Here is a 72,089-nt window from a genome sequence, read left to right as displayed (position 1 = left end):
TAAAGGGAGAGGGCGCAAAGGCGCTTTTGGAGTGACCGCGGGATTTACTAATTGGCCTTCGCGGCACGCCGCACACCACTGATGAACATCCCCACGAATCCCTGGCCAATAGAACCGGGCCATTATTTGGGCTAGTGTCTTATCCTGCCCCAAGTGTCCGGCCATGGGATTAAAGTGAGCCACCTGGAATTTGAATTCCCGGCGGCTCTTTGGAATTAACAGCTGTGGTTTTTTTTGCCAGTTTGAGTGTCCTGCGTCACTCAGTATAGCCTATCCTTAATAATAGCAAAGCAGGGGAAGGCCGGCGTCGCATTTGGCTGGAGAATTTAACTATCAATTACTCTCACTTGGTCAAATGCATGCCGCAGAGTCTCGTCTCGTGACTGCTCTAATGGGAAATCCCCAAGGGAATCCCCAAGAGAGGGAGGAGGGGTGGGGCACTCCTCACTCTGCATCGCCCTGACGCGGTGCTGACGTAGACAGCTCTGTGGAAGCTTCTCCCACCACTACTCCAGGGCTTTCCCTAGCTGAATTATGGCAGGACCCACTCTTCACTATGTGCATCATTAATTCCTTAAACCCTGACCAATCAGTCCCCAAAATTAGCGAGTGGGTGAGATGAGGGTTAACCACCACCTTTACACTATGTTTTTCCCCTCGAAATAGAATGTGGACATACACTAAAGGGTAGTTGTGAACATCCCCGTGCACACACAACACCTTCACCATTCATGCTCTCCCCAATGCCTCACCTTGCACCAGGCTTTGGTGGATTGAGGTCTGGTTACAGGTGGAATCCACCAAAGCCTGATATGTATCCCCTTGGACACTTACCAGTATTCAATATGCTCCGGCCCTATCGAGGGTGGTTTCTGGCGCATCGGGGACCCGGACCACCGTGCCCACCTCCATCGTGGAGCACTGATGTTGGAGATGTCCCGGCTCCCCACAGCGCCAGCATACCAGCCCAGGCTCTCCCTCTGCACCAGTGTTACGGACATCACTCACCTGAGGGGGAGGAGACACAGACAAGGAAGGAGGAAATGGGAGGACACCACGGGTGCACCGGGCCAGCTGGGGGGGAGCCGGCCCCCACCTCCGCGGTGGGGGAATGGGGCGAGGACGGGAAGCAGAGGGAGAGGGGAAGAGAGAGGAGAAGAGGAGGCATGCCTTCCTGCCATTGGAACTGCTGCCATGTGGTCCTCTGCCAGCTCAATCGCCTGGTCCAGCGAAGCCGGGCAATGACACTGGACCCACTCCGCCGTTCCTTCCAGAAGTCGCACGATGAATTGTTCCAGTGTCACCAGGTCGATCACTCCCTCGGCGTCATGTCCGTCTGCCCTCAGCCACCGCCGGCAGGTGTCCCAGAGTTGCTGCCCGAACGCGAATGGCCAGCTGACCTCCAAGTGCAGCGAGCGGAAGTGCTGCTGGTGTTGCTCTGGGGAGTGGCCAACACGCTGGAGGATGGCTTTCCATAGGTCTGCATACATGAGCCAGCTGTCAGCGGGGAGCTGCAGCGCAGCCAGCTGTGCCTCACCCGTCAGCAGGGAGAGGAGGCGCACCATGCGCTGGTCCACCAGCCAACCCCACACCTCAGCTGCCTGCTCGAAGAGTGCGAGGAAGGCTTCCGGGTCATCGTGCGGACCCATCTTCATTAGGGTGAGGTGGGGAGGGTCCGTTCTGGTGGCGGCCGTGCCAGAATGCCTGGCGGTCTTCCTGTTGGGCCAGCACCAAGGCTTCGGACCATTGTTCTTGCTCCTTCCGGAGGGTGACCAGCACTTGGTGCTGGTTCTGCTGGGCTGTGGTGAGGGCATGGATGAGGTCCTTGAATGGCGAGGACTCTATGGGGCCATTCCTTTCTGCACTTGTCCTGGGTTTCAGCACCACTGTAGTGAGATTCAGGTGTGGGTGGAGCACAGAAGCACAGCAGGCGGCTGTTTGCGTTGAAGAGGGGTTTTATTTTTACTGCTTTTCAGCATAGGACTCCAAAAAAGTCTCACTCTCTCACACGTGCACACACACATACAGGCTGTCAACGAGCCCTCGGCCCCGACCTCCCCTTCTTGCTCTCCTTTTATCAGGCGTGGTCACTGAAGGAGACACACAAACACATGTTAATTGACAACAGGTGTAGTGACACAACCCCTCACCTTCCCTGACTCTGCCCTCCATTCACAGACCGACGCTCGGCCATGCCCCCGCTGCCACAATGTGTTACCTTCATTGCAAGTTGGCAACACTGGTTAGGGTGCACTTCTTTCTGTGGCAGAACGTATGTGCTGGGGGCTTGGAAAGTTCTATAAAATTATTAGTAGGGCGTATATAAATTTGGGCATGGTGCTGGTATTTGAGGGAAGGGTGCACATTCTGCAGGGCAGGGAACAGCACCCTGGTAAAATAAACTTGCTGGAACACTGCTAAAATAACTGCAATCCCACTATAACAAACTCTTTTACTACGAACTTTCACACATAATGAACTAGTTTGTATCCCCTGCCTTTAATGTCAATGAGTCAGTTTTCAAGAAAACATCACTGAGCCATGCTCTCCTCTTCCTCCAGAAACAAGCAATAAGTAATCAAGTCTGCAGCCAAGTTAACAATACATGTTAATGCCATAAAACAAACACTTAACTAGGCTAGTTTAGGTGTCAGTCACTAACAATTATTGAGAATGGCAATCATTGACTTAAAAAAATCCCTTAAAAGGATTTTATTTTATGAGCTAATAACAGTTTTACTTGAGTCTTTACTACGTAAGCATTGTTGTCATGGCTACTCATAAACTTAAGATATTCTCCGTCTGTCAGGAAATGGAGGTGATAGACGGATGTAATTGCTGGAAGTTTTATTTAAAAGCACACTGGCGTACAGATCCAAATCAGTGATCAAAAATCAGAGTCAAGAAACAAGCAATGGTCAAACAAGGCACAGGCAGGATATCAAAGGCAGAGACAAAGGACAAAATCCAAAATATAAAACAGAGTTGGAAACAAGAATAAAAACAGTACTACAAAAAGTTTGGTAATGTGAGACACAAGGTACAGCAGGTATACTTCGCAAAGTCCGTGTGAAATGAGAGTCCATAAGCATGTGCTGTGATTGCGCTCTAATCTGGAACAGGTGCATGGTAACTAGTCCTAATGGTGCTGCACACATGTACATGAGTAGCAGTTTGAGGCGTGTTGCTGTGCGCATGCAGACGTGACATGGTCAAAGACAAACTTCATATCCTGGACTATCTAAAACATGGTGAGAAAGCAGCAAAATTGTTGAAAGAATATAGTATCCACAAAATTCAATTTCAAATTTTAAAGCAAAAGAAAAAGAGCTCTGACAATTTGGCCATAACTACAATCAACATGATGATCTGAAAAGAAAGAAGATGCAATAACCAAATTATGGCAAGTGTGACTTATTTCCTTTACTGCATAAATATGTAAGCAAATTAAGTGTAAATATAAATTAAACACAGTTGGTCTTGTTTTATGTAAAAGTGAGTGTTTGTTGTAACAACTGGGTTCATTTCAGTATTATGAACTTTTCGGTATATCAAACTATTCGGATGTCCCTCAAGGAGTTCGTTATAGCAGGGTTGTAGCGTATTACTATTGACCGATAAAGCATGGAATGGTCTCATGCCACAGTACCTGAGCAAACTTCTGGTCTTTTATAACCCACCATGCCTACATAGATCAAAAGGTGCAGGCTATAAAATAGCAAAGGCTACAGCATGGGGCAGAGCCTTCTCTTAGAAAGCCCCACAGTTATGGAACAGCCTTCCAAGTAGTGGTCAGGATTCAAACACAGTCTTAGTGTTTAAGTCTAGGCTGAAACATAATTGTTTAGCCAGGCCTTTTGTTAATAGCTTTTATTAGGTAAAAGAACAGATCTGGAGGGTTCTTTGGCATAGTGTTTTTATAAACTGGGATGTATGGATGCTGTTGCCCTCCCACTCCCACACATTCATTTGGGTTGGTTGATGGTGGAGTGGCTGGCTGCTTTATGTCCCAGGGCACCCTCATGTCTGTGTTACCTTCTGGCTCTCCCTTTTTGTTATGCTGTCATAGTTAGTCTTGCCGGAGTCCCTGCTTGCGCTCAGTGCATAATGAACACTGTTCTTAACCATTAGATGACAACAAATTTACCTAACATTCTCCCTCTCTCTCTTGAATTACACATCATTCCTGAGATACCAGGGGTGCTGACCGCTCCTGCCATCCAGACCTACCTGATCCATCCTGTGCCCTACTTCTGGCTAGCTTTCTCATTATTTCACTCCTGCGAGGATGGCCCCATATGTACAGCATCCAATCTATTTTGATGCTCTACGTCTGGCTGAAGTTCTCATTGCTTCGCTTCTGTGGAGGATGGCCCCATATATGTAGACAGTCTAAAGATAAACTTAGATGGCTCTGGACACTTACAGTTTTGCGATGATGGTTTAGGACTAAAATTGCCATGATAACTTTAGGCCTGCAGTTGTCATGAACATTCTTGAACTGAAGTCACCATAAATGAACAATTGATCACTTCAACAAAATAAACTTCATCTTAAAACTACAATGAATTTCCTGGTTACACAATTGCACTTTTTGACCATATAGAAAACACTTATAGAAGCAAGTTATTTATAATCACACTATCTATTATCACTCAAATGAGGATGGGTTCCCTTTGAGTCTGGTTCCTCTCAAGGTTTCTTCCTCATGCCATCTCAGGGAGTTTTCCTTGCCACCATCGCCTCAGGCTTGCTCATTTGGGATAAGTTTATTAGGGATAAATTTTATTAGTTTATATGTTTAAAATCTTTATTTTTCCATAAAACTGTTTTGCAACAATTTATATTGTTAAAAGCGCTATACAAATAAATTGACTTGACTTGAATTATTGCTTAACTTCTCATGGCAAGCATGGGATAACCAATTTCAGAGAGATCACTTCCCCTTGATTAAAACCTTGACAGAAACAGACATGCAACAAACAGTACAAAGAAGACAGCTTAAAAAAAAACGCTAACTGGCCTTCCTTTCAGACCCTTTGCTAGAAGTTTAAGATAGAGCCTCAACATACACAGGACCTAATAAAGTGCTTCACATATCAGTTGCAAACGAAGTTATCCCAAAGACATCAGGAAAAACAAATCAAAGATGTAATCTATGGTTTGATGAAAACTGTAAAAAGATTATTGAGGCCAGTAAAAAAGCAGAAAAGCTTTTTAACCAACACTTAACAACAGACTCTAACCAAGTACAGTGTCCTCCATAATTATTGGCACCCCTTGTAAATATTATTTAAAAAGGGTTAGAAACAATCCACCCTTTCGTGAAGTGGCTTCTGAAAAAGTGAAGCCACACTGAAAAAAGAGAAAAATCCAACATTTAATTGAAATAAATTTATTCAGAGAAAAACAAACCCTTAATCAAGAAATAATTATTTTAAACAAAAACACGTCACTATTTGGCACCCCTGCATTTCACACTTTGTCCAAGCTCCCTTTGCCAGTAAAACAGCACTGAGTCTTCTATAACATTTTATCAGGTTGAAGAATACAGAGCAGGGCATCTGAGACCATTCCTCTTTATCTCTCTAGATCATTCAGGGCCCTTGGCCCTCTCTTGGGCACTCTCCTCTTCAGCTCACCCCACAGGTTTTCAATGAGGTTCAGGACAGGGGACTGAGATAGTCATGGCAAAAGCTTGATCCTGTGGTCATTTAACCATTTTTATGTTGATTTGGACATATGCTTTGGATCATTATCCTGCTGGAAGATCTAATGATGACCCAGTTTTAGTTTCCTGGCAGAGGCAGCCAGATTTTGATTTAAAATGTCCTGGTATTTCATGGAGTCCATGATGCCATGTACCCTAATAATGTTTCGAGGGCCTTTGGAGGAAAAACAGCCCCCAAAACATCACAGAACTTCCATCATATTTTACAGAGGGTATAGGGTTCTTTTCATTATAGCCATCCTTCTTTTTTATGCCAAACCCAGCTTGGATGTTTATTACCAAAAGCTCCATTTTGTTACATCAGAACATAGAACAAGGTTCTAGTCAAAGTTGTAGTCGCAAATGTCAGGCACTTACATTTGTGGTAAACTGACAGAAAAGGCTTTTTTTCTGGCATACCTTCCAAATAATCTGCTGGTATGGAGGTGGTGCCTGATGGTGGTTTTGGAGACTTGGAAACCCCAAGATTTTACTTTTTCTTGTAATTCACCAACAGTGTTCCTTGGGGACATCCTCCTCACTGTACATGGTGCGAAGATAAACTTGGGTCCTCTTCCAGGTAAGTTTATTACAGTTCCAGTTGGTGGCCACTTTTCTATTATTGCTCTCACAATAGAAATGGACATTTTCAGGTGACTTACAAAGGTCAACACACTTCTCCCTCATTTGGTTTGTGTGTTCTCTTATCTTTCCCCATGTTAATGGATGGCTGAAGGAATTTGGCCTCTGTGCCACCTCATATTTGTACCCCCATTAATCAGGAAAGTTGCTACACACTCCAATCAACTAAAAAAATTACAAATAAATGGAAAACATGCTTCAGTTACATTGTGTTCACTGTAATTTCCAGTGGTGCCAATTAATAGTTGCATATGTGTTTTTGTTGAAAATAATTATTCATTGATGAGTGATTTATTTTTCTCTGAATACATTTATTTCAATTAAAGATCAGATTTTTTAAATATTTTATATTTATGTTAGAGCACCATTCCTCACCCTCTAGTAGAATAACTGCTCCCAACGTCACCCCCAATTTTCTGAACACTTTTGCATGCAATTGCTTTGACTTTCTCTCTCTCTCCCCTTTGTTGCCCCCAGATCAGGGTGTGTTTAATGGGGCCGTGGAGAGCAGGCTTACTCTGCCACTAATGAGACATGGACAGCTGGCTCTGGGTGCACCATAGTGAGAATATTGATTGGCTGAACAAAGACACGTGTGGCACACATCAGCATGGGCCATGCCATGCTGAGATGGACTGGAGGGTGCAACTGTGATAAATCATGCTGTCTTTTATTTGGCACATGACTGTATTCACAAGTGATGGAGCAATGTTACAATGACATATAAACAAACTGCAAGGTCAGTGTAAACTTCCCATTGTGGTCTGATTTACAGGGTGGAGTTGATGAGATTGTCCCACTGTTTGGGAGAATTGAAACAGGAACAAAAATTATTAGTCTTGATAGGAATTTCTGGGCTATAGTTCTCTGATACAGCTCTTATACCTGCTTGTCTGAGGCCAACATCATATCACAGCAGAGAATGTGCAAGAAACACTGATATGCCAAGGATTTGATCCATATGTCCTTTAATTTGTGAGTATAAGGAGATTTGTTATGTCAACAGCACTGGCTCTTTCTGTCACTCCCTACCTAGCTCCACTTGTTTAACTAGCACACAACTGGCATTAGAAGAAAAACAAACAAACATGATTTCACTGGGCATGACACAAATTTGAGTCATACTACTGTACAGTACATTGATCTGTACAAATAAAATTGTCCAGCTACCACAGTCTTTCCCCTTGGTTACAATTAACTATAAAGGAGCCTTCGTTTTAATAGTGGAAATAAGAAAGTCTGAATTAGAAGATGGCATCTGTGTCATTCATTTCACATGCAGGGCTCTGAAAAACCTATTTCAGTTGAGGTCAGTGAACCAATAAATTAAAGCTGCACTTACATTATATCCACAGTGCAGGTGTGTGATGTGAAACGAAAGTAATCCAACACAGGACAAAAGAGGGACATGTGCATATGTGCTGAGAATTAAATTTTTCATATTCATTGCAGTCATGTTGTTTCTTACAGCCTTATAGCATGTAGGCTGTATATAGATTAAATTTCACAATGCAAGTTTATTAAGGGACTATCAGCCCCTGAAATATTATCATCTTTATGTTGTTTGTCTTAAAAATTATTATGGTATGAAATATGATTCTAAAGATGACATATAGCCAACACATAGTGGGATCCTGAAGATTTGTTAATTGCAAGATTGCCTTATATGGGAACAAGAATTTCAGGTGACACTGATGAAAGCACTGAACAGCACAAGCAGAGTATGATTGCTGAAAAGTACACCTTAGAACCAGTTATTTAAACTGTAGTCACCATTATGAAATATCGACTAATACTGCAGACTAGAGAGGGTGTATGTTTTGATTTCTTTTGTTTTCTGGTACTAGCACCACAAATGAAAATGCTTTTTCAGACCTGTGGTTTAATTCAGCTAAATGGAAGTCGTAAGTTGTAAGGACATGGCCCAGGCTGAACAAAAAGCTATGATTTTCTCTTTGTTTTCAATCTGCTCCCCATTTTCTGTTGAACTGTGAAACAGCTAAAAGAATACAAACTGATGAAAGGCATTCATTGAATAGATTTCAAATCAGATCATGATATATTTGTCTTACAGTCCTATGGGCAATCTTTTCTGTTTGTATTTTTATTTAAATATTGTTGGGTAGGAGATAAGGATAGGTACTGTACATATAAAGTCTGTCACTGTGATAGACCTCGGTCATATTTGTTTTATAAATGACATATTTATCTTCATATGTCTCTATCAGTGTTGAAGAAGCTACTTTGCAATGGGCACTTGTCAAGCTACAAGCTACTCCTGATTAAAAAAAAAAAAAGCCACAGCTGAACTATACTGTTGATAAAATAGTTAGGTACACTACAAGCTACAAATAGCTAACTACACTTATGGTAAAATAACCCATATAACATTGAATTAAATAGCTGTGTTTGGGCATTTATGAATATTATGTAATATGAATAATGCAGTGTGGGAAATAAGGCTGGATTGGAGGATATTGACCAGTAATTTTTGCCTTTGTCTGTCTGTATTTCAAAAGCATCCGACAGGATGGCCGATAAAAAATAATTTGAATGTGTCCGTCTGTATTTCAAAAGCATAAAACCGGATGGCCCATGAAAAATTGCAAAGATATGGATCTAATCTACTTCTAATTTTCTTCCAAATGTTACACTGGGCAAATACATTATGTCATAACATGGCTTGTGATTGGCCAATTGCAAACGCTCTTGATGAATGACAAGTCGCCTCTCATCAGCGAGTAGGTGTGTATTCTGGCATGACACCATGCGATGCTGTTATCAGCTGGGTAGGTACACCACTAACATTAAAAGAAAATAGACTACTACAGGTTTTGAACCCTGACAAAGTGTTTTTTCTATTGTATTTTAACCCTCTGGGGTTGATAGCTTCGCCGGCGAAGCTCGGCAAGTTTAGAATGAGTAGGTCATGTATTTAGATAAATTTCTTTGTGAGTTTTTATCATACAAGCATGATAAAAATATTTACATAAACATTATACTTTACACTTTCCTATGTGCCCACTGCAAAATAATATTATCTCGTCTCGTCTCGTCTCGTCTTCTTCTGCTTTATCCGGGACCAGGTCGTGGAGGCAGCAGTCTAAGCATGGAAGCCCAAACTTCCCTTTCCCCAGACACCTCGGCCAGCTCCTCGGAAAGAACACCGAGGCGTTCCCAGGCCAGCCGAGAGACATAGTCCCTCCAGCATGTCCTGGGTCTTCCCCGGGGCCTCCTCCCAGGGGGACATGCCTGGAACACCTCCCCAGGGAGGCGTCCAGGAGGCATCCGAAAAAGATGCCCGAGCCACCTCAGCTGATTCCTCTTGATGTGGAGGAGCAGCGGCTCTACTCTGAGGTCCTCCCGAGTGACTGTGCTTCTCACCCTATCTCTAAGGGAGTGCCCAGCCATCCTGCAAAGGAAACTCATTTCGGCCGCTTGTATCCACGATCTTGTTCTTTCAGTCATTACCCAAAGCTCATGACCATAGGTGAGAGTCGGAACGTAGATCGACCGGTAAATTGAGAGCTTTGCCTTTTGGCTCAGCTCCTTCTTCACCACGACGGACCAGTAAAGCGACCGCATCACTGCGGAGGCTGCACCAATCCGCCTGTCGATCTCACACTCCATCCTTCCCTCACTCGTGAACAAGATCCCGAGATACTTAAACTCCTCCACTTGAGGCAGGACTTCTCCACCAACCTGAAGAAGGCAAGCCACCCTTTTCCGGTCGAGAACCATGCCCTCAGACTTGGAGGTGCTGATTCTCATCGCAGCCGCTTCACACTCGACTGCAAACTGCCCCAGTGCATGCTGGAGGTCCTGGTTTGAAGAAGCCAACAGGACAACATCACCCACAAAAAGCAGAGATGAAATCCTGTGGTTCCCAAACAGGATTCCTTCCGGCCCCTGGCTGCACCTAGAAATTCTGTCCATAAAATTTATGAACAGAACCGGTGACAAAGGGCAGCCCTGCTGGAGTCCAACATGCACTGGGAACAGGTCTGACTTACTGCCGGCAATGCGAACCAGACTCTTGCTCCATTCGGACAGGGACCGGGCAGCCCTTAGCAAAGGGCCCCGAACCCCATACTCCCGAAGCACCCCCCACAGAATACCACGGGGGACACGGTTGAATGCCTTCTCCAGATCCACAAAGCACATGTGGACTAGTTGGGCAAACTCCCATGAACCCTCGAGCACCCTATGAAGGGTATAGAGCTGGTCCAGTGTTCCGCGACCAGGACGAAAACTGCATTGTTCCTCCTGGATCCGAGGTTCGACTATTGGTCAAATTCTCCTCTCCAGTACCCTGGAGTAAGCCTTCCCTGGGAGGCTGAGAAGTGTGATTCCCCTATAATTGGAGCACACTCTCCGGTCCCCTTTCTTAAAAAGAGGTACCACCACCCCAGTCTGCCACTCCAGAGGCACTGTCCCTGACTGCCACATGATGTTGCAGAGGCATGTCAACCAAGACAGCCCCACAACATCCAGAGACTTGAGATACTCAGGGCGGATATCATCAACCCCCAGTGCCTTGCCACCGAGGAGCTTGTAAACCACCTCAATGCCTTTGGCTTGGGTAATGGACAAGTCCACCTCCGAGTCATCAGTTTCAGTCTCCTCAATGGAAGACATGATGGTGGGATTGAGGAGATCCTCAAAGTATTCCTTCCACCGCCCGACAATGTCCCCAGCCGAGGTCAACAGCTCCCCACCCGCACTGTAAACAGTGTTGGCAGAGTACTGCTTCCCCCTCCTGAGGCGCCGGACGGTTTGCTAGAATTTCTTCGAGGCCGACCGATAGTCCTTCTCCATGGCCTCCCTGAACTCCTCCCAGTTCCGAGTTTTTGCCTCCGCAACTGCCCGAGCTGCAGCACGCCTGGCCTGCTGATACCCATCAGCTGCCTCAGGAGTCCTGGAGGTCAACATGGCCCGATAGGACTCCTTCTTCAGCTTGACGGCATCCCTTACTTCCGGTGTCCACCACCGGGTTTGGGGATTGCCGCCACGACAGGCACCGGAGACCTTGCGGCCACAGCTCCGAACAGCCGCGTCCACAATGGAGGTAGAGAACATGGTCCACTCAGACTCAATGTCCCCCATCTCCCCTGGAAGCTGGGAAAAGCTCTCCCGGAGGTGGGAGTTAAAGACCTCCCCAACAGAGTGCTCGGCCAGACGTTCCCAGCAGACCCTCACCATACGTTTGGGCCTGCCAGGTCTGTCCAGCTTCCTTCTCCACCAGCGGATCCAACTCACCACCAGGTGGTGATCAGTTGACAGCTCAGCCCCTCTCTTCACCCGAGTGTCCGAGACATAGGGCCGGAGATCAGATGAAACGACAACAAAGTCGATCATCGACCTCCGACCTAAGGTGTCCTGATGCCACGTGCACTTATGGTCACCCCTATGCTCGAACATGGTGTTTGTTATGGACAAACCGTGACTAGCACAGAAGTCCAATAACAAAACACCACTTGGGTTCAGATCGGGGAGGCCGTTCCTCCCAACCACACCCCTCCAGGTGTCACTGTCATCGCCCATGTGAGCATTGAAGTCCCCCAGTAGCACAATGGAGTCCCCAGTCTGAGCACCCCTCAGTACCTATCCCAGGGACTCCAAGAAGGCCAGATACTCTACACTGCTATTCGGCCCGTAGGCACAAACAACAGCAAGAGCCCTCTCCCCAATCCGAAGGCGCAGAGAGGCGACCCTCTCGTTCACTGGGGTAAACTCCAACACATGGCGGCTGAGCTGGGGAGCTATAAGCAAGCCCACACCAGCCCGCTGCCGCTCACCATGGGCGACTCCAGAGAAGTGGAGAGTCCAGCCCCTCTCAAGGAGCTGGGTTCCAGAGCCCAAGCTGTGCGTGGAGGTGAGCCCGACTATCTCTAGCCAGTACCTCTCAACCTCCCGCACAAGCTCAGGCTCTTTCCCCCCCCAGTGAAGTGACATTTCATGTCCCAACAGCTAGCCGTTGTGTCCAGGGATCAGGTCATCGAGGCCCCTGCCTTTGACTGCCACCCAATCCACACTGCACCAGCCCCCTACTGCTACCTCTGTGGGTGGTGAACCCACAGGAGGTCGGGCCCACGTCACCTCTTCGGGCTGAGCCCGGCCGGGCCCCATGGGCAAAGGCCCAGCCACCAAGCGCTCGCATGCGAGCCCCAACCCCGGGCTTGCTCCAGGGTAGGGCCCCGGCTGCGCCATACCGGGTGATGTCTCAGTCCTTGGTTGTTGCTCCATTAGGGGTTTTGGTGAACTGCTCTTGGTCTGGCCTGTCACCTAGGACCCGTCTGCCTTGGGAAACCCTGACAGGGGCATAATTCCCCTGACAACATAGCTCCTAGGATTATTCATGCACACAAACCCCTCCACCACAATAAGGTGGCAGTACTAGGAGGGGAAATAATATTATATTTTTTTAAATTACCTAAATTAGATGAAACATAAAACTTGTCACCTTACTCAGTCACACCTGAGTCGGAGTGCTGAGCGCCCACTTATGCATTCATAAAAGACTATTCACATGCTAACAGCATGATAATCACTTTCACTCTTTCTATTTCGATTGTTTTCTCTTTCGCTGTTTTCTTCTATTTTCTAAGTTCTCGTCCAGCAGATTTTAATGTCTAGTTTTGAGTCATTGTAAAAGTAATTTTGCTCCAAAGTTACTTGGAATCTCCTCCTCAAAATTTTAACTCTATTCTGTAAGAAGAGTTGTATTGTTAATTACTAAATTTCTTAGAGACTTATTATAAACATAGTATAAAATAGTCATTGTTGATGTAATGTTTCATGAGTGTTATTATAGTACCTATTCATGAGTACCAGTAAGTTGTAACCAACTGTAACATCCTTGCTCCCATACTTATTTCTAGACATAGAACTGACTTGTGTGTACTACTGTTATCTTGGGTATAACTTTAAGCACATTTTTCTTGAATCTTCTGACATCTCTTCTCATTCATCTCATTATCTCTAGCCACTTTATCCTGTTTGGTTATCCGGTTGCAGGCAAGCTGGAGCCTATCCCAGCTGACTACGGGCGAAAGGCGGGGTACACCCTGGACAAGTCGCCAGGTCATCACAGGGCTAACACATAGACACAGACAACCATTCACACTCACATTCACACCTACGGTCAATTTAGAGTCACCAGTTAACCTAACCTGCATGTCTTTGGACTGTGGGGGAAACCGGAGCACCCAGAGGAAACCCACGCAGACACGAGGAGAACATGCAAACTCCGCACAGAAAGGCCCTCGCCAGCCATGGGGCTCGAACCCGGACCTTCTTGCTGTGAGGCAACAGCGCTAACCACTACACCACTGTGCTGCCGCATCTTCTGACATTTTCTTGTAAATTATATTCAATTTGTAGTGTAATTAGCAACTAATGTATAGTGTAATTTGGCCTTTGAAAATCACAAAAATGTACCTGGAAATAGCTGAGAAGCCATCTCCAGGCATCTAAAGGACCCCCGGCTGCATTGTTCTGGGCCTTTGCCCCGTCATTTGGACAGGCTGAAATTTGGCTGGACAGACAACATTTCAGACTTGTCTGTCTGATGACAGTCTACTTAAAATTAATTATTTCTCAGACTGATAATGCTTGTGATCATTGCTTGTTTTTTCATATTGGCTGACACCAATATGAAAATATTGGAAAATGTTGGCTGATGTTATAGTAGGCATCCGTCAATCCTGGGGGATTATGGAGTTGTGCCCTGGTCATCTATCTGGGAACAGCATCTATTGTGACTGTGGAGTCCGATGCAGGAGTGACAGTCCCTGCCACAGTGGGCACAGGTGAAGGCTGAGGCAGGTCTCTCCGCTGGTGGCAGGGCCTTCCTCTGGAGTCATTTCTCCTCAGCTTGCCACATCAGCTCAGTTTCGAATTGCATGAGTCCCTTTTGTACTTCACTCTTCCAGTTGTCTTTGTCTGCAGCAACTGCCTCCCAGGTGTTGGTGTTGATGCCAAGTGCCTTGAGGTTGCATTTACAAGTGTCTTTGAAGTGCAGCTGGGGTCTTCCTGTTGGCCTTTTCCCTTCTGCCAACTCTCCATAGAGGAGGTCCTTGGGGATATGGCCATCCTTCATGCGAGTGACATGTCCCAACCAACGCATGCATCTCTGTTTCAGGAGGTTAAACATAGAAGAGACCCTTGCTCTCTGAAGCACTGTGCTGTTGCGTACATGGTCTCTCCATGAGATGCCCAGGATGATCCTCAGGCAGCACATATGAAATGCGTTGAGTCTTCTTTCCTGGCAGGAGTGCAGGGACTACAATTTGCTGCCATAAAGGTGCATGCTCACCACACATGCCATGTAAACCTTAGCTTTGGTGTGCTCTGTCAGCTTGCTGTTTGCCCAGACTCATTTTGTCAGCCAGGACAGTGCTGTTGCAGCCTTTCCAATGCATCTGTTGAGTTTGGCCTCCAGGGACAGGGTGTCAGAGATTATAGAACCCTGGTACATGAACTCGTGGACTGCCTCTCACTCGTAGTCAGTAATGCTGACAGAGGGCAGTTCATCAGCTCTTATTTAACTGATCGCTATCAGTATGTTGATGTAAATGGTGATTTTTCTAGACATACTGAGGTAAAGTTTGGTGTTCCACAAGGTTCTTTCTTGGGTCCACTGCTTTTTTCTTTATATATGTTAACTCTGGGTGATATTATTCGTAAACATGGTATTAGTTTCCACTGTTATGCTGATGACACACATTTGTATGTTTCTGCAAAAGCAGATGAGAGACACTAGCTTAATAGAATTGAGGAATGTGTAAAGGACATTAGACACTGGATGCTTATTAACTTCCTTCTGCTTAACTCCGACAAGACTGAAGTACTTATACTAGGACCACACGCAGCTAGAAGTAGGTCTTCTGATTACATAACTCTGGATGGGCTTTCTGTTTCTTTACATGCAAAAGACCTCGGGGTGATTATTGACCCCAGTATTTCATTCGAAACTCACATCGATAACATTACCTGGATAGCTTTCTTTCATCTCAGAAATATTGCTAAGATAAGAAATTTAATGTCACTACACGATGCAGAAAAACTAGTTCATGCTTTTGTTACCTCCAGGTTGGATTATTGTAATGCCTTACTGTCTGGATGTTCCAATAAGTGCATAAACAAGCTCTTAGTTCAAAATGCAGCAGCAAGAGTCCTTACTAGAACTAGAAAATATGATCACATCACTCCTGTCTTATCCACACTGCATTGGCTCCCAATCAAATTTCGTATTGATTATAAAATACAACTATTGACCTTTAAAGCACTGAATGGTCTCGTGCCACAGTACCTGAGCGAACTTCTGGTCCTTTATGACCCGCCTACTTCGATCAAATGCCTACTTAGATCAAAAGGTGCAGGCTATTTACTGGTACCTCGTATAGTGAAGGCTGCATCAGGGGGCAGAGACTTTTCTTACAAAGCCCCACAGTTATGGAACAGCCTTCCAAGTAGTGTTCGGAAATCAGACACAGTCTCAGCATTTAAGTCTAGGCTGAAAACATATCTGTTTAGTTAAGCCTTTTGTTAATAGTGTTTATGAGATAAAGGAGTAGATCTGGAGGGTCCTCAGACATAGAGTGTTTTGGTAAACTGGGATGTATGGATGCTGTCAGTCCCCCACTCGCTTGCTCACTCGAGTTTGTTGACAGTGTAGTGGCTGGCTGCTTTATGTCCCGGGGCTCCCTCATGCCTGTGTTACCTTCTAGCTCTCCCCTTTTAGTTATGCTGTCATAGTTAGTTTTGCCGGAGTCCCTGCTTGCACTCAGTGCAAAATGTATACTGTTCCTACTTATTCAGGTGACATTGGGCATACCTAACAACCTGTGTTTTCTCTCTCCCCTCCCCCCATCTGTCCCTCCGAGTTACATGTCAATCCTGAGATTGAGATGCTAACCTCTTCTGCTCCTCAGACCTTCCTGATTCATCCTGATGCCCTATGTCTGGTCGGAGTCTCATCACATCGCTCCTGTAGAGGATGCCACCATATGGACAGTTGAAATTCACACTTGGAAGATGCTTTGGACACTTACAGTAATGCTCTTATGGCTGAGGACTACAGTTGACTTGCTAACTTTAGGACTGCAGTTGTCATGAACAGTTTTGCATTCAAGTTTCCATCAATGAACAGTTATAACATCATCGAAACTGACTTCATGTTAAAACTGTTAATGTTATAATCATGTTGTCTGTTGTCGCCCAAATGAGGATGGGTTCCCTTTTGAGTCTGGTTCCACTCAAGGTTTCTTCTTCATGTCATCTGAGGGAGTTTTTCCTTGCCACCGTTGGCCCAGGCTTGCTCAATGGGGATAGATTAGGGATAAAATTAGCTTATGTTTAAAGTCATTCAAATTCTGTAAAGCTGCTTTGCAACAATGTCTATTGTTAAAAGCACTACAGAAATAAACTTGACTTGACTTGACTTGATCTACGTCCTGTCCCATCACCTGCATTTTGTTTTGGCTGATGATGAGGCCAAATGCATTGCAGGCTGTGGGAAAGTGATTTGGGAGCTGCTGCAGGTCTTCTGCTGTGTGGATGGTGAGTTCCACATCATCAGCAAAGAAGAGGTCCCTGAGGAATCTCAACTGTACTTTTGTCTTGGCAAGGAGTCTGGACAGCTCAAAAGTTTACTATCAGATGTTGTGTGAAGGTAGATGGCCTCTGTGGCTGTTCCAAAGGCATGCTACAGTAGTACAGAGAATAAAATGTCAAACAGGGTTGGAGCAAGGACACAGCCCTGCTTGACTCTGCTGCGAATGTTGAATGGCTCAGATGTTATGCCATCATACATGATGGTTCCCTTCATGTCCTCATGGAAAGATCTTAACAAGCTGAGCAAGGTGGGAAGACATCCAATCTTTGCCAGGATCTTGAAGAGACCATCACTGCTCATGAGGTTGAAAGCCTTGGTAAGATTGATGATAAAGGCAATTGTGGCAGTGGGGCCGTGGCCAAGCATCAGCTTGTGAATAGAAGATGGGGCCAGGGAAGGTGAGTGGCTAAGCCAGTACACCTGTTGTCAATTAATGTTGTGTCTGTGTGTGTTTTGCAGTGAGGATGGAAGGTAGAAAAGGAGGGAGAGAGCGATGAGAGAGGATCTTTCCCGACCAGAGCACGTGTGTGTGTGAGTGAATGAGCAAGGTAGAGCTGAAAAGCTACAAAGAAAGTGAAAATAAACCCGTGTGTTAACATCATCTCCCACCTGCTGCACTGTCCCCAGAGTTAGTGGGTGAACAATCCAACACTTGATGAATTCTGCTTCACAATGATAGGAAGAACCAACATTGAAGGATCAAAAAGTGACATTGCTATGAACGCTTGGCTGCCACAAACCAATCATCCCTGTGGTAACTTTTCTGACACCTCCTGCTTAAAACCCCCAAAGCCAGAAGGATTGTGAGGACCCACTTTCATGGTCTGTACTCATACTGAAAATCAAGATCAAGTGAGCTTTTGCCCTTCTGCTCCACCGGAAGTTTCTGTCCTCCCCGAGCTCACCTTAGGACACCTGCATTATGCTTTGACAGGTGTATTGCCCCAGTCAAACTCCCCACCTACCACTGTCCCCAGCTTTTGGCACCACTGTAGTATCTCCCTGATGTGGGAGGAATACTGAAGCATGGCAGGTGGGAGATTATGTTAACACACAGCTTTATTTTCACTTTCTTTGTAGCTTTTCAGCTCTATCTTACACACACACACACACACACACACACACACATGCTCTGGTTGGGAGAGATCCTCTCTCATCACTCTCTCTCTCCTTTTCTACCTTCCATCTTCATTGCAAAATGCACAGGCACAATATTAATTGACAACAGGTGTACTGACTTTGCCACTCACCTTCCCTGGCCCCACCCTCCATTCACAACTGGATGCTTGGCCATGCCCTCACTGCCACAGTGATGTACAAGGCCTTTCTCTGCTCCCCGCACTTTTCTTGGAGTTATCTCAGGGAGAACACCATGCCGATGGTCAATCTCTCAGCTCTGAAGCCACACTGTGACTCAGGGTATACTCTTTCAGCAAGGATCTAAAGTTTAACCAAGATGACTCTGGTGAACAGTTTCCCCACAAAGCTGAGCAGTGAGATGCCACAACAGTTGTTGCAATCGCATCTGTCACCTTTGTTTTTGTAGAGAGTGATGTTCACATCTCTCATGTCTTGGAGCACTGAGCCTTCTCTCCAACAAAGGCACAGAAGTTCATGGAGCTCTTTGGTGAGTGTCTCCTTGGCACACTTGAGAACTTTGGATGGAATGCCATCACCTCCTGGGGCTTTCCCAAAGGAAAGCACATCCACTGCTTTCTCGACTTCTTCCAATATAGGTTCACAGTCAAGTTTGATCTTTGTAGGCAGGCTCACCACAGCATCCAAGGCTTCTGTGATGACCAAATTGTCTCTAGAGTACAGTTCTGTATAGTGCTACATCCAGCAGTTCATTTGCTGTTCATGATCCTTGAGAACTTCTTCAGTGGCTGGCTTCAGAAGAGCTGTCTTGTTCTGGGTGGGTCCCATTTGCCTTACCTATTTGCTTGATCCCTTTGTTCATGCCCTTTATGTTGTTGACACTAGGCACAGTCTGTATGCTGGAGCTAGTAATCATTAGCACAGTGCCTTGTGGCCTGTTGGACTCTGCTTCGGGCAGTAAAGAGTACCATCCTCTCTGGTGGCAGATTCTTGTAGGCCAAGAGGGCTCATCTCCGGTGCCACTGGGCAGTCCAGGGAGGGCATCCTCCAGTGTCCGGATGAACTCTTCCACTTTGTCAGGATTGCAAGTCTTGCTGGTGTTGATGTGTAGCCTGCCCTCCTTCTTTGCTCTGTATGTTTTCCAAGGCTGGAACTTTGCTGACCACAAGAGAGTGGTCAGTGTCACAGTCTGCACTTTGGAAGCTATGGGTCAGTTTGACAGTGCCGAGGTCACTGCATCCCATAAGCACCAGGTCGATCTTGTGCCAGTGCTTGGACCTGGGATGTTTCCAGGGGATCCTATGCTGGGGTTTGCTGTTGAATCAGGTGTTTGTGATACACAGGCTGTGATGGCAGCAGAACTCCAGGAGCTACTGTCCATTTTTGTTCATCTTCCCAACCCCAAACTGACCCAGGCAAGAAGGCCAAGAGCTGTGGTTGGGACCAACCCTGGCATTGAAATCTCAGAGGAGGAACACTAGCTCTTGCTGGGGAACTTCGCTAATGACGGAACTGAGATCATCATAAAATTTGTCCTTTACTTCTGCTAAGGAGATCAGAGTTGGTGCATAGGCACTGATAAGGCTGACCATTCCTGCAGTTGTTTGGAGCTGGATCTTGAGGATCCTTTCAGAGCCCTCTGTGGGTGATACAATGGAGCCAAGCAGTCTGTTCCTGATGCTAAAGCCAACACCATGCTCCCTGGTATCTTCAGGCAGTTTGCATTGCAAGAAAAAGTAAAGTCCTTTTCCCTGATGCTGCCAGATGAGGATAGTCTTGTCCCCTGAAGGGTGACAATGTCCATCTTGAGCCTGCTCAGTTTATTGTTAATCGCTGTGGTCTTATGAGCATTGCTCACTTTCTGTAGATCTTCTGAGAGGCTGGGTGTCATGGTCCTTACATTCCAAGTGCCCAGTCTGAAAACTGGGCTGTTTTGTTTTTGCTTATATTTGCCTGGTGCATGGTTGATGATCCACTTGTCAGGTTTGCCCTATGCTCCACAAACCCAGTGATGCAGGCAGACTGTGGTGGGACATCACCTTATTGGCTGGGGGCTGCCCAGCTTGAGGCAGGCAGTAGATGTCCACTGAAATCCTCGGATTTCTGCCACTGTCAGAAGTGACCCCTGGCACCTCACTCTACACCAATCAAGTAATAGGCTTAGAACTGGTAACTGCTGCTTCCTGTGTTGTGTCGATGCTGTCAAGCGATGCTGGATTGTCCTCTCCAGGGCACAAGCCTGGGCATATTGTATAGAGAACCAACTATTGCCCATGCAGTAGATGCCCCCTCTCCACACCACTGATGTGATCTAAGGGAAAGGCAATCACTGATACAGCTTGGCAATGGTGTCATCACAGGAGTTGCCAGAGTGTAGCTGAAAACAGCTGCAAACTGCCTTAGGGGCTCCAGCTCCAGATTTTCCCTCAGGGTTGACTCCCGAAGCCTTTCCAGTGAATGGGTATGCCACAAGGCAGCAGAGGTTTGAAATCAGAGTTTTCCTTTTCCTAGGTGGACTGCCTTCCCAGGCTGATGAGCTCAGCCTACCCAAAGCAGCTGGTTTTAAGGCACCCGAGACCTGCCTTTGCTTCTTCTTCTGTCAGTAAGAGCAGTTCCACCAGGCTTAGAGGCTAAGCCATGTGAGCAGGCCAGGAGTTGGACTTGGTTGTCAGAGGTTATTTAAGTAGCACACCAAATGGGAGCACTTTTTAAACAGTGGGAGCTTATCACCGCTAAGACCGCCAGCTATGATATTACGGGTCCCAGGAGTGGGATGAAACGCAACAAAAATAAACCTGTAAACAGGTGAATAATGGAGAGATGACACAGGAGTTAACTTTTCCTTGTTTCACGCTGGATTACATCTCCTTTATTTACATTCATGTTGTCATAACATAACATTCATATGTTCATTCATATATTCATACATACATATTCATACAACATTTACACAGTTGTAGACTGGCCACTATGGCTGAAGAGTGCAACATAAAGTGAATACTCCACTTTAAAAACAGCTATCTGTAGCCGCCTAGCAAACCACCGACCACACATACTGAACAGGATCCAAACACAATACAATGACATAGGCTACAATTTATAGGCTACTCATCAATCTTAACTCTCAAAATGTCTGTTCCAGAAAACCAGTAGGTGAGCGTATTTATACTCTTTAACTCAAGTGAATTAACAATGTCTAAAAACGGTGTCCGGGAACTTGAAATAATGTCTTGACAGTTACACTGTTTCTCAGCTGAGGGCTCGCAACACAGTGGCTGAGCCTTAATGTCTGGCGGTTGCTAATATGAGCTAAATACAAACTTTTTAATATCACTCCATTTTAACCAAACATTCAATACCACACAATACAAATGTTCCAAAACATATTAATTCTTTGGTGTTACATAAAGACAGCGGGGTTACAGTCTACTAACCTGTAAACAGGTGAATAACAGAGAGATGACACAGGAGTTAACTTTTCCTTGTGTCGCACTGGATTGCATCTGTGGGCTGGGGGCTGTGGTCCCCATAGTAACCAACCCAGGCGCTACCCCTGTGTCACGCGCATACTGTTCCCCATACTGTACTAATAGTTCCCATTCAAAATCACATATTTACACATTCAAATAACCAAAAAAATGAAATTAAAAACTTGTGGTCACATATTTCAGGGTGTGCCACACGCTCTCCAACAACAAAAGTGGCTCCCGACACTCTTTACTCAAGACTTAAGTGTGCGTAAGTGTGACTCAAGGTAAGTATGCAGGTAATGGTAGGTATGTAAGTGTGTGCATATGTGTGTGTCTGTCAGTGCACTAGCATTGGTGGGGCAGAGGTGTAGGACATGACAGGAGGATAAGGCATGGCTGGAGGGTAAGCTAGGAACGGGTAAGGTGTGGGGTTTGGGAGTGTTCTGAATGGCACGTGGAAGAGCATAAGGTATGGCTGGGCTTCCCATGGGGACATGGCTGGATGACAAACAGTCTCTACTGTGTTGCAGCTTGCTGGGGCTTGGTAGGAGGGCTGTCCTAGGGAGTTGTATGTCAGGGTCTGAGGAGGCCTTCTTTCCCGTGTGGACCTCCTGACTTGAGCATGACAAGGCTCATCACCAGGCACCTCACTGACAGGTTGTGGGAGTACTGATCCTTCCTCTACAGCTTCCTTTTCACAGACCACAGGTGTCGGATCAACAGGCAACAGGTCATCCTCGTGTGGTCTGTGCTCAGTACCACTACTGTCCACCACAGGCGTGCTCTCTCCCTCTGCCGCAACGTGCTCACTCCACTGGTCTTCTCTTCCACGCACAGGCCATCGGCTGCAATTGGATTGCTCTGGGGACAGTGTCCGACTGGTGTCTCTCTGGAGTTCACAGGTTGATTGGACTTGGCTGTTCCCAGGCTCTGTTCGGATTGGTGTTCTCGCTCTAAACCAGTATCGTGGCTCATCGTCATTATCACAGGAGTCACTGCTGGAGTTCGAGTCTCTCAACCTCCCTGATGGACGAGGCTGACCATGTCTTCTATGACGCTGGGGTGGCCGTCTTGATGACACTTCTCTCTCTTCAGTGGGTGGCTGCTGAGATTGTCCGAGTGAGTCCACAGGAAGGTCACTGACCAAGTGAAGCAGGTTGCGGTGTAGAGTGCGTACTCATCCTCCACCTGTTTCAGGGGTCACTTTGTACACTGGGCCATCAGCAATTCTCTCCCTGACTATGTAGACTGTATGTTCCCAGTATGACTTCAGCTTCCCCGGGCTCTCTCGGTCTCTCAGGTTGCGCACGAGCACACGGTCCCCTGGCTCGAGGACGACACCCTTTAAGTGATGATCGTAGTATTTCTTTCCCCTGGAGCTGGACTGTTGACTGTTCTCTGAGGCCAGTCTGTATGCTTCTTTCATCCTGGAGGCCCATTTCTCAGCATAGCCTCTAGGAGAATCAGTTCCCTCATTCGTCATCAGGCCAAAGATCATGTCTACAGGCAGGCATGGGTGACAGCCGTACATCAGGAAAAAAGGGGAAAACCCGGTCGCCTCATGCCTGGTGCAATTGTAAGCGTGGACAACTTGTGGCAGGTGTTCTCTCCATCTTTCCTTTTCCTTCTCCTCCAAGGTTCTCAGCATCTGGAGCAGGGTGCGGTTAAACCTCTCTGCAGGATTCCCTTGAGGATGGTAAGGGGTGGTCCTCGAATGTCCCATTCCACTCAGCTGTCTCAGGGTCCTGAACAAGTCGCTTTCAAACTCCCTGCCCTGGTCATGATGGAGTCTCCAGGGGTAGCCAAACCGTGGGATGAAGTCCTCAAAGATCTTCTCCACAGCAGTCTTCCCCGACTTGTTCTTGGTGGCATAGGCCTGAGCAAACCTGGTGAAATGGTCTACAACCACCAGGATGTACTCAAAGCCTCCTTTGCTTGCTTCCAGATGCAGGTAATCAATGGAGACAAGTTCTAAGGGTGAGCTGGTGGTGATGTTCCCCATTGGTGCTCTGATGTGTGAGACTGGCTTCTTCTGCCTGATACAGGGGCATTTTCTAGTGATGTAAGCTTCCACATCCTGCTTCATGTAGGGCCAGTAAAAGCGTTCTCTGGCCAGCCCTAGGACTCGTTCAGCCCCAAGGTGGCCCATGTCATCATGGAGGTGTTTCAGTACCATGGATTGGTACTGATCAGGTAAGACAAGCTGGCTTCTCTGGCTGGTGTTCCTATACAGCAGACCATCTTTGAGATGAAGCTTCTCCCACTCATGCAGAAGTCGCTTGGCAAGGCCACTAACTTGCTGACGGATGTCTCTAGTGAGTGTTGTACCAGTCTCTTTCAGTCTGATGATTTGACTGATGGCAGGGTCACTTCTCTGGTCCCTCATGAGTTCATCGTGGCTGATGGTTGGGAGCAGGCCAGGAGGCTGTGAAGGTGGATCTTGGGAGAGGTTCAGTGTTGCAACATAAGCCACATCCTCTTGCTGCTCTACTGCCCTCCCAGGTTGCCAGAATGGTGTCCCTGGACAAGTCTTCCGTACATGTGTGGACGTAGCTGTCAATGTCCACAGGCAGCCTTGACAAGGTGTCAGCATCAACATTCACTTTTCCTGGCCAGTACCTCACATCAAACTGGAAGTCAGCAAGCTCACCCACCGGTGACCAACTGCATTCAGCTTGGCTGTACTCATTACATATGTCAACGGGTTGTTATCCATGTAGACAGTGAAGTGGGGTACATAGTAGAGGCAGTCCCTGAACTTTTCGCTTATGGCCCACTTGAGTGCGAGGAACTCGAGCTTGCCGGAGTGGAGATGGTAGTTTTGTTCCGCTGGTGTCAGAGTTCTGGACCCATATGCAATCACTCTGAGCTTCCCTCCCTGATGCTGGTATAGCACTGCACCAAGCCCTTGCTCTGAGGCATCAGTGTGTAGCACAAAGGGGAGTTCAAAGTCGGGGTAGGTGAGGACTGGTGGATTTGACAGCATGTCAATCAACTTTTCCAACACCCTCTGCTGCTCTTCTCCCCATTGCACTGGCATTCTGGATGGCAGTTGTGCTCCTTTCCCCTTCTTTACTCTGGGCTGAGGCATGACAGTATTGGGGTGCGTGGCTTGCAGCAGTTCATATATTGGTTTTGCAATTCTTGAGAAGTCTTGGATGTACGTACGGTAGTAACTCAGGAACCCCAACAGCTTACGGACTTCACCAACGGTTCTGGGAGTCTTACTCCTCAGGGTCTGGATGGCCTCCAGATCCTTTGGGTCTATTCGAACCCCCTCTGCTGACACCAGCCTTCCAACGTAGCGAACTTCTTTCTGGAAAAGCTCACACTTTGCTGCTCTGAGCTTGACACCATGGTGTTGCAGGGCCTGGAGGACGCGTCTCAGTGCCTGGACATGATCTTCAAATGTCTTGGCGTAGCAGAGCACATCATCCAAGTAAGGGATACAGCACTCATCATGCAGAAAACTGAGCATCTCCTCCATGCTCCTCTGGAATGCAGCTGGGGCGTTGGAAAGCCCAAATGGGATACGCACCCACTCGTACAGGCCCCATGGGGTGATGAACGCCGTCATGTGCCGTGACCCCTCAGCAATGAAGCCTTGATGGTAGGCTTTTCCCTGGTCCAAGATGGAGAACCAGCTATATCCACCAAGTGTGTTAATCAGGTCTTGAATGCATGGGAGGGGGTGTCTGTCTGGAACGGTCTTTTGGTTCAACAGCCTGTAGTCAATGCACAGCCTCATGGTTCCATCTTTCTTGCATACACAGACGACAGGGGCAGAGTATGGAGACTTTGACCTTACAATCCACTTCTTGGCCAGCAGGTCTTGGATATACTCCTTGACTTCTTGGTAGAGGGGTTTGGGGACAACTGCATATGATCTTTGGACTGGGATATCGTCTTTCAGTGTTATGCTCATTTTCAGGCTTGGAATATAGCCAATGTCACTGTCATCCCTTGCAAAGGCACTGGACTCCTCATAGAGCATTTCTCTTATGTTACACTGCTGTTCTTCAGTCAGATGACTTATCTCAACAGGGGGATGCCACAGCTGGGGCATGGGCTCTTTACGGCTGTCATCAACCTCTACAGGGACAGGAACAGAGACAGGTGAGTCGATACTGTTGACCTCAATGTTGCTCGCCTGGCCTGTCTCCACTACTTTGCTGATTGGCTGGATGCTGCCAAGCACTGTGAAGCGGCTCAGTGTGATGCTGTTCTGGGTGTGATTGCACACCGGGACTTTTACATATGGCCATTTGGTGTGGTGGATTTTGACCAGTCCGTCCCCCAGGTCTAGCTGCTCAAGTCTTGGGTCGGAGTGGTTGACCTGAAACAGTGCCATCGCTGAGGTGAAGTCTGCAGGCACCCTGCATTTGACATGGGAAACACGGCCTGGGTGGACGACAAAGTCACGTTGACCAACCCTCACCAGTGCGTCACCGTGCACATGCTCCCGGGTCTGTGCCACGCTCACAAGGGCCTCAGCTTGCTCTTCTTCAATATGCATGGCATTTCTCAATAGCTGAGCGATGATGGCGACGACCTCAACTCCACCTTCACGACCAAGGATGAGCTCTTGGATGACATTGAAGCCCAGTATTGGTCATGCAAGGCTCACACAGCTAACCAGGACAGGCACTCGGATGGCAAGGCTTGGATCTTCATTGCCAGGTAAGTTGCAGGTAAGCTCAACCCAACCATCATATGGTATTGGCTCTCCATTGGCAGCAGTGAGGTCGAGTTCCCTGTCTCCCATTAGCTCAGTGAGAGGACGTACCTGGTGTTTAGGTAAGAACTTCTGTTTCCAGGAACGGTCGATGATGCTGACCTGAGCACCAGAGTCCAGAAGAACAGTGACTTTGTGTCCACTCAGATGGCATTTGAGCATGCATTTCTCCCCGATCAGCTTGGCTACCCTCTGTGATGTCGACATTGTACCAGGTAGCGACTGAGAACAGATGGTAGGGCTGTTGTTGGTCTGGTGGGTGTGCTGGTGGAACTGGATACTGCTGCCGGTCACAGGTCATCCCGTTGCCATGACTGGGGCTCGTTTCCCGATGACTTGGTCCTTTTCAAGCATCCCACCGCTCGATGTCCCTCTTCCCCACAGGTAAAGCAGTGGTGGCAGTCCGTCCGGCCTTCTGAAATGCAACTGGGGCAACCACAGGCTCGCTCATTCCTTACTGGCCTGCTTGTCTTGGTGGGGCCTTGGCAGTTACAGTGAGATCGAGGCTCAAGACTTTTTGACTTCACTGGAGTGGTGTTGTTGGACTGGAGAGAGCTCACCGCCTGCGTCAGGGCCTGTACTTGAGCACTCAGCTGATGGATGAGCTCATCTTTGGTGACTGGTGTTGCCTCTGCTCACTTCACTGATGTTGGCCTCTCCACTATGAATCTGAGCTGACTTTGGTCGAATGCCGCACCCAAAGCGTCGCTTTCTCTCACTCTCCTCACTGGTTGTCTTCATCATCTGCCTCAGAAGTGCCTCATCAGTGACTGCTGGATCTGAGAGGAAGGGCCGTAATTCTCGCCGAACATCATCATGCTTTTCACTCAAGCCCTGATAAACACTATGAAGGAACACATTCTGTGCCGTCTGTGTCTCATACCTGATGTCTGTGTCCGCCTGTCTAGATGTGAACATCACTCTCTGCTTCAAGCCTATCAGTCTATACAGGAACTGCTGTGGACTTTCCTGCTCGTGCTGTTTCGCAGTCATGAGTTCCTGGAAGAGCTCTGTGCTACTTTTCTCCCCAAGGTGTGATTGGAGGAAGCTCTTCAGTTCACCCACTGTCATGTCCTCTTTGCTAGTGAGCATCTCTTTAAAGTTGCCAGGCTTGATGACGCGTAGCACAGCCCTGATGATTTCACCCTCAGAGTGGTTATCTTTCAGCCCTTCGTCAATCTGTTTACTGATGTTGTTGTAACTGATGTCGGATGTGTTGTCACCAATCTGACCACCATGTATCTTAAATTCTTTTCTCTGTAGGAGTGGGAGGTCTTTAAGAGCTATCATGCTTTCAGTGGTGTTGGCGAGGAGTGAGGTGTGAGGTGTTGTGGGGCCAACTGTACTGCAAGGTAGGTTACTGTTAGGGGCAGGTGGTTGTGTGCTGGCTATGTGAGCTATGGGTGGATCACTACTACATTGTTCGAGCTTGAGGTCATTGTACATGGCGAGTAACCTGTTATCTGACCCTCTAGTGTACTTGCCTCGAAATGTGTGTTGGTGTTTGAAGTGTGTGCATGTAGTGTGTATGTACTGTTGTTGGGATGAGTTTGTGGTGCACTGGATGTTAAAAGTGATGCAAGATTCCCCTGGGAAACATTTACATCCCCACCACCCTCAGCATGACACCCACCCAGCATAACATTCACCCTATCCATTAGAGACAGCAGCTGAGACATGCCCTCATCCTCAAATTCCAATAAAGCTATACTGTCCATATAAGAACATACATGTTCAATACAACTTTCATCATCATGCAACTTAGCTGTATCCTGGTCGACTGGTGGAACTTGGCTTGCCAGCTGGTGCAGTTCACTGGTTGAGAGGCGGAACAGCCCCTTCTTGATGCTCCACACCAACTTCTTCCTCTCGCTGGCCATGGTGACTCCCTTGCCCTTAAACTATCCCGCTCTGGCAGCAGTCAGACGCCCTGGATGCGCAGGCTCCCTCATCACGGATGGCATGTCGCTGTCTGGTTCATGGTTCCTGGACTCCCTCGCTCTGGCAGCTGGCAGCTGGCAGTAGTCAGATGCCTTGGATTCGCAGGCTCCCTCGTCACAGATAGCACATTGTCGTCTGGTTCTTGATCACTGGATTGGCCTCCTCTCTGGACAGTGGCGCCAATCCCGGACGAGCCCCCAAAATTTATTACGGGTCCCAGGAGTGGGACGAAACGCAACAAAATTAAACCTGTAAACAGGTGAATAATGGAGAGATGACACAGGAGTTAACTTTTCCTTGTTTCGCACTGGATTGCATCTCCTTTATTTACATTCATGTTGTCATAACATAACATTCATATGTTCATTCATATATTCATACATACATATTCATACAACATTTACACAGTTGTAGACTGGCCACTATGGCTGAAGAGTGCAACATAAAGTGAATACTCCACTTTAAAAACAGCTATCTGTAGCCGCCTATAGCAAACCACCGACCACACATACTGAACAGGATCCAAACACAATACAATGACACAAGCAATACAATAACACAACTTGTTCAAAGCTACCTCTAAAACAACAATATCAATGTATCAAAATCATTACATATCTCCATACATACACATATCTTCGAGCATCTTCATTACATTGCCTATCTATCAATATGGTGAAACCCGTTTCATAGGCTATGTTTACAGTCATTAGGAGATGACCCCTACATCACACTGCTTCTTAACATATAGTCTTATTATCTTACGTGTCAGTATTATTCATGAAATAAATGTTTACTGTACTTATCCATACTCGTATTCATTAACTAAATAGTCACACCAGCAGACTATGTATTAAGTTGTTTATAGGCTACTCATCAATCTTAACTCTCAAAATATCCGTTCCAGAAAACCAGTAAGTGAGCGTATTTATACTCTTTAACTCAAGTGAATTAACAATGTCTGAAAACGGTGTCCGGGAGCTTGAAATAATTTCTTGACAGTTACACTGTTTCTCAGCTGAGGGCTCGTGACACAGTGGCTGAGCCTTAACGTCTGCCGGTTGCTAATATGAGCTAAATACAAACTTTTTAATATCGCTCCATTTTAACCAAACATTCAATACCACATAATACAAATGTTCCAAAACATATTAATTATTTGGTGTTACATAAAGACAGCGGGGTTACAGTCTACTAACCTGTAAACAGGTGAATAACGGAGAGATGACACAGGAGTTAACTTTTCCTTGTTTCACGCTGGATTGCATCTGCGGGCTGGGGGCTGTGGTCCCCATAGCAACCAACCCAGGCGCTACCCCTGTGTCACGCACATACTGTTCCCCATACTGTACTAATAGTTCCCATTCAAAATCACATATTTACACATTCAAATAACCAAAAAAATGAAATTAAAAACTTGTGGTCACATATTTCAGGGTGTGCCACAATGACAACCTTGGAACCAAGTTAATCAGCAACAACAATAGGAAAAAAAATTATAATAAGAGCTTCTATGCTAATGAAAAGTATTGAACTTGACGTACAATTGTTTGAACACTGGGATTTGTTTGATTAAAAAAATAACATTGAACTGGTTCAAATAGTTTAATTACTGCCATACTACTAAAACATTTTGCTAAAGTAGTATTGTCACTACTTGTAGGTAGCTATTCATTAATGCTGGTCTGTATGTCTAAAATGCAATGGAGGTCATCCTTAGTCATCCTATCCCAGACTAAAGATGTTTACATTTACAAAATTCACTGCTATGTTCATAGTTCCCAGAGTATGATGCGCATGTGTGACATTTAATCTGTGAAATTTGGATTGCTGCCATCTTGTCTACTGCTACCCAAAGGGAGCACAATTGTCAGAGCACAAGATCTGACACATAAACAGAGATACAACCCCGATTCCAAAAAAATTGGGACAAAATACAAATTGTAAATAAAAATGGAATGCAATGATGTGGAAGTTTCAAAATTCCATATTTTATGCAGAATAGAACATAGATGACATATCAAATGTTTAAACTGAGAAAATGTATCATTTAAAGAGAAAAATTAGGTGATTTTAAATTTCATGACAACACCACATCTCAAAAAAGTTGGGACAAGGCCATGTTTACCACTGTGAGACATCCCCTTTTCTCTTTACAACAGTCTGTAAATGTCTGGGGACTGAGGAGACAAGTTGCTCAAGTTTAGGGATAGGAATGTTAACCCATTCTTGTCTAATGTAGGATTCTAGTTGCTCAACTGTCTTAGGTCTTTTTTGTCGTATCTTCCGTTTTATGATGTGCCAAATGTTTTCTATGGGTGAAAGATCTGGACTGCAGGCTGGCCAGTTCAGTACCCGGACCCTTCTTCTATGCAGCCATGATGCTGTAATTGATGCAGTATGTGGTTTGGTATTGTCATGTTGGAAAATGCAAGGTCTTCCCTGAAAGAGACATCGTCTGGATGGGAGCATATGTTGCTCTAGAACCTGGATATACCTTTCAGCATTGATGGTGTCTTTCCAGATGTGTAAGCTGCCCATGCCACACACACCAATGCAACCCCATACCATCAGAGATGCAGGTTTCTGAACTGAGCGCTGATAACAACTTGGGTCGTACTTCTCCTCTTTAGTCCGAATGACACGGCGTCCCTGATTTCCATAAAGAACTTCAAATTTTGATTTGTCTAACCACAGAACAGTTTTCCACTTTGCCACAGTCCATTTTAAATAAGCCTTGGCCCAGAGAAGACATCTGCGCTTCTGGATCATGTTTAGATATGGCTTCTTCTTTGAACTATAAAGTTTTAGCTGGCAACGATGGATGGCATGGTGAATTGTGTTCACAGATAAGGTTCTCTGGAAATATTCCTGAGCCCATTTTGTGATTTCCAATACAGAAGCATGCCTGTATGTGATGCAATGCTGTCTAAGGGCCCGAAGATCATGGGCACCCAGTATGGTTTTCTGGTCTTGACCCTTACGTACAGAGATTCTTCCAGATTCTCTGAATCTTTTGATGATATTATGCACTGTAGGTGATGATATGTTCAAGCTCTTTGCAATTTTACACTGTTGAACTCCTTTCTGATATTGCTCCATTTGTCGGTCCAGAATTAGGGGGATTGGTCTCTTCCCATCTTTACTTCTGAGAGCTGCTGCCACTCCCAGATGCTCTTTTTATACCCAGTCATGTTAATGACCTATTGCCAATTGACCTAATGAGTTGCAATTTGGTCCTCCAGCTGTTCCTTTTTTGTACCTTTAACTTTTCCAGCCTCTTATTGCCCCTGTCCCAACTTTTTTGAGATGTGTTGCTGTCATGAAATTTCAAATGAGCCAATATTTGGCATGAAATTTCAAAATGTCTCACTTTCGACATTTGATATGTTTTCTATGTTCTATTGTGAATACAATATCAGTTTTTGATATTTGTAAATTATTGCATTCCATTTTCATTTACGATTTGTACTTTGTCCCAACTTTTTTGGAATCGGGGTTGTATAAGACTATATTGGTGGATCCTGATTTAGCCCAACACTTTCAATTTTGATAGTGTTCATTGAAAATCATAAATCATGGCAAAATTGCTATTGCTATCATTTTGTTAAATTAGACAAAACTATTAAAAAAAAGCTGGTATCCATGTTCAGTGTTTAGCATCTAGCATAGTGTCATCACTAAAACAACATAAATGTGTCATAGGGCAGATATGGACAGAAGTGTGGGCTGATATAGCTTTATTAGAAAAGCTTAACAAAAATAGACCTTTTTAACAAACCCAAAAAGGGGAAATATAAAAACTGAAGGAGCACTGCTGAGAAATGAGATGCCAAAAGTGTAAGGTCATGCCAGTAAAAATTTCCCCAAAAAAGAACTACATCAAAGCAATGGCACATGTTTCATAGAATATTCTACTTTAAACACTCAGGAACTGATAGGTCATCAAAATGATGTAATTAGTAAACTGATGTGTTTATGTTTAATAATCATGGGGATGAAATTTTATCATGAAAACCAGTGGCTGGAACTGATTTTAAATGGATATTCTCTTATTAATATTTAAATATTACACCCTGTATTTCCCAAGGTCCCTAATGAAGCTCAGTAGTTTCCCACTCATTCATCATGTGATTGGCCACAATGGGAGGTTTTTGATGTGCTTATTTTGGGATATGGACTACTGAGAGGAGCAAAGCTAAAAGGTTGATTTGACCTTGGTATATGAGCAGTGCTATGAATGTTTTATTAATGACCATGAAACAATACACTTCAGTGGCACAGGAGAAAATCCAAACATATCCAGAAATCACATTAAATAAGGCAGTAAAGCAGCACATGGATATGTGGAGCATATCTGATTATTGATTGATTCAGCACAGTTTTATCAGCCTATAGTAAGCTTCCATGAAAAGCTCAATGTCAATAATTTTACAAACATTTTTCTTAAATGGTAAATACAGAACTGTCAAAATTAACATTATAAAGTCATTACTTTCATTTCCCCATTTTAAAAAGTGATCATGAAGTGCTTACTTTTTCACCAAAGAGAGAAGTGAATCATGCAAATATTGACCATTAGAGGACAGAACTAACTGAGTGTTATAATGGAAAAAAGGTCCCAAGCACCAGCAGTCAAACAATCTCAACCAGCACTTCAGTCATAATAACTTTTTGGCTTTATTCCCTCCCATGGTACTCTCTCCATATGTCACTCTGCATTTCAATTAGTGAGTGGTCTGGGCTTATTTCACTTGCTGCCCAGTCCTCAATTGGAAAGCTGTGATACTGACTTGTTTGGCATGTTGACACAGACTGGTGTGGAATCAATTCAAGAATCCAAAAGCTTTTCCAGCATCTAGTCATCCTGTGTTTGGCACATTAGAAGAATTAAGCTACTTCATGTTCATCAAAAATGTGTGCCATTTGTAAAGTCTTTCTCTCATAAATGCTGACAATTATCAAAAAATTTTCTTTCTGCCTCTCATCAGCATAGCGTGCACTCATCCAAGCTGCTCACTCTATCCCAGCTTTGGGGTTTTATGAGTCTGTAATTAATAATAGTGTCATATGCATGAAGCCACCAAAGAGTATCTACAGCTAAGTCTGAAATAAAGTTCATTAAAAATTCCGCCAGGAAAATCCAATATTAAAAGAAACCAACTCCTGTTACGCTAAGTCAGATAGGAATCATAATTAAAGTAGCAATCATATTAACAATGTTTCTAGAAGCTGTTGCTGCCACACATGGGGGCACTACAGCACTGAAATATTGTTATACATATAAGTAGTAAGGATTTTTTTTTTGAGGGGGGGCAGTACATTGTGAGGTGTTCAGAGTGCATGGTTAAGGTAGTGAATTTGATTATTGGAGACAATGAGATTTTTAAAAAATCATGCTTAATTGCCTAAGTTCTCTGTAAGTCCTTTACTAGCCACAACAGTAAAGTGAGACCCATCAGAGATAAAAGCATAAAAATAAAGTTTACTCCTCAATTTTTCAGTGACTTATAATATTTAGACAAAACAATGAATTATTAATGTACTATGGTGTTTTAGTCAGAACAAAACACTAGAACTTTAAAGCATACAGTATATGCAGAGCCATGCCCTCACTTTTGTTTAGAAATGCCTTGAGACCTCAAGAATGGCACAGGAATAGTTTTAAGTGTTAAAAATAAATCTAATATAGTAATTTTTATGATTAAAGTGATTCATATAGGTAGTGGTCTGAGTGAATGACCTTGACGTCCGTAACGTCACAGCAGGAAGTCTATCTGTCTCATCACCATTTCCGCTATACTAAAACACAGAGCTGATTGCAACTCCGATCCTCCATTTTGAGCTAATTTATCGCTATGCCACGTGGATGTGTTTTTGGCAGGTGCAGCAACCTGACAGAAGGTGATTTATGTTGCATTCATGGCCCAAGAATGTTCAAATTGCAAAGATTTGGACGTGTTTTGTGAAAAGTTCACAGGCACATTGGGCGCCTACAAAGTGGTCTCTCCTCTGCTCTGCACATTTCACTGAAGACTCGTACAAAACCTCTGATCTGTTGAGGAGCATTGGCTATAAGCCCGTACTGAAAGAGGGTGCAGTATCAACAATTAAATAAAACTACAAGAAAAGAAAAGTATTAATTTTATTAATTTTATTTTTTTAAAGAAAAGTGAGTTTAGTTGCACCAGTTCTACTGAAGTAAGCCGAGGGTTGTTCGTAAAACCCAGGACGGAATGGGATGGGACATATTGCTCGAGCAGTGACCTCCCTGCGGTTGTTGCTAAAACTGGTGATATAACGTTCCATCCCAGGTTTTAGTAATTGCCTGAGCCAAGCAGTAATGATGGAGTACTCCGTATGGAGAGAATGGAGAATGAGTTGACCAGCTGCCTGATTTCTAGACTGGATATTGCTGCCATCTCTCCCTTATGTGGAAGAAGCAAATGAATGGAGAACTGAATGAACAACTGAAAGTGAGATTGTTTCAAAACAATCGGCCACAAGATCGGCCTTCAAGAAGTGAGAACACAGACAGGTAAGCTCCAACTCTCATTTGGATAAAAAAACAACAAAAACAACACATTGTTTACCTGCATTTAGATTAATACATGCAACTTGTATTGTGTGTTTAAGTGACCAGTATAAGATTATTTGATTTGCTTCAGAATGTGATTGTCTCAGTTCATCTGATTATTTAATTAGCCTTTTACATTTTATCAGTGAAAATGCATGCATGTACATGTATGTTGCATAAGTTATAACACCTATCCTGTTTTAATGAGAGTCAACCCACAATCAGTGACTACGTTTACATGCACGTCCAAATCGAGCTGCTGTTGGTAATCGAGCAAAGGGTCCCAGCAGGGGTGCCAGAGAAATCCAATCCTACATGCACAAGTGAAATCGGGCTATTGTGCAAGGTGCATTGTGCACCCGAGCCACACGTGGCGCTACACGCCCCATCGTGTTGGTACACTTCCGGTTGTCGTCATGAAGAAGAGCTATAGTGTTGCCAGATACTGCTGACGTTTTCCAGCCCAAAACATGTTCAAATCCGCTAAAATGCACTTAAAACCCCCAATCTGGCAACACTAGCAGTTCCGTGTTCAAGCTGTTAGGCTTGCTCTAACAGACTATGGCTACAAACTGTCCGGCGCAGACCACTGTTTTGTAAGACAACTTATTTTGCACAATAATATTTTTCTAAAGTCCATTTTTTGCTTACAAAAAATATATTTTTTTGCTTACAATTTAACTTATGTCTTAATAAACACACAAAAAGTTCAATTGTTTTGTTTTTATTGACATTCTTCAGATGTTGGACATTTTATATATTATATATATATATATATATATATATATATATATATATATATATATATAAACACACACACACACACAAATACAATGACTTGTTTATGTACACAATTCACAGCTATGCAACAGCTGTACAGATGTATTTGGTGATACAGTAAGTGAGCTAAATTTTAACAGTGCAAACAATGCCACAAAAAGAAAAGATTCATGCCGTTGTCATGATTCGTTGTCATGCCGACCGAGGCTGTTGTGTTTCCCGCTTGTGGTCTCGTCACTCGTCACTTCCGGAAGTAGCTCGACAACTAGCTCGATAGGGTATACATGCACAAAGTAGCTCGGCAGAAATCGCATAAACTAGGTCGTGTAGCTCGATTCCGAGAAATCAAGTTCGGTTCAATTTCAGCCGAATTAAGGTGTATACATGGCATTTTGAACTTCGATTTCAGTCGAGCAACGGCAGAAATTCGATTCTCTCTATGTGCATGTAAACGTAGTGAGTGAAGTCAAATCAGTCTTAGTTGAGCCAGTTGGGAATGGTATTTCTTACTTTCACCATAAATTTTTATTTATATGACTTTGGTCTATAGCTGTAAAAGGCCTCTTCCTTAAAACTGGTTACCGCTGTGATGTCACACACTCAGAGATGGCTAGCTCAGTGGGGCAGCTCAAATGCCAACTTTGCAGTCGATTTTAACTCTCAAAAATATATATTTTTAAATTCCCATTTATGCAGCATACAAGGGTCAAGGATGGATATACTATCCACTCAGAAATTTATTTAAAAATAAGGTTCTGTGTATATCCTTTAAGAACAAAACACTTTATTACATACAACTAGTGTACACTTTATTTACAAAAACATGAACATGCTACAATCTACACCAATCAGCCATAACATTAAGACCACTATTGTATAGGTCCCACTTGTTTCATGAAAACAGCTCTAACCTGTTGAGGCATGGACTTCATAAGACCTCTGAAGGTGTGATGTGGGACCTAACACCAAGATGGTAGCAACAGAGTCCTTTAAGTCCTGTAAGTTGCGAGGTAGGGCCTCCATAGATTGGAGTTGTTTGTTTAGCACATCCCAAAGATGCTTGATTGGCTTGAGATCTGGGGAATTTGAGGCCAAGTCAACATCTTGAACTCTTTGTCATGGTCCTCAAATCATTCCTGAACAATTCCATGGTACGTTATCCCGCTGCAAGAGGCCACTTCCATTACGGAATACCATTGCCATAAAGGGGTGTACTTGGTCTGCAACAATGTTTAGGTAGATGGCACATGTCAAAGTAGCATCTACATGAATGACAGGGCCCAAAGTTTCCCAGAACATTGCCTAGACCATCATACTCCCTCCACTGGCTTGCCTAAAACCCATATTGCATCTTGATGCAACCTCTAACTCAGGTATGTGATGCACACACACCTGGCCATATACATGATGTAAAATGAAACACAATTCATTAGACCAATCCACCTTCTTTGATTCCTCCATGGTCCATTTCTGATGCCCATGTGACCATTGTAGTAACTTTCAATGGTGGACAGGGGTCAGCATGGGCACTCTGACCATTCTGTGGCTACACAGCCCCACAGGAAGCAAGCTGCAATGTGCCATATATTCTGACACCTTTCTATCATATCCAACATTAAATTTTTCAACAATTTGTGCTATAATAGCTCTTCTGTTGTATTGGACCAGACAGGCTAAGCTTTGCTCCCCATGAGCATCAGTGAGTCTTGAGTGCCCATGACCCTGTCAGTCCTTCCTTGGATCACTTTTGATAGATACTAACCACTACAAACTGGGAACACCCCCAAGACCTGCCATTTTGGAGATGCTCTCACCCAGTCATCTGGCTATCACAATTTGGCCCTTGTCAAAGTTGTTTAGATCCTTACACTTGCCCATTTTACTTGCTTCCAACACATTGTCTTTGAGAACTGACTATTCACTTGCTGCCTAATATGTCCCACACCTTGACACGTGCTTTTGTAACAAGATGTCAGCACGGGGTGTAGTGGTTTGCACTGTTGCCTCACAGCAAGAAGGTTCTGGGTTTGAGCCCAGTGGCCGACGGGGGCCTTTCTGTGTGGAGTTTGCATGTTCTCCCCATGTCTGTGTGGGTTTCCTCTGGGTGCTCCAGTTTCCCCCACAGTTCAAAGACATGCAGTTAGGTTAAGATGGGGCGGCTTTGGGGTGAAGTGCCCTTGAGCAAGGTACCTAACCCCCAACTGCTCCCCGAGCACTATAGAGGTTTTTGACCTGACATCATAGGGTCATGTGATACTGTTTATGCCACCATTTTGGAGGTCAAACAAAGCCACGATTATCAGCAAACAACGCTTGCAATAGCCATCTTCTTCATCGCTTACTTTTATCGTAGAATGCCTGATGCGTGTTGTGCAGTTAGCTGCCACAACAGAAGAGGGGATAAACCTGGATTAATGTTCCATAGGTCCCCGGACGATCGACAGCATCGCGAAAAGTGGATCGCGGCGATCAGGCAAGAGAATTGGCAGCCCACCGAACACACACGCTTGTGTGGCGAACATTTTGTCTCAGGTAACTTTTCCAAAAGTTTAAAGATATCGTATGTGAGATAAATGACAAATTATACATGTAGCCTAGCACCTAGCCTCCACATAAGCCCTGTTAGGTGGTGTTCAGGCTACCTGGCACCTAGCTCCACTAGTCAGGCTACGATGGTTTTATCTTTATACATCCATGGTTTTATATACTTGAGACGGGGACCGCTCGGCCTCATCAATGGGGCTACCTGGCACCGGGCTTCTTACTAGTATTTGGGCGGCTTACGTGTAGTCTAGGTTTAACATACAGGGTGCCCTAAGGCGAGGCAGAGCCATGTTGTTGGGTGGGTTGTACTTTTTAGATGTGAATATGCAATGGACAAAACTAGAATTCGATACTTGACATATTAATTATTATGCGTTTTTCTGTATGATTAATGTAACTCTCTCTCTCTCTCAACCTGGACACTATTTTTCTAACTGCAATGAATTTACTTTTATTTGGTATCACGTTGAAGTAGACCGTTATGGAATTTTTTTGCCACAAAATGTTGTTGGAAATCTTTGCATATGTTGTCATGGCAACCATTCAAACAATGCATGCTGTGAAAAGGGAAAATAGTGTAATGTCACTCGATAACCCACATGTTGGGCTAGTGGGAGTCGCCATTGTTGTGACCGCCAAAATGGCGCCATCTACTTGTCGACATGGCAACAGTCACGTGGGTCAAAAACCTCTATAGTATGGCTGCCTACTGCTCTGTGTGTGTGTGTGTGTGTGTGTGTGTGTTTTCACTGCTTCAGATGGGTTAAATGCAGAGGATGAATTTCACTGTATGCTTGAGTATGCATGTGACAAATAAAGACTTCTTCTGCTTCTTCTTATAATCAATGCTATTCACTTCACCTGCCAGTGGTTTTAATGTTATGGGTGATCAGTGTACATATACTTATATACTAATATACTTATATACACTGCCAGTCAAAAGGTTTGAATGCCTGCACTTTCTCATACTTTATTTTAGTTTAATCACTATTATTGCCAGAAACCAATGAAACATTATCTCATCTCTCATCTCATTATCTCTAGCCGCTTCATCTTGCCCCACAGGGTCGCAGGCAAGCCGGAGCCCATCCCAGCTGACTATGGGCGAGAGGTGGGGTACACCCTGGACAAGTCGCCAGATCATCACAGGGCTGACACATAGACACAGACAACCATTCACACTCACATTCACACCTACGGTCAATTTAGAGTCACCAGTTAACCTAACCTGCATGTCTTTGGACTGTGGGGGAAACCGGAGCACCCGTAGGAAACCCACGCGAACATGGGTAGAACATGCAAACTCCACACAGAAAGGCCCTCGCCGGGCATGGGGCTCGAACCCAGACCTTCTTGCTGTGAGGCGACGGTGCTAACCACTACACCACTGTGCCGCCCCATGAAACATTATATATCAGTTAAATAAAGGAACCTAAACATTTGGGGAATTTATTATCTGGTCAATCTCAGATCCTAATGGGACTCCAGATGAATCCCATAATACTCCAAATGAGTCTTATTAAAGGAAGGCAAACCAAAGGGTAAACTAGTTAATCCTATAGAAAAAGGACTCTTAGCTATTGCTAGTATTAACTGTAAAACCTAAATATGTACAGTAGCATGCAAAAGTTTGAGCACCCTTACTGAAAATATCTGTTACTGTGAATAGTTAAGTGAGCAGAAGATGAACTGATCACCAAAAGGGATAAAGGTAAAGACGACATATTTCTTTTCAGCATTTTCTGCAAGATTTTTGTATTAATTTTGTTTTGTACAATTGGAGAGTGAAAAAAGAAAAGGAACACCATGCATAAGTTTGGGCACCCCAATTACCAAGGTTCTAGACCTTAATTAGCTTATTGAGCTGTGGCTTGTTCAAATTCTTTGTTAGGGAAGGTCAGATGATGCAGATTTCAAAGCTGTATAAATTCTCTGACTCCTCAAACTTGTCCCTAAAATCAACAGCCATGGGCTCCTCTAAGCAACTCCCTAGCATTCTGAAAAAATAAAATAATTGATGCTCACAAAGCAGGAGAAGGCTACAAGAATGTAGCAAAGTGTTTTCAGGTAGCTGTTTCCTCAGATTGTAATGCTATTAAGAAATGGCAGTTAACAGAAACAGTGGAGATCAAGGTGAGGTCTGGAAGATGAAGAAAACTTTCTGGAAGAACTGCTCGTTGGATTGCTAGAAAGGCAAATAAAACCCCCTGCTTGACTGCAAAAGACCTACAGAAAGATTTAGCAGACCCTGAAGTGGTGGTGCACTGTTCTACTATGCAGCAACACCTGAACAAATATGACCTTCATGGAAGAGTCATCAGAAGAAAACCTTTCCTGTGTCCTAGCCACTAAATTCAGCATCTCAAGTTTGCAAATGAACATCTAAGCAAGCATGATGCATTTTGAAAACAAGTCCTGTGGACTGATGAAATCAAAATAGAACTTTTTGGCCACAATGTGCAAAGGTATGTTTGGATAAAAAAGGGCACCAAATGTCAAGAAAAGAACACCTCTCCAACTTTGAAGTATGGGTGTGGATTGATCATGCTTTGGAGTTGTGTTGAAGCCAGTGGCACAGGGCACATTTCATTGGTTGAGGGAAGAATGGATTCAAATAAATACCAGCAAATTCTGGAAGCAAACATCACACCATCTGTAAAAAAGTTGAAATTAAAAAGAGGATGGGTCCTACAATAAGACGATGATCCAAAACACACCTCAAAATCTACAATGGAATACCTCAAGAGGCACAAGCTGAAGGTTTTGCCATGGCCCTCACAGTCCCCTGACCTAAACATCATTGAAAATCTGTGGATAGAACTCAAAAGAGCAGTGCATGCAAGACAGCCCAAGAAACTTGTAGACCTGGAAGCCTTTTGCAAGGACGAACGCATGAAAATCCCCCAGGTAAGAACTGAAAGATTATTAGCTGGCTACAAAAAGTGTTTACAAGCTGTGATACTTGCCAAAGGGGGTGTTACTTAGTATTGACCATGTCAGGTGCCCAAACTTTTTACTTCAGGTCCTTTTCATTTTTTGGTATTTTATGCCTGTAAATGATGGAAATAAAAATGTAATCTTGTGGAAGATATTAAAGAAATGTGCCATCTTTACCCTTATGCCTTTTGGTGATTAGTTCATCTTCTGCTTACTTAACTATTCACAGTAACAGACATTTTCAGTAAGGGTGCCCAAACTTTTGCATGCCACTGTAGTCTTCTACTATTGCCTTATTTTTTGGCATTTCCTGATTAGGTTAAATCTAGATTGCTAAAGTAAAATACAGTCATTTCTAATATAATCAATTTATTAACGTCTTCTCAGAAATCGACTGACACAGTCACTTGCTGCAGTTGCTCTGCTCTCTTACCTCTCTTTGTTAATATTTCTTGTCTTTTTTGTTCCTTTAGCGTATATAAGGAACCAAGTAGGTTTTTCTAAGTTGTGCCCTTCTAAAAGATGTTGTTTAGAGGAGTTTTGATATATTTTCTGGTGTTTGGACTACTTTCATCAGAACAACATACTGCCATGCGACAGCCACATGGCAGCTCTGTTGTTTACAGATCAGTATCAACTGATGTCACTGCAGCTATACGGCCACTATGGCTCCATGGCATAGCATTAGATTCTACTCACCAAATCCCCAAAGGAGACTAGGAGAAAATTTCAGGAATGACATGGTAAAGGGAGGAGGATGAGACAGTCAAAGGATGAGACACATGCCCCTTTTCCACCAAAGCAGTTCCAGGGCTGGTTCGGGGCCAGTGCTTAGTTTGGAACCGGGTTTTCTGTTTCCACTGACAAAGAACTGGCTCTGGGGCCAGAAAAAATGGTTCCAGGCTAGCACCAACTCTCTGCTGGGCCAGAGGAAAGAACCGCTTATGTCAGTGGGGGGGGCGGAGTTGTTAAGACCAACAACAATAACAAGACCGCGAAAGATCGCCATTTTTAAGCGATGAGAAGCAGCAGCTGTACAAACGCGAAGTCATCCATTATAATTATTGTTGTTGTTGCTGCTGCTGCTTCTTCCGTGTTGTTTTTGCTTTGATTGCTCCCTAAAAAAAGCCGTTGTAAAGCCCCTTCTTAAAAAAAATAATCTGGATCCTTCAGTATTAAATAACTACAGGCCAATATCAAATTTACCATTCATTGGGAAAATCCTTGAAAAAATTGTCTTCAATCAATTAACTGCCTTCTTGATAGCAAACAGCCGTTTTGATAATTTTCAGTCAGGATTTCGTGCCAATCATAGCACTGAAACAGCGCTGATTAAAGTTATAAATGACATACGTCTTAATACTGATGCAGGCAAAACATCGGTCCTGGTATTACTGGACCTCAGTGCAGCTTTTGATACTATTGATCACAACATACTGCTATATTGACTTGAACACTGGGTTGGATTGACTGGTAAAGTTATCAATTGGTTAAATTCATACTTAAAAGATAGAAGCTTCTCTGTTACCCTGGGAAATTGTTCCTCAACGTCAATGTCCTTGACTTGTGGTGTCCCCCAGGGGTCGATTCTTGGACCATTACTTTTCAACCTTTATATGCTCCCACTTGGGCAAATTATCAATAAAAATTCAATTTTGTATCACTGCTATGCAGATGACACCCAAATTTATTTCGCTCTATCACCTAATGATTATGCCCCCCTTGAATGTCTCTACCAGTGTATCGATCAAATCAATAGCTGGATGTCACAAAATTTTCTTCAGCTGAACACAGATAAAACAGAAGTAATTCTATTTGGAAAAAAAGATGAAAGACTCAAGATTCCCACTATTCTTGACACAAAAGGGATGAAAACTAAAGAAATGGTTAAAAATCTTGGTGTTTTCATTGACAGCAAGCTAAACTTTGACAGTCACATGAAAGCAATCACTAAAACGGCATTTTATCACCTAAAAAACATTTCCAAACTAAGAGGACTTATGTCAAAAAATGATGTGGAAAAACTAATACATGCCTTCATCTCTAGTAGGGCTGATTACTGCAATGGCCTTTTCACAGGCCTGGCAAAAAAGACCATCAAAGGACTTCAGCTGGTTCAAAATGCAGCAGCTAGGGTTCTCACACGAACAAAAAGAACAGAGCACATTACTCCAATTCTAAGGTCCCTTCACTGGCTTCCAGTAAGCTACAGAATTGAATTTAAAGTATTGCTGCTGGTGTACAAATCTCTAAATGGTACAGGGCCCAATTACCTCTCTGATATGTTGCAGTGGCCTAACCCAATCAGATCTACCAGATCAAAACAGAAAAATTTACTATTAAAACCAGTTGTTAAAACAAAGTATGGTGAAGCAGCTTTTAGCTACTATGCAGTACAGCTATGGAAGCAACTGCCAGAGGACATTGAAAATGATCCTGCTGTTGGCAGTTTTAAATCTAGGTTAAAGACCAAGCTGTTTTCAGATGCTTTCTGTTAAATAATTAATATTATCTTCTTTTTTTTTTATAATTTTTACTTTCTCTGCATGTTTTAAATTTACTTTAATTTTAACTTTATTCTATTTTATTCTTTATTCTATTCTGCTGGTTTCTTTTTTTCTCCTCCTATTTCTCCTTTATTTTATTATTTTATTTCTACTATTGTTTAATTCTTATTATTTTCTTTTAATTCTTTTAATTCTTTTAATTAATTGTTTTAGAATAAAAATAAAATTATTTTATGTAATTTTATTTCTCTATTGTTTACTGTTTTTGTTTTTACTTCTGTAAAGCACATTGAACTGCCATTGTGGATGAAATGTGCTATATAAATAAACTTGCCTTGCCTTGATATTCGCGCCAAGGTTTTTGTAAATGTAGCGCTGTAACTGACGTACACAGCGATGTAATGACGTATACAGCGATGTAATGACGTGGCTCCGCAAACTATGGAAAAGCAAACTGGTTCTCAGCTGACTCGCAAGTTGAACGAGTTGTGAACCAGCACCAGCACTGGCCCCGAACCAGCCCTGGAACTGATTTGGTGGAAAAGGGGTAACTGAGGGAGAAAAGGAGATACAAGCCACATCTCCCCGCTTTAAATATGAGCAATGTGTTGTCGCTGACTAACAAACTGGAAGGGTTAATGGTGCTAGCCAGGAGTCAAAAGGCGTTCAAGAATTGTAGCATCATGTGTTTTACAGAATGATGGTTACACCAGGTTATCCCTGTCCACAATGTTTCCATTGAAGGCTTTCAGACTATGCAGGCAGACAGAAACAGCATCAAGAGTAGTAAGTGGAAAGGAGGGGGCTTACTGTTCTTGTTAATAACAGATGGTGCAATTCTGGTCACATTACGAGCAAGGAAAGGGTTTTTTGTCCAGACACTGAACTGTTTGCTGTAGGACTCAGTCCACGTTATTTACCCAGGGAAATGTCTCATGCTGTCATCATAACTGTCTATGTCCTACCTTCAGCCAACCCAGTGTTGGCATGCAATGTTATTCATACCACCATAGGTAGACTCCAAACTAAAGACCCAAATACCCTCATTATAATTTTGGATGACTTTAACTATGTCTATATGGACAAAACACTGTCCAGCTTCACCCAGTATGTGAACTGTCCCACCAGAGAGGAGAAGACCTTGGACTTGCTGTATGCTAACATTAAGTATCCATACAGTTCTTCTCCACTATGGGGAGGTCGGACCATAATCTAGTTCACCTTAACCCATGCTACTTGCCCCTAGTTAAAAGACAGCCTGTGACCACAAGGACAGTGAGGAGGTGGTCATAGGAGGCATATGAGAGACTTCAGGGTTGTTTTGAGGCTACAGATTGGCAGGCACTATATGAACCACATAGACAGAACACTGATGGTCTCAATGAGTGCATTACAGATTACATCAACTTCCATGGGTACTGCATTGTCCCAGAAAAAAACTGTCATTTGTCATTCAAATAACAAGCCATGGGTATCAATACAACCCTGATTCCAAAAAAGTTGGGACAAAGTACAAATTGTAAATAAAAACAGAATGCAATAATGTACAAATCTCAAAAACTGATATTGTATTCACAATAGAACATAGACAACATATCAAATGTCGAAAGTGAGACATTTTGAAATTTCATGCCAAATATTGGCTCATTTGAAATTTCATGACAGCAACACATCTCAAAAAAGTTGGGACAGGGGCAATAAGAGGCTGGAAAAGTTAAAGGTACAAAAAAGGAACAGCTGGAGGACCAAATTGCAACTCATTAGGTCAATTGGCAATAGGCCATTAACATGACTGGGTATAAAAAGAGCATCTTGGAGTGGCAGCAGCTCTCAGAAGTAAAGATGGGAAGAGGATCACCAATCCCCCTAATTCTGCGCCGACAAATAGTGGAGCAATATCAGAAAGGAGTTCGACAGTGTAAAATTGCAAAGAGTTTGAACATATCATCATCTACAGTGCATAATATCATCAAAAGATTCAGAGAATCTGGAAGAATCTCTGTGCGTAAGGGTCAAGGCCATAAAACCATACTGAGTGCCTGTGGTCTTCGGGCCATTAGATGGCACCGCATCACATACAGGCATGCTTCTGTATTGGAAATCACAAAATGGGCTCAGGAATATTTCCAGAGAACATTATCTGTGAACACAATTCACCGTGCCATCCGCCGTTGCCAGCTAAAACTCTATAGTTCAAAGAAGAAGCCATATCTAAACATGATCCAGAAGCGCAGATGTCTTCTCTGGGCCAAGGCTCATTTAAAATGGACTGTGGCAAAGTGGAAAACTGTTCTGTGGTCAGACGAATCAAAATTTAAAGTTCTTTATGGAAATCAAGGACGCCGTGTCATTCGGACTAAAGAGGAGAAGGACGACCCAAGTTGTTATCAGCGCTCAGTTCAGAAGCCTGCATCTCTGATGGTATGGAGTTGCATTGGTGCTTGTGGCATGGGCAGCTTACACATCTGAAAAGACACCATTGATGCTGAAAGGTATATCCAGGTTCTAGAGCAACATATGCTCCCATCCAGACAACGTCTCTTTCAGGGAAGACCTTGCATTTTCCAACATGACAATGCCAAACCACATACTGCATCAATTACAGCATCATGGCTGCATAGAAGAAGGGTCCGGGCACTGAACTGGCCAGCCTGCAGTCCAGATCTTTCACCCATAGAAAACATTTGGCGCATCATAAAACGGAAGATACGACAAAAAAGACCTAAGACAGTTGAGCAACTAGAATCCTACATTAGACAAGAATGGGTTAACATTCCTATCCCGCAACTTGTCTCCTCAGTCCCCAGATGTTTACAGACTGTTGTAAAGAGAAAAGTGGATGTCTCACAGTGGTAAACATGACCTTGTCCCAACTTTTTTGAGATGTGTTGTTGTCATGAAATTTAAAATCACCTAATTTTTCTCTTTAAATGATACATTTTCTCAGTTTAAACATTTGATATGTCATCTATGTTCTATTCTGAATAAAATATGGAATTTTGAAACTTCCACATCATTGCATTCTGTTTTTATTTACAATTTGTACTTTGTCCCAACTTTTTTGGAATCTGGGTTGTAGATATAAAGGACATTCTCAATGTCAAGAAAAGGGCTTTTAGAGCTGGCAATATGGAGGAGTTAAGGACTATCCAGGTGGACCTGAAAGTGAAGATCTGGGAGGCTAAGGAGAAGTACAAGAGGAAACTGGAGCAGAAACTCCAGCAGAATAATATGAGAGAGGTAAGGAGTGGCATGAAGGCCATCACTGGCTTCAGAGCAATGAGCAGCAGAGTAGCTGAGGGTGGTGTGGATAGGGCCAATGAATTGAATCTCTTTTTCATTAGATTTGATTTGCCGTCCACTGCCTACCCCCCCAACCCATCTGTTGTCTGCTCAGGAGCACCATCAAGTTCACCATCAACACCTCCACCCCTCGCCCGATTTCCTAATGGCTCGCCATTGTCAAGTAATGGAATTACTCACCCCCTCCCCACACTGTCTCCTGGATTGACTGTCCTGAATAAACTGACAACACCACCCCTCCCCCACCTGAAACTTCCATGATGAGTTTCACTGCTTATCAGGTGAGAAGACAACTGAAGCATCTCCACTCATACAAACAAGGCTGCTGGCCCTGATGGTGTAGGCCACAGGGTGGTCAAAGCCTGTGCTACCCAGCTATGTGGAGTGCTGCATCATGTATTCACCATGAGCCTAAGTCTTCAGAGATTTCCCATGATGTGGAAGATGTTATGCCTCATCACAGTGCCGAAGACGCCACACCCCAGTGGTTCCAAGACTACAGTCTGGTGACTTTGAAGGCTCACATCATGAAGACCCTGGAGAGACTTATTCTGGAGCAGGCCCAGACCATTCTTAGACCCTCTCCAGTTTGCCTACTACCCCTGACTTGGAGATGAAGATGCTATAATCTTCCTGCTGGACTGTGCCTACTCCCACCTAAACAAACTGGCGAGCACTGTAAGGGTAATGTTCTTTGACTTCTCCAGTGCTTTCAACACCATACAGGCAGTGCAGCTTGGTGAGAAGCTTACAGCAATGAATGCAGAAGCCCTCTTTGTGTCCTGGATTGTTAATTACCTGATCAGCAGGCCAAATTATATACAATTACAACACTGTGTGTTGGACAAGGTGGTCAGCAATACTGGGGCACCACAGGGGACAGTCCCCTCTCCCTTTCTGTTCATCACAGAGTGCAAGAGGAAGTCATTCCTGTCCATGGTCATCAAACTTTTCAACCTCGCCCTCAGAGGCGAGGCTGTGCCTCTCTTGTGCCCAGGTCTCTCTTGTAAAAGAGATCTTCAATCTCAATGGGACAAACCTGGTTAAATAAAGGTTTTAAATAAATAAATAGAGGCTCAGATATTCAGTAGACAATGGACTATTCAATACTGCACCTGTGTAATAATTCCATTGTACAACATCCATCCACAGTGTATGTAGGTTCAATAATGACATAACTATTCAATATCTCACTCAGTGTGCAATGCATACTTGCCAACCCTCCTGATTTCGGCAGGAGGCTCCCGATTTTAGCCTCTGTCTCCCACCTCCCGATTGTATTTGTTAAAAACTGGATAATCTCCTGGTTTTGGGAAATCCCTACCGCCAAGTTAAAAATACTCCTGATTATGTCCAATCAGAATCGTTCGAGAAACACTGCTGACATCAACTGATTTTTAACCAATCAATGAACAGAACGACAGTCACTTCCGTAATGTAGGATTCACCCAGGCTGTCCGACATTTTTTACAAGCAGTCATTCATTATGGCCACTAAACCCAATACCAAACAGCAAAAATATGAATGCAAATACCAGTTGCATGGGATAAAGAATCTCCATGGATAAGCAAATGTTCGACCAGCCAGTTACACATTTTAAGGTAAAAATACCTTAAATCAGAATATAATGGACATTTGAGTGTGAAATTATACTAGTCTTCCCTACCATTTCAGAAACAAACTGTACAACTTCTAAAGTGTTTAGTGAAATTTTGCATGACAGAGAATTTGTTTGATGAGTGTATTTGAATAGTGTGGTAGTGTCTTAGTGCTATTTTGAATTTATGTTTGAAAGTTTTAAGTGAGGGCGGCACGGTGGTGTAGTGGTTAGCGCTGTTGCCTCACAGCAAGAAGGTCCGGGTTCGAGCCCTGTGGCCGGTGAGGGCCTTTCTGTGTGGAGTTTGCATGTTCTCCCTGTGTCCGCGTGGGTTTCCTCCGGGTGCTCCGGTTTCCCCCACAGTCCAAAGACATGCAGGTTACGTAGGTTAACTGGCGACTCTAAGGCCAAGTTTACATTAGACCATATCTGTCTCGTTTTCTTCGCGGATGCACTGTCCGTTTACATTAAAACGCCGGGAAACGGGAATCCACCAGGGTCCACGTATTCAATCCAGATCATGTCTGGTCTGGTGCTGTGTAAACATTGAGAATACGCGGATACGCTGTGCTGAGCTCTAGCTGGCGTCGTCATTGGACAACGTCACTGTGACATCCACCTTCCTGATTCGCTGGCGTTGGTCATGTGACGCGACTGCTGAAAAACGGCGCGGACTTCCGCCTTGTATCACCTTTCATTAAAGAGTATAAAAGTATGAAAATACTGCAAATACTGATGCAAATACTGCCCATTGTGTAGTTATGATTGTCTTTAGGCTTGCCATCCTTCCACTTGCAAGTGGTAAGTGATATGCACTGGGATCACACACACAGCGGCTCAGTCCCGAATCAGTGCTTGTGCACTTCACTCGCGTGCTCTGTGAGCTGCGCAGGGCCAGAGTGCGCACCCTCCAGAGGGCACTCGCTGTTCAGGGTGGAGTGATTTGGAGTGCAGGATGCCTGTGGAGCCGAGCGTATCCGTGTATTGGCGTTGCTGTGTGCACACGAATGGTGTATTGGTGTTGCTGTGTGCACACTAATCGTTTTAAAAACGTTAATCTGATGATCCGCTGATACGTTCTAATGTAAACCCCACCTGAATTGACCGTAGGTGTGAATGTGAGTGTGAATGGTTATCTGTGTCTATATGTCAGCCTGTGATGACCTGGCGACTTGTCCAGGGTGTACCCCGCCTTTCGCCTGTAGTCAGCTGGGATTGGTTCCAGCTTGCCTGTGACCCTGTAGAACAGGATAAAGCGGCTACAGATAATGAGATGAGATGAGTTTTAAGTGAAAGTTTACAAGTGAATTATCTGGAAAGTGATTGATTTTGATAGAGTTTTGAGGTTTTAAGTGAAAGATTACTCGTGAGTATATTTTGGTAGTACTAAAATTTTGCATTCGAGTGAATTTCTTTGTGGAGTATATTTTGATAGTATGGTAGTATTTATAGTGCCATTTTTAAATTTTGTTTGAAAACTTTCAAAGTTTGCAAATGAGCAAATTCCTTTGATGCATTCCGATAGGATTTTGATAGCATGTCTAATGCTTTTTAAAAATTCTGTTGGAAAGTGTTTAGTGAGAGATACGCATTTTAGTAGTACTAAGACAGTGCAGTATTTATTTAATTGAGTTGTTACTATTTTGGTCAAATCTTATTAAAATTTAATTTATATATGATATTATAGTTCTCTGTATTTTTACATGAGCTTACAGAAGGAAAACACATTTGATGCAATCCAATAATACTTCCATTCACTGTGACTATTTTAAGAAATTATAAACATTCTTCTAAAGCATCACTTGTGTTATTTTCTGTGGGTCTCTGTATGTATACAATATTCAGGCATGAGATTTTTCAGCTAAAAATCTGATTTAAGATTTTCCTTTCATTGTCTCATCTTGTCTTCATCCGCTTATCCGGAGCCGGGTCACGGAGGCAGCAGTCTGATCATGGAAGCCCAAACTTCCCTTTCCCCAGACACCTCGGCCAGCTCCTCGGGAAGAACACCGAGGCATTCCCAGGCCAGCCAAGAGACATAGTCCCTCCAGCTTGTCCTGGGTCTTCCCCGGGGCCTCCTCCTGGGGGGACATGCCTGGAACACCTCACCAGGGAGGCGTCCAGGAGGCATCCGAAAGAGATGCCCGAGCCACCTCAGCTGATTCCTCTCGATGTGGAGGAGCAGCGGCTCTACTCCGAGCTCCTCCCGAGTGACTGTGCTTCTCACCCTATCTCTAAGGGAGCGCCCAGCCACGCTGCGAAGGAAACTCATTTCGGCCGCTTGTATCCGCCATCTTGTTCTTTCGGTCATTACCCAAAGCTCATGACCATAGGTGAGAGTCGGAACGTAGATCGACCGGTAAATCGAGAGCTTCGCCTTTTGGCTCAGCTCCTTCTTCACCACAACGGACTGGTAAAGTGACCACATCACTGTGGAGGCTGCACCAATCCACCTGTTGACCTCATGCTCTATCCTTCCCTCACTCGTGAACAAGATCCCGAGATACTTAAACTCCTCCACTTGAGTCAGGACTTCTTCACCAACCTGGAAAGGGCAAGCCACCCTTTTCCGGTAAAGAACCATGGCCTCAGACTTGGAGGTGCTGATTCTCATCCCAGCCGCTTCACACTCGACTGCAAACCGCCCCAGTGCATGCTGAAGGTCCTGGTTTGAAGAAGCCAACAGGACAACATCATCCGCAAAAAGCAGAGATGAAATCCTGTGGTTCCCAAACGGGATTCCTTCCGGCCCCTGGCTGCGCCTAGAAATTCTGTCCATAAAAATTATGAACAGAACCGGTGACAAAGGGCAGCCCTGCCAGAGTCCAACATGCACTGGGAACAGGTCTGACTTACTGCCGGCAATGTGAACCAGACTCCTGCTCCATTCGTACAGGGACCGGACAGCCCTTAGCAAAGAGCCCCAAAACCCATACTCCCGAAGCACCCCCCACAGAATACCATGAGGGACACGGTCGAATGCCTTCTCAAGATCCACAAAGCACATGTGGACTTGTTGGGCAAACTCCCATGAACCCTCGAGCACCTTATGAAGGGTATAGAGCTGGTCCAGTGTTCTGCGACCAGGACGAAAACCGCATTGTTCCTCCTGGATCCGAGGTTCGACTATCGGCTGAATTCTCCTCTCCAGTACCCTGGAGTAAACCTTCCCTGGGAGGCTGAGAAGTGTGATTCCCCTATAATTGGAGCACACTCTCCAGTCCCCTTTCTTTAAAAGAGGGACCACCACCCCAGTCTGCCACTCCAGAGGCACTGTGCCTGACCGCCACGCGATGTTGCAGAGGCGTGTCAGCCAAGACAGCCCCACAACATCCAGAGACTTGAGATACTCAGGGCAGATCTCATCCACCCCCAGTGCCTTGCCACCGAGGAGCTTGCAAACCACCTCAGTGACTTCGGCTTGGGTAATGGATGAGTCCACCTCTGAGTCCTCAGCCTCCGCCTCCTCAATGGAAGACATGATGGTGGGATTGAGGAGATTCTCAAAGTATTCCTTCCACTGCCCGACAATGTCCCCAGTCGAGGTCAACAGCTCCCCACCCGCACTGTAAACAGTGTTGGCAGAGTACTGCTCCCCCCTCCTGAGGCGCCGGACGGTTTGCCAGAATTTCTTCAAGGCTGACCGATAGTCCTTCTCCATAGCCTCCCTGAACTCCTCCCAGTTCCAAGTTTTTGCCTCCGCAACTGCCTGAGCTGCGGCACACCTGGCCTGCCGATACCCGTCAGCTGCCTCAGGAGTCCCGGAGGTCAACATGGCCCGATAGGACTCCTTCTTCAGCTTGACGGCATCCCTTACTTCCGGTGTCCACCACCGGGTTTGGGGATTGCCGCCACGACAGGCACCGGATACCTTGCGGCCACAGCTCCAAACAGCTGCGTCTACAATGGAGGTAGAGAACATGGTCCATTCAGACTCAATGTCTCCCTCCTCCCTCGGAAGCTGGGAGAAGCTCTCCCGGAGGTGGGAGTTAAAGACCTCCCCGACAGAGTGCTCGGCCAGACTTTCCCAGCAGACCCTCACCATACGTTTGGGCCTGCCAGGTCTGTCTGGCTTCCTCCACCAGCGGATCCAACTCACCACCAGGTGGTGATCAGTTGACAGCTCAGCCCCTCTCTTCATCCGAGTGTCCAAGACATAGGGCCGGAGATCAGATGAAATGACAACAAAGTCGATCATCGACCTCCGACCTAAGGTGTCCTGGTGCCACGTGCACTTATGGACACCCCTATGCTCAAACATGGTGTTCGTTATGGACAAACCGTGACTAGCACAGAAGTCCAATAACAAAACACCACTCGGGTTCAGATCAGGGAGGCCGTTCCTCCCAACCGCGCCCCTCCAGGTGTCACTGTCGTCGCCCACATGAGCATTGAAGTCCCCCAGTAGAACAATGGAGTCCCCAGTCTGAGCACCTCTCAGTACCTCTCCCAGGGACTCCAAGAAGGCCAGATACTCTATACTGCTATTCGGCCCGTAGGCACAAACAACAGCAAGAGCCCTCTCCCCAATCTGAAGGCGCAGAGAGGCGACCCTCTCGTTCACTGGGGTAAACTCCAACACATGGCGGCTGAGCTGGGGAGCTATAAGCAAGCCCACACCAGCCCGCCGCCGCTCACCATGGGTGACTCCAGAAAAGTGGAGAGTCCAGCCCCTCTCGAGGAGCTGGGTTCCAGAGCCCAAGCTGTGCATGGAGGTGAGCCCGACTGTCTCTAGCCGGTACCTCTCAACCTCCCACACAAGCTCAGGCTCTTTCCCCCCCAGCGAAGTGACATTCCATGTCCCAACAGCTAGCCGCTGTGTTGGGGGATCAGGCCGTCGAGGCCCCTGCCTTCAACTACCACCCAATCCACACTGCACCGGCCCCCTACGGCTACCTCTGTGGATGGTGAACCCACAGGAGGTCGGGCCCACGTCACCGCTTTGTGCTGAGCCCGGCTGGGCCCCATGGGCAAAGGCCCAGCCACCAAGCGCTCGCATACAAGCCCCAACCCCAGGCCTGGCTCCAGGGTGGGGCCCCAGCTGCGCCATACCGGGCAACGTCACGGTCCTTGGTTGATTATTCTCCATAAGTGTTTTGGTGAACTGATCTTGGTCTTGCCTGTCACGTAGGACCTGTCTGCCTTGGGAGACCCTAACAGGGGCGTAATGCCCCCGACAACATAGCTCCTAGGATCATTCAAGCACACAACATAACATAACCTTTCATTGTTATTATATTAAAATTCAAGATGAGTATTATTTCAGATTTTTCACTCTGAGCTATCTCATGCCTGTTACATGAATCCCATAACCTATAGTAATTGATGGAACAAAATCAACAATGCAAAACCTCTTTGAGTGTATAAATTTCAAATGGTTTGCAGTTAATTGGGATCCACTGTTTTTATTGTTTCAACCGCGCATCATACCCTCATCCAGTTGAAAATGTCGTTCACACCCTTTTCTCCCCATGAGAATTTTGAAAAGTTGGCAAGTATGGCAATGTTTGTGTAATAACTTCTACAGTGGATATAAAGTGTACATGTCCCATTAAAATGATAGGTTTTTCTGCTGTAAAAAAAAATGAGACCACGATAAATAATTTCAAAACTTTTCCCACCTTTAATGTGACCTATAACCTGTACAATTCAATTGAAAAACAAACAAATCTGTTAGGGGGAAAACATAAAAAATAAAAAAACGTACAATAAGCTGGTTGCATAAGTGTGCACACCTTTAAACTCATACTTTGTTGAAGCACCTTTTGATTTAGTTACAGCATTCAGTCTTTTTGGGTACACACCTGCCATCAATTAAAATGACTCTGATTAATCCCAAATAAAGTTCAGACATTTACTCAGTTTCATCCTCCAGCAAAAGCCATGGTTCACAGAGAGCTTACAAAGCATCAAAGGGATCTCATTGTTGAAAGGTATCAGTCAGGAGAAGCGTACAAAAATATTTTCACAGCATTACATATACCATGGAGCACAGTGAAGACAGTCATCAGGAAGTGGAGAAAATATGGGACAACAGTGACATTACTGAGAACTGGATGTCCCTCCAAAATTGATGAAAAGACAAGATGAAAACTAGTCAGGGAGGCTGCCAAGAGGCCTACAGCAACATTGAAGGAGCTGCAGGAATTTCTGGCAAGTACTGGTTGTGTACTACATGTAACAACAATCTCCCATCTTCTCCATATGTCTGGACTATGAGGTAGGGTCAAAGAAAAACATCCAGACCCGGCTAAATTTTGCAAAAAACAACCCATCAACTCTCCCAAAATTATGTGAGAAAATGTGTTATGGTCTGATGAAACCAAGGTTGAACTTTTTGATCATAATTTCAAAAGGTACGTATGTTTGGTGCAAAAACAACACTGCACATCACCAAAAGAACACCATACCCACGGTGAAGTACAGGTAGTCGTCGACTTATGACTGCGTTTGATTACGACTGACTGGTCATAAACCGATCTGGTCATAAGTCGGCCTATGTTAAATGAACGTAAGTATATTGTGATGTGTAATGATATTGTAATCATCTTAAAGTCTTATTTTATCAGCATTTTCTTATTTCATTACCTTGGCTCATTATTTGGTTTAAGTCAAACACTGCATACTACACTGCGTACAGTACAATTCATTTAATATGTGCAAAACCAAAAATACGAAATATAGGTGTGAAAAATAGAAAACATTTTAGTTTGAGGGCGGCACGGTGGTGTAGTGGTTAGCGCTGTCGCCTCACAGCAAGAAGGTCCTGGGTTCGAACCCCGGGTCCGGCGAGGGCCTTTCTGTGTGGAGTTTGCATGTTCTCCCCGTGTCCGCGTGGGTTTCCTCCGGGTGCTCCGGTTTCCCCCACAGTCCAAAGACATGCAGGTTAGGTTAACTGGTGACTCTAAATTGACCGTAGGTGTGAATGTGAGTGTGAATGGTTGTCTGTGTCTATGTGTCAGCCCTGTGATGACCTGGCGACTTGTCCAGGGTGTACCCCGCCTTTCGCCCGTAGTCAGCTGGGATAGGCTCCAGCTTGCCTGCGACCCTGTAGAAGGATAAAGCGGCTAGAGATAATGTGATGTGATGTGATTTTAGTTTGAAACATACCAAAATACAAATGTAAAACATAGCAAAATACAAAATTTAGTGACAGCTGGCATCACTGGTGCTTGGCTGTGGGTTGTCTACGTCATCTTCAGCTATTGCAGTGCTCGGGCTGGCGGGAGGATTTGCTTGTTTCATAAACCAGGAGCTGGGGCAGAAACTGTATGACGGAGTGCGCAAGGGTGCGCAAGAGAGACTGTGCATATGCCTGGAGCTGGGGCGGAAACTGTATGACGGAATGTACGAGGGCGCGCGAGAGAAACTGCGCATGTGCCTGGAGCTGGGGCAGAAATTGTTATACGCGGCGAGAGGCGCTGCTGGGAGTTGGGGCGGAAACTGTCGTATGCTCAGCTAGCTCAGCTGGGAAACACTTGCCAGTCATAACCAGACGGTCGTAAGTCGACGACTACCTGTATAGTGGTGGCAGGATCCTGTTTTAGGGTTGTTTTTCTTCAGATGGAACAGGGGCTTTAGTCAAGGTGGAGGGAATTGTGAACAGTTCTAAATACCAGTCAATTTTGGCCCAAAACCTTCAGGTGTCTGCTAGAAAGCTGAAGATGAAGAGGACTTTCATCTTTCAGCATGACAATGACCCCCAAAAAGTTTTGGAATGGCCCAGCCACAGCCCAGACCTAAATTCAATTGAAAATCTGTGGGGTGACCTGAAGAGGGCTGTGCACAAGAGATGCCCTCTCAATCTGACAGATTTGGAGCGCTTTTGCAAGGAAGAGTGGGCAAATATTGCCAAGTCTAGATGTGGCAGGCTGATAGACTCCTACCCAAAAAGACTGAATGCTGTAATTAAATCAAAAGGTGCTTCAGCAAAATATTAGTTTAAGAGTGTGCACACTTATGCAACCAGCTTATTGTACATTTTTTATTTTTTATGTTTTCCCCCCTAACACTGCACAGTGCTAATCACTGCACCACTGTGCTACCCAGTGATGCTATACATATGTTACAGCATGGACAGTGGAGATTTACAATATACAAATATTATATTTGTAAATATTTAAATACATAATTAAATTGGGAAAGTGGACAGGATTAGAGAGCATGTAGGATTGTATGTACAATTAGCAGTATTGAACACATATGTACAGTTGTTTATCAATTCAGTTCTCAGTTCAGTTGAACTAATAAACAACTGTACATATATGTTCAGTACAGTTCAATACAGTTGTTTATATGTACAATAAATTGGCAGTCTGTGCAGCAGCAGTATGAAAACGTGCAGTTCTTTATGTATAGTAATACAATCAGATAAGTGGCACAGTCTGTGCAGCAATGTAAGTGTTCCATTTCATACAAGAAATTAATGGTGCAAATGGCATGTTAAAGTACTGAACAGTGCAGGATGAGTGCAGTAATGTTAGCAAAGTGGTGGTGTGGAATTCAGCATGGTTACCGCCTCAGGGAAAAAGCTCATCCTGAGCCTGCTGGTGTGGGAGCAGAGACTTCTGTAACATCTGCCAGATGGGAGGAGGGAGAAAAGTGCATGGCTAGGGTGGGTGGCATCCTTAATGATGTTACTCACCCTACCCAAACAGCACTTGTGATAAATGTTCTCAGTGGAGAGTAACTGAGTGCCGGTAATTCATTGGGCAGGTTTCACCACCCTTCCATTTATCCATCCATTATCTGTAGCCACTTATCCTGTACAGGGTCACAGGCAAGCTGGAGCCTATCCCAGCTGACTATGGGCAAGAGGCAGGGTACACCCTGGACAAGTTGCCAGGTCATCACAGGGCTAACACATAGAGACAAACAACCATCCACACTCACATTCACACCTTTGGTCAATTTAGAGCCACCTAACCTGCATATCTTTGGACTGTGGGGGAAACTGGAGCACCCAGAGGAAACCAACGCAGACACGGGGAGAACATGCAAAACCCATACAGAAAGGCCCTCATTGGCCACTGGGTTTGAACCCAGGATCTTCTTGTCATGAGGCGACAGTGCTAACCACTACACCACCATGCCACCTGGTTTCACCACCTGCTGGAGTGATTTACAGTTTGATATGGAGCAGGTACCATACCATACTGAGATGCAGTTTGCAAGTATGGCCTCAATGGTACAACAGTAGTAGTCCACCAGTATCCTGGGACAGAGGTGAGGTTTCTTAAGGCTCTATAGGTAGTAAAGATGCTGTTATGCCTTTTTTACCAGGATGGAGGAGTTTAAGGTCCAGGTGAGATCATCAGAGATGTGGATACCAAGGAACGTGAAGCTTGACACATGCTCTACAACAGCTCTGTTGATGAAGATGGGTGTGTGTGCATGGCTCCTTACCTGCCTGAAGTTCATGATGATCTCCTTGGTCTTCTGTGTCTTAAGCACCAGGTTGTTATCACACCATGCAGGTGTTGGACCTCATCCCTATAGGCTGACTCACTGTCACCTTTGATCTGACACACCACCATGGTGTCATCTGTTAATGTGGTTATGGTGTTACAGCCATGACACAGTCATGGGTGAATAAGGAGAACAGAAGATGTCTCAGTACATAGCCTTGTGGCATGCTGGTGTTCAGGGTTATAGTAGTGGAGTAGAGACTGTCTAACTTAGCAGACTGGGGTTTGTTAGTTAGAAAGTCTAGCATCCAGGTGCAAAGGGAAGTGTTAATACCAAGCTGGCAAAGCTTGGAGATCAGCTGAAAGGGGATCACAGTGTTAAATGCTGCACTGAAATCAGTGAAGAGCATTCTGATGTATGAGGTGTGGCAGTCCAGGTGGATCAGAGCAGAGTGGAGTGCTGTGGAGATGGTGTCCTCTGTTGATCTGTTGCAGTGGTAGGCCAAGTGATGTGGATCCATTGTGATAGGTAAACAGGATTTAAAGTGTGACAGAATCAGTCTCTTGAAACTCTTGGCAATGATGGGGTGAGTGCAACAAGATGGAAGTTGTTGAGGGCTGTGACAGTGGAGTGCTTTGGCACTGGCACAATGGAGGCAGTCTTGAAGTTGAAGGGGACAATTGCCTGGGCCAGGGACAGGTTGAAAATGTCTATAAAGACCATGGCCAACTGCTGTGCACAGGCTTGAAGCACACATCCAGGTATTCCATCAGGTCCAGCTGCCTTATGTACATTCATCCTGCTCAGATTAGAGCAAAAGTCTGAGGTGGAGAAAGTGAGAAGCTGCTCATCGGCTGGAGGTTCTGCCTTGATGACCTCCTTGTTTCCTTGATCAAAGCAAGCATACAAGTAGCAGGGAGGGAGGCCGAGCTGGTTGGTGGCACAGTGCTGGGTAGTTTGATGTCAGTGATAGTCTGTATCCCTCCCATATGCAGAGGGGGTCAGAAGAATTGAGGTGATCTTCAAGTCTCTGTTTATAGTTATGTTTAGCCTGGGAGAGTCCCCTTCTCATGTTGGCCCTGGCTGAGCTGTAAGCTTCCTCGTCTCCAGACCTGAAGGCTGCATCTCTTGCTTTGAGCAGGAGACAAACCTCTGTTCATTCAGGGTTTCTGATTAGGGAAGGTTTTTATTTCCTTGTAGGTTGTCACTTTGTCCACACACTTGTTAATGTGGTCCAGGACAGAGTTGGTGCAGGTGTCAATGTTAATCAGAGAGTCTGTGGTGGCTTGAGCAGCAAAAACATTCCAGTCTCTGTGCCGGAATTGATGCTGGAGAGTGGAATCAGCACCCTCAAACCAGATCTTGATAGTCCTCATTTGCCCCTTTTCTACCAAAGCAGTTCCAGGGTTGGTTCGGGGCCAGTGCTTAGTTTGGAACCGGGTTTTCTGTTTCCACTGACAAAGAACTGGCTCTGGGGCCAGAAAAAATGGTTCCAGGCTAGCACCAGCTCTCTGCTGGGCCAGAGGAAAGAACCGCTTATGTCAGCGGGGGAGCGGAGTTGTTAAGACCAACAACAATAACAAGACCACGAAAGATTGCCATTTTTAAGCGATGCGAAGCAGCAGCTGTACAAATGCGAAGTCATCCATTATTATTATTGTTGTTGTTGTTGTTGTTGTTGCTGCTTCTGCTTCTTCCATGTCGTTTTTGCTTCGATATTCGCGCCAAGGTTTATGCAAACTTAGCGACGTAATTTACGTATACAGCGACGTAACTGACGTATACAGTGACGTAATGACGTGGCTTCCCTTAGCACCGCGAGCTATGGAAAAGCAAACTAGTTCTCAGCTGGCTTGCAAGTTGAACGAGTTGTGAACCAGCACCAGCACTGGCCCCGAACCAGCCCTGGAACTGATTTGGTGGAAAAGGGGTAATTGTGGGTTTCACATGTTTGATGACTGGGGTGTATTTGGGGAGCAGGAACATAGAGAGGTGATCAGACTGTCTGAGCTGGGGGAGGGGTGTGACTTTGTAAGCATCAGGATCATTGGTATAAATGTGATCCAAAGTTTTTTTGTCCCCTTGTGGTGCAGGAGACATTCTGGTGAAACTTTGGAAGTAGAGATCTCAGAGTCCAGTGATTAAAATCCTCAGTGACAATAAAGACACCATCCGGGTGCAAAGTTTGCAGCTTGCTAATAGCAGCCGAAAGTTCATTCATGGCCACTTTTGCATTAGCATCTGGAGGGACATAAACTGCAGCAGCAAAAATGCAAGTAAACTCATGTGGTAGGTAAAAGGGTCTGCACTTAACAATCAAGTGCTCCGGATTGGCAGAGCAATGTGTATCAACAATAACCGAGTCCATGCACCATGCTGACATAAGTGCATACACCCCCACATTTGCTGTTACCCAAGGTGGCTACCAGTCTGTCAGCCATGAAAACTGTGCACCCCTCCAAATCCACCTTGCTGTTTGGAATATCATTGCTAAGTCATGTTTCTGCGAAGAACATCAAACTTCATAAGCCTTCTATAAGTTAGGGTCCAGATCTTCAGTTCATCTAACTTGTCCACCAGGGATCTCATGTTGGTAAGTAAGATGCTAGGTAGCACTGGCCAGTGTGGGTTTAGCCTTAGCTTAGCACACAAACTTCCATGCTTACCCCACCTTTGTTTGTTTCTGATACTGACGTTGGATACTTCCAGTCAGGATGAAAGATTCATTTGATTTCTGTGTCCTTCTCAGCTCTGGAGGCAGCTGAGTGATGTCAAAAGGATGATCCAAAATGATGTTTGTACAGCGATGATTAATGTCAAGTAGTGTTTGTCTGTCATATATGAAGTTTGCATGAGTGAATCGAGCAAAAATGTGCATTGGCACTGGACTGCTTCTCAGTTGAGCTAATATCACACACAAAAATGGACTTAAGTTCAAGGTCAGAATTGGGCATAAGTGAATCACACACAACTTTGTATAAAGCAAACATCTTTGCCCATGTTTAGACCTGAGGTCTAAAGACTAATAATGTGCAATTTCTGGACTAAATCCTCACCATGCATGCATAACTCAAGTCTGAATATGGCCCCATATAAGGGAAGTCTATGGGAGAATGGTGTTCCAGTGCAGTGTAATCTCACTCACATCATGACTGAAAAAGAATATTTAAATATAGAAAACTGAAATGGTATTATACTCTGAAAACAAATGCTGTTTGATGGTCCATATGACATTTGCTGAATTATTCCAATCTCTTTCTCCCTCTCATTCTTTCCTTCTTTCATAAGGAAGACCCTCCTTTGTCACTGTATGTGCACCTCCATGATTCATGAGCCATCTGCTGTGTCTGATGTTCCCGACACCTCAGACAGGATGTGTCCGGCTGGCATGCTGTACCACACCATGTGGGCGCCGCTTAACCATGCTGAGGGACTCTGTAATTAAATTAATGTGCTCACCAGTACTGGCAACTGACAAACCTAACTGTAGTATAAAATCAGATCACATGATCCTCACTTTCATGACCTTTCTCAAAGGAAACATTGATTAAAATATCATAAACTTTAGTTGTCCTCAGTAATTCATTTTTCAATCATAAATATTTGTAGCCAATACTGTAACATTTACAAAAACGAGTACTTTACAGGGCACTGGAGGTCTGATAATTAGTATGTTGAAGTGCAAAAAGTAATTATTCTGTAAATCACATATATTCAAGTATATTTGAGTGTATGAATGAATGAATGAATGAATGAATGTGTGTGTGTGTTTTCAATTGTTTTCTGACAAAATTTTCCAACACAAGACACAGACATGAATTCATGGTATTTGTTTTAGATGATAATATTCTGATCTAGGTTAAATGCAATACAATCGTGAGTCCCCTTCTAAGCATGAAGGTAAGGTCTATGACAATGTTTACATTAATAAGACAATGCTCCTCAACATGGGATTGGACCTCCCGTCATTTCTTCTTGTCAAGATGACATCCTATTGGTTTGACACATCCTTAACAGAAGGCTGAGGTGGGAAATTCTTTATTTTCTCTACCTGCACTGCCAATCAGGATTGCTATTGATGCAATATTTATGAGTGGTGCATAGCAAAAGTCAGATGGAATGGAATGTATACCCGTAACACATTCTCATCTTGGACTTTTCTTTCTGTTTTTCAAACACATGCCTAACAATGTGTACTGATGGAATATTTGCTCTGAGGCAACAGAACACTGACATTGTTACACAAAGTTAAGCTCTAGGCAACAACATAGCAGTGGCTTACATATCTTCTATGTTGCTCTGTGTATGCATGATTATATGTGATTGGGTTTGTAGGAAGGCGTTATCAAGATCAACGACAAACTCTTCACAGACCCTGCCAGGTTAATATGGAAGTACTGCCTGTGTCTAGTCCCACCAGCCCCTCAGTCTTGATCACTTGAACTGAGCCAATGGAGAGAAAGAACACACAGAATTACAGAAGCTCTGTTTGCAGCACACAGAGCAACTCCTGCTGTACGCGGAGGTGGGAAATGACCTCGAGCCATGCCTTTCCTCCATTCATTATTCATCTCAGCTCACTCCAAATGCCAACAACCAAACAAGTCCTCAACACTGTATCGACCCAGCCCTCTCTACAAACTCCTCAACTCCACTGACCATGAGTACGATAGAGCCAAGATCTTGCCTGTAACCTCTTGTTTTTTGATAAAAGGTATGTGGAGCTTTAATTCAGGTTGATGACTGGTTAATGCTGACTTTTTGGCCCTCTAACAAGGCTAGCATTTGATTAGATGAAACGGCTGCAATGGCTGTTCTTTGCATTCAGTCTGTCCTCAGGCAATGGGAACAAGAATTATGTCTATCTTTCTATGTATCTCATATATATATATATATATATATATATATATATATATATATATATATACACACACACACACAAAACCCCAATTCCAAGAATGTTGGGGCACTGTGTAAAACATAAATTAAAACAGAATGTGAAGATTTGCAAATCATGGAAACCCTATATTTCATTGAAAATAGTACAAAGACAACATATCAAATGCTGAAACTGAGAAATTAAATTTTTTAAAATATATCTCATCTTATTATCTCATCTCATTATCTCTAGCCACTTTATCCTGTTCTACAGGGTTGCAGGCAAGCTGGAGCCTATCCCAGCTGACTACGGGCGAAAGGTGGGGTACACCCTGGACAAGTCGCCAGGTCATCACAGGGCTGACACATAGACACAGACAACCATTCACACTCACATTCACACCTACGGTCAATTTAGAGTCGCCAGTTAACCTAACCTGCATGTCTTTGGACTGTGGGGGAAACCGGAGCACCCGGAGGAAACCCACGCGGACACGGGGAGAACATGCAAACTCCACACAGAAAGGCCCTCGCCGGCCACAGGGCTCGAACCCGGACCCTCTTGCCGTGAGGTGACAGCGCTAACCACTGCACCACCGTGCCGCCCTTTTTAAAATATATGCTCATTTTAAATTTGATGTCAAAAAAGTTGTCTACTGCTAAAAAAAAACAACAACCCTAATTTGTTTAATTGGCAACAGGCCAGTAACATGATTGGGTATAAAAAGAGCCTCCAAGAGAGGTGGAGGCTCTCAGAAGTAAAGATGGGGAGGGGTTCATCACACTGTGAAAGACTGCATGGGAAAATAGTGCAACAATTTCAGAATAACATTCCTCAATGTAAAATTGCAAAGAATTTGAACATCACATCATGTCTGATACTTAATATCATTGAAAGATTCAGAGAATCTGGAGAAATCTCTATATGCAAGGGACAAGGACAAAAACTAACATTGGTTGACTGTGACCTTTGGGCCCTCAGGTGATACTGCATTAAAAACAGACACGAGTCTGTCATGGAAATTGCTGCATGGGCTGAGGAACACTTCTGAATGCTATTGTCTATGAACACAGTTCATCACTGCATCCACAAATGCAAGTTAAAACCAAATATAAACAATATCCAGAAACACTGCTGCCTTCTCTGGGCTTAAGCTCATTTTTGATGGACTGAGGAGAAGTGGAAAATTATCCTGTGATCTGACGAATCAAAATGTTGAAATTATAGACACTGTGTCCTCTGGGCTCAAGAGGAGAGGAACCATCCGACTTGTTATCAGAACACAGTTCAAAACCCAGCACCTGTGATGGTATGGGGGCATGAGTGCACATTGCATGGGTAGCTTGAACATTTGGGAAGGCTCCATTAATGCTGAATAATATATACACTACTGTTCAAAAGTTTGGGGTCACCCAGACAATTTTGTGTTTTCCATGAAAAGTCGCACTTTTCTCATCTCATCTCATTATCTCTAGCCGCTTTATCCTTCTACAGGGTCGCAGGCAAGCTGGAGCCTATCCCAGCTGACTACGGGCGAAAGGCGGGGTACACCCTGGACAAGTCGCCAGGTCATCACAGGGCTGACACATAGACACAGACAACCATTCACACTCACACCTACGGTCAATTTAGAGTCACCAGTTAACCTAACCTGCATGTCTTTGGACTGTGGGGGAAACCGGAGCACCCGGAGGAAACCCACGCGGACATGGGGAGAACATGCAAACTCCGCACAGAAAGGCCCTCGCCGGCCCCGGGGCTCGAACCCGGGCCTTCTTGCTGTGAGGCGACAGCGCTAACCACCGTGCCGCCCAAGTCGCACTTTTATTTACCACCATAAGTTGTAAAATGAATAGAAAATATAGTCAAGACATTTTTCTGGCCATTTTGAGCATTTAATCGACCCCACAAATGTCATGCTCCAGAAACTCAATCTGCTCAAAGGAAGGTCAGTTTTATAGCTTCTCTAAAGAGCTAAACTGTTTTCAGCTGTGCTAACATGATTGTACAAGGGTTTTCTAATCATCCATTAGCCTTCTGAGGCAATGAGCAAACATGTATAGAGTGTATTTCTGATTAGTTTAAAGTGATCTTCATTGAAAAGAACAGTGCTTTTCTTTCAGAAATAAGGAAATTTCAAAGTGACCCCAAACTTTTGAACGGTAGTGTGTGTTTATATATATATATATCATTATCTCTAGCCGCTTTATCCTTCTACAGGGTCGCAGGCAAGCTGGAGCCCATCCCAGCTGACCACAGGCGAAAGGCGGGGTACACCCTGGACAAGTCACCAGGTCATCACAGGGCTGACACATAGACACAGACAACCATTCACACTCACGGTCAATTTAGAGTCGCCAGTTAACCTAACCTGCATGTCTTTGGACTGTGGGGGAAACCGGAGCACCCGGAGGAAACCCACGCGGACACGGGGAGAACATGCAAACTCCACACAGAAAGGCCCTCACCGGCCCCGGGGCTCGAACCCAGGACCTTCTTGCTGTGAGGCGACAGCGCTAACCACTACACCACCGTGCTGCCATATATATGTGTGTGTGTGTGTGTGTGTGTTTTGGAACAACATGCTGCCATCCAGATGATGCCTTTTCCAGGGAAGGCCTTGTTTATTACAGCAAAACAATGACAAACCACATTCTGCTCATATTACAGCTGCATGGCTCTGTAATAAGAAAGTCTGAGTGCTGAACTGGCGTCCCTGCAGTCCAGACCTGTCTCCCATTGAAAACATTTGGCACATTATGAAACCCAAAATATTCCAAAGGAGACCCTGAACTGCTGAGCAACTGAAATTTTGTATCAGGAAATAATGGGACATTTCACTATCAAAACTACATAAATTGGTCTCCTCAGTTCCCAAATATTTACAGAGTGTTATTAAAAGTAGAGGTGATGCAACACAATGGTAAACATGCCCCTGTCCCAACTTTTTTGAAATGTTTTGCTGACATCAAATTCAAAATGAGCATATACTTAAAAAAAAATTCTCAGTTGCAACATTTGATATGTTGTCTTTGTCCTATTTTCAATGAAATACAGTGCTGCTTGAAAGTTTGTGAACCCTTGAGAATTTTCTATATTTCTGCATAAATATGGCCTAAAACTTCATCAGATTTTCACACAAGTCCTAAAAGTAGATAAAGAGAACCCAGTTAAACAAAATGAGACAAAAATATTATACTTGGTCATTTATTTATTGAGGAAAATGATCCAATATTACATATCTGTGAGTGGCAAAAGTATGTGAACCTTTGCTTTCAGTATCTGGTGTGACCCCCTTGTGCAGCAATAACTGCAACTAAATGTCTGTGGTAACTGTTGCTCAGTCCTGCACACCGGCTTGGAGGAATTTTAGTGCATTCCTCTCTACAGAACAGCTTCAACTCTGGGATGTTGGTGGGTTTCTTCACATGAACTGCTCGCTTCAGGTCCTTCCACAACATTTCGATTGGATTAAGGTCAGGACTTTGACTTGGCCATTCCAAAACATTAACTTTATTCTTCTTTAACCATTCTTTGGTAGAACGACTTGTGTGCTTAGGGTCGTTGTCTTGCTGCATGACCCACCTTCTCTTGAGATTCAGTTCATGGACAGATGTCCTGACATTTTCCTTTAGAATTCGCTGGTATAATTCAGAATTCATTGTTCCATCAATGATGGCAAGCTGTCCTGGCCCAGATGCAACAAAACAGGCCAAAACCATGATACTACCACCACCATGTTTCACAAATGGGATAAGGTTCTTATGCTGGAATGCAGTATTTTCCTTTCTCCAAACATAATGCTTCTCATTTAAACCAAAAAGTTCTATTTTGGTCTCATCCGTACACAAAACATTTTTCCAATAGCCTGGCTTGTCCACGTGATCTTTAGCAAACTGCAGACGAGCAGCAATGTTCTTTTTGGAGAGCAGTGGCTTTCTCCTTGAAACCCTGCCATGCACACCATTGTTGTTCAGTGTTCTCCTGATGGTGGACTCTTGAACATTTACATTAGCCAATGTGAGAGAGGCCTTCAGTTGCTTAGAAGTTACCCTGGGGTCCTTTGTGACCTCGCCAACTATTACACACCTTGCTCTTGGAGTGATCTTTGTTGATCAACCACTCCTGGGGAGGGTAACAATGGTCTTGAATTTCCTCCATTTGTACACAATCTGTCTGACTGTGGATTGGTGGAGTCCAAACTCTTTAGAGATGGTTTTGTAACCTTTTCCAACAACACTTTTTCTGAGGTCCTCAGAAATCTCCTTTGTTCATGCCATGATACACTTCCACAAACATGTGTTGTGAAGATCAGACTTTGATAGATCCCTGTTCTTTAAATAAAATAAAACAGGGTGCCCACTCACACCTGATTGTCATCCCATTGATTGAAAACACCTGACTCTATTTTCACCTTCAAATTAACTGCTAATCCTAGAGGTTCACATACTTTTGCCACTCACAGATATGTAATATTGGATCATTTTTCTCAATAAATAAATGACCAAGTATAATATTTTTGTCTCATTTGTTTAACTGGCTTCTCTTTATCTACTTTTAGGACTTGTGTGAAAATCTGATGATGTTTTCGATCATATTTATGCAGAAATGTAGAAAATTCTAAAGGGTTCACAAACTTTCAAGCACCACTGTATAAGGTTTCCATGATTTGCACATCATTGCATTCTGTTTGGGCAGCACAGTGGTGTAGTGGTTTGCACGGTCGCCTCACAGCAAGAAGGTTCTGGGTTCGAGCTCAGTGGCTGACAGGGGCCTTTCTATGTGGAGTTTGCATGTTCTCCCCTTGTCTGTGTGGGTTTCCTCTGGGCGCTCTGGTTTCCCCCACAGTCCAAAGACATGCAGGTTAGGCTGATTGGTGGCTCCAAATTGACTGTAGGTGTGAATGGTTGTTTGTCTTTGTGTTGGCCCTGCAATGACCTGGTGACTCATCCAGTCATCCAGGTATCCATGTCATCCTCAAGCTCGGGTCCTCTACCAGAGGCCTGGGAGTTTGAGGGTTCTGTGCAGTATCTTCGATGTTCCTAGTACTGCGCTCTTCTGGTCTGAGGCTTCAGATGTTGTTCCTGGGATTTGCTGGAGCCACTCTCCCAGTTTGGGGGTTACTGCCCCAAGTGCCCCCACTACCACAGGGACCACGCAACCCTTGACCTTCCACATCCATTCCAGCTGCTCTTTCAACCCTTGATACTTCTCAAATTTCTCATGTTCCTTCTTCCTGATGTTGGCGTCAGCTGGGATCGCCACATCTATCACCACCACCCTCTTCTGCTCTTTGTCCACCACCACTATGTCCGGTTGGTTAGCCAGGATCTGTTTGTCAGTCTGGAAGCTGAAGTCCCACAGAACCTTGGCACTGTTGTTCTCTGTGGTATGGCCCATTGGGACTTGGGTACTTCTATTCCATACTGTTTGCAGATGTTCCTGTATACTATCCCAGCCACTTGGTTGTGCCTCTCCATGTACACTGATCCAGCTAGCATCTTACACCCTGCTACTATGTGCTGGACTGTTTCAGAGGCTTCTTTGCACAGTCTGCATCTTGGGTCTGATCTACTCTGGTAGATCCTGGCCTCTATGGCTCTTGTGCTTATGGCCTGTTCTTGTGCTGCCATGATTAGTGCCTCTGTGCTGTCTGTCAGTCCTGCATTATCCAGCCACTGGTAGGATTTCTTGATATCAGCCACTTCCTCTATCTGACGGTGGTACATGCCATGTAGGGGTTTGTCCCTCCAGGTTGTCTGTTCCTCCTCCTCCTCCTCTGCGCTCTCCTCAGGGTTCTGCTGCCTGAGACATTCACTTAGCAGTTCATCCTTTGGGGCCATCTTTCTGATGTATTCTCGGATTTTCGATGTTTCATCCTGGACCGTGGTCTTGACGCTCACTAGCCCTCAGCCTCCCTCTTTCTACTTAGTGTATAGTCTCTGGGTGCTGGACTTGGGGTGGAACCCTCCATGCATGGTGAGGAGCTTTCTAGTCTTGATATCTGTGGCTTCTATCTCCTCCTTTGGCCAGTTTATGATACCAGCAGGGTATCTGATGACTGGTAGTGCGTACATGTTGATGGCTCGGACCTTGTTCTTACCATTCAGCTGACTTTTCAGGACCTGCCTTACGCTCTGGAGGTATTTGGCTGTGGTTGACTTCCTTGTGGCCTCTTCATGGTTTCCATTAGCCTGTGGGATATATTATATATCCCACAGTGGTGCTTGAAAGTTTGTGAACCCTTTAGAATTTTCTATATTTCTGCATAAATATGATCAAAAACATCATCAGATTTTCACACAAGTCCTAAAAGTAGATAAAGAGAACCCAGTTAAACAAATGAGACAAAAATATTATACTTGGTCATTTATTTATTGAGAAAAATAATCCAATATTACATATCTGTGAGTGGCAAAAGTATGTGAACCTTTGCTTTCAGTGTCTGGTGTGACCCTCTTGTGCAGCAATAACTGCAACTCAACGTTTGCGGTAACTGTCGATCAGTCCTGCACACTGGCTTGGAGGAATTTTAGCCCATTCCTCCGTACAGAACAGCTTCAACTCTGGGATGTTGGTGGATTTCCTCACATGAACTGCTCGCTTCAGGTCGTTCCACAACATTTCAATTGGATTAAGGTCAGTACTTTGACTTGGCCATTCCAAAACATTAACTTTATTATTCTTTAATCATACTTTGGTAGAATGACTTGTGTGCTTAGGGTCATTGTCTTGCTGCATGACTCATCTTCTCTTGAGATTCAGTTCATGGACAGATGTCCTGACATTTTCCTTTAGAATTTGCTGGTATAATTCAGAATTTATTGTTCCATCAATGATGGCAAGCCGTCCTGGCCCAGATGCAGCAAAACAGGCCCAAACCATGATACTACCACCACCATGTTTCACAGATGGGATAAGGTTCTTATGCTGGAATGCAGTGTTTTCCGTTCTCCAAATATAATGCTTCTCATTTAAACCAAAAATTTCTATTTTGATCTCATCCATCCACAAAATATTTTTCTAATAGCCTTCTGGCTTGTCCACATGATCTTTAGCAAACTGCAGATGAGCAGCAATGTTCTTTTGGAGAGCAGTGGCTTTCTCCTTGCAACCCTGCCATGCACACCATTGTTGTTCAGTGTTCTCCTGATGATGGACTCATGAACATTAACCTTAGCCAATGTGAGAGAGGCCTTCAGTTGCTTAGAAGTTACCCTGGGGTCCTTTGTGACCTCGCCGACTATTACACACCTTGCCATTGGAGTGATCTTTGTTGGTTGACCACTCCTGGGGAGGGTAACAGTGGTCTTTAATCTCCTCCATTTGAACACAATCTGTCTGAATGTGGATTGGTGGAGTCCAAACTCTTTAGAGATGATTTTGTAACCTTTTCCAGCCTGATGAGCATCAACAACGCTTTTTCTGAGGTCCTCAGAAATCTCCTTTGTTCATGCCATGATGCACTTCCACAAACATATGTTGTGAAGATCAGACTTTGATAGATCCCTGTTCTTTAAATAAAACAGGGTGCCCACTCACACCTGATTGTCATCCCATTGATTGAAAACACCGGACTCTAATTTCACCTTCAAATTAACTGCTAATCCTAGAGGTTCACATACTTTTGCCACTCACAGATATGTAATATTGGATCCTTTTCCTCAATAAATAAATGACCAAGTATAATATTTTTGTCTCATTTGTTTAACTGGGTTCTCTTTATCTACTTTTAGGACTTGTGTGAAAATCTGATGATATTTTAGGTCATATTTATGCAGAAATATAGAAAATTCTAAAAGGTTCACAAACTTTCAAGCACCACTATATATATATATATATATATATATATATATATATATATATATATATATATATCCATGCAAATAATGTCTAAAATCACAGCACTAATAAATACAACAATATTTTTGGCTCCTGTACAGATCCTGTTTTTTTTTTAATTTAATTTTTTTGTCATTGCTGGCATAGCCCTCTCTGCCAAGGAAAATTTGGAAGACACAACTGAAAACTTACCATTTAGCTATAGGGTTAAACAAAGCCCCAGATGAGCAGCAGCTTGGAATTCACCTTCACTTTTTGTGCAACTTTTGACTTTGGTGGGAGACAGTGAAGTTACTAACACCACTGCAGAAATAAGGTGTTCATTACACACTTTCTACCCAAGAATCCACTTGGGAGTGGCGAGAATTTATTGAGTAATTAATTCATGGTAAACTTAGAAAAAAAATACTGCAGTGGAAAGGCAAAAGGTGAAATTTTTGGGACAATCTCTTAGTATGGGTGCCCATGTGCAGGGAGTTTAAAGAAAATCACAGAAGGACATTCAAAAAAGCACATACTCAATCTGACACAAGGTAGGCATTGTCATGTCTCTAGAAAGATTACATTACAGGCATTTAGCAGACACTCTTCTCCAGAGTGATGTATAACACCCCTGGAGCAGCCTGGAGAGCAGTTGGGGGTTATCTGTTTTGCTCAAGGGCACTTCAGCCATTCCTGCTGGTCCAGGGAATCAAACTGCTGACCTTTTGGTCCTAAATCTGCTTCTCTTACCATTAGGCCATGGCTTCCCCCATGGCCTAGATGTGTCACAAAGGGTTTGCTGTTCAGAAAAATGTCCCCCTGTGAAATTAGAGCTGTTACTGGGGGTTCAGATAAACAGAAATGAGAACAATAAAGACCTACATCATGTAATGCAAGTGAATAGTTTCCAGCCTCTATAACTCTTTGCAACTGGGGCATTTAACAATCTCCAACTTTGCTAAACATTGGAAAACAAAGCTCAGGAGAAATAAACAATGGACTGCAGCATTGCCTGATACCACCAGCCACAATAGAGGGTGCCAGAAGAGGTGTGCAAGGAAGAAGAAGCCCAGCATACAAGCAGGTATCCAAAAGGCTAGCAATCTAGCCATCCAGCTCTCCCAACTACACCGCAACCCCACTATAATAAACTATTTTACTACAAACTTTTGCATATAATAAACCAAGTTTGTGTCCCCCACCATTAATGACAATGAGTTGGAGTCTTAAAAAATTTAAAAATCACTGTGTTATGTCAACATGCACTGGCACTGCGTGCTCTGAGCACCATTAGGACTAATTACTATGCACCTATTCTGGATTAGAGTGCAATCACAGGGCACCCTTATAAGGACTCTCTAAACACACAGACTTGGCAAAGTATACACACTGTACCTAGTGTCTTAGGCTACCAAGCCTTGTATATGTGCATTGCCTTTCTGGTTTTGACTTTATGTGTATTTGAACTCTGCCTTTCATCTTTGCCTCCAACATTCTGTTTGTGCCTTGCGTGATCATT

The sequence above is a fragment of the Neoarius graeffei genome, chromosome 5, assembly GCF_027579695.1.
Source record: "Neoarius graeffei isolate fNeoGra1 chromosome 5, fNeoGra1.pri, whole genome shotgun sequence".
NCBI lineage: Eukaryota > Metazoa > Chordata > Actinopteri > Siluriformes > Ariidae > Neoarius > Neoarius graeffei.
The sequence above is the reverse complement of the archived record's forward strand: the minus strand, read 5'-3'. Positions refer to the sequence as shown.